At 40.4% G+C, this 72,089-nt stretch overlaps 2 protein-coding genes and 1 long non-coding RNA gene across 3 annotated transcripts; all 3 read left to right on the top strand.

The window, feature by feature from the left end:
• The first annotated feature begins 20,010 nt into the window (after window positions 1-20,010).
• Window positions 20,011-21,652, top strand: PI3 (peptidase inhibitor 3). The gene is made up of 3 exons (XM_055266221.2): window positions 20,011-20,110; window positions 20,969-21,244; window positions 21,478-21,652. Exons 1-2 carry the CDS (start codon window positions 20,032-20,034, stop codon window positions 21,241-21,243), a joined length of 354 nt encoding a protein of 117 aa, XP_055122196.1. The 5' UTR covers window positions 20,011-20,031; the 3' UTR covers window position 21,244; window positions 21,478-21,652.
• A 3,421-nt stretch (window positions 21,653-25,073) lies between these two features.
• LOC134735913 (uncharacterized) lies at window positions 25,074-35,969 on the top strand. The gene is made up of 4 exons (XR_010119508.1): window positions 25,074-25,221; window positions 30,124-30,255; window positions 32,280-32,490; window positions 33,291-35,969. It is a non-coding gene; the product is annotated as an uncharacterized lncRNA (long non-coding RNA).
• A 15,117-nt stretch (window positions 35,970-51,086) lies between these two features.
• On the top strand, window positions 51,087-53,829 carry SEMG1 (semenogelin 1). The gene is made up of 3 exons (XM_055265004.2): window positions 51,087-51,183; window positions 51,427-52,783; window positions 53,662-53,829. The coding sequence occupies exons 1-2, from the start codon at window positions 51,108-51,110 to the stop codon at window positions 52,737-52,739; spliced, it is 1,389 nt and encodes a 462-aa protein (XP_055120979.2). The 5' UTR covers window positions 51,087-51,107; the 3' UTR covers window positions 52,740-52,783; window positions 53,662-53,829.
• The last annotated feature ends 18,260 nt before the right edge of the window (window positions 53,830-72,089 follow it).

Genomic DNA, 72,089 nt, shown 5'->3' with positions numbered 1-72,089 from the left:
CAATTATAAATGTGGAACAGTGAAATATTTGTCCTTCTGTGATTGGCTTATTTTGCTTAGCATAGTGTCTTCAAGGTTCATCCACGTTGTAGCATAATGAAAAGATTTCCCTCTTTTTTGGCTGTTTAAATTCCACGAAATGTAAATACCACATTTTCTTTACCCCATTCATCTGTCAATAAACTTTTAGTTTGTTTCCACCTCCTGGCCACTGTGAATAATACTGCAGTAAACATGGGAGTGATCAAGGATGTTGGTAAACATCCCAGAATGCACCAGACAGCCTCCTACAACAAAAAAAATTGTCCATTCCCAGTGTCAGTAGTGCCAAGGTTGGGACTCTCTGTCCTGATCCAAGCTATTGGAGTATTTCTTATCTGGATCACAGAAATAGCTTGATAACTCATATTCCCACTGACAAACCACACATTCTCCAGAATGATCACATAAAACACATATTAGTTCTTGAGTGTTTGTTCTTTGACTTTATCATATTCTATTCCATCTCAAGGCTTCTGTAAATACAGGTCCCTTTGCTGGAACATGTCTTCTCCACCTCTTGCTCTTTGACCACAACTTGGCTAAGTTTTTCATATTCTTCAAGTCTTAGCTCAATGGTGCTACATCAAAGAAATCTTTTTCACCCTCCCTTTTAATTTTTCTCAGAGCAGATAGTTTTATGCATAGTTTATTTATATTTGTACTCAAATTTACCAAAGTTTGTAATGACGTATGTATCTGTGATTTTCTGTAGTCGAGAGAAAATTGTCAAAATTATTTTCCATCACTCCCGATACCTTAATGTGTATTTCCCTCAAAGATATCCTCTGTCATGACCACAATACAACCATGAACATCAGGAAATTAACACTGATACATTCTTGTCATCTAATAGCCCCAACTCAAGTTTTACCATCATGATGAGAATACTTAAAATCCACTATCTTAGCAGTTTTCAAAAATACACAATATTGTTATTAACCATATTCATCATGCTGTACAATTGATATCTTGAACTTATTCTTCCTATCTAACTGAAATTTTGTATTCTTTGACCAACATCTCCCCACACTCCCCTTCCCCCCAGGCCCTGCTAATCACAATCTATTCTCTTCTTTTATGAGTTCAACTTTTTTTAGATTCCACATGTAAGGGAGATCATGCAGAATGTGTCTTTCTGTGCCTAGCTTATTTCATTTAACATAACACCATCCAGGTTCATCCATTTGTAACAAATGACAAAGTTTTGTTCTTTTTTTAAGGCTAAATAGTATTTCATTGTGTATACATATATTTTCTTGATCTATTCATCCATTTTTGCACACTTAAGTTGATTCCATATTTTATCTATTGTGAAAAATACTGCAATGAACATGGAAGAGCAAATATCTCTTCAAAATGCTGATTTTAATTCCTTTGGATATGTAACTAGTAGTGAGATGGCCTGATTATATTTTAGTTCTATTTTTAATTATTCAAAGAACTTCCATACTATTTTCCATAATGACTATACAAATTTACATTCCCACCAATAGTGTGCAAAGGCTCCCATTTTCTCCACACCCTTGCCAGCATTTATCTTTTGTCTTTTATATAGTAGCCATACTAACAGGTATAAAACAATGCCATTGTGGTTTGTTTGCATTCTCTGATTATCAGTGATGTTGATTGTTTTCAAATATACTTATGGGTTATTTGTATGTATTCTATTGAAAATATCTATTCAGATTCTTTGTTCACTCCTTAATTGGGTTATATTTTTTCTATTGAGTTGTTTGAGTTTCTTATATATTTTAGATATTAATCCCTTATCAGAAGTATGGTTTGCAAATATTTTCTCCCATTTCATAAGTTGTCTCTTCAATCTGTTGTTTCCTTTTTTTGTGCAGAAGCTTGTTAGTTTGACATAATTGCATTTGTCTATTTTTGCTCTTATTGCCTATATTTTTGGGGTCATATCCAAAATATAATTGCCCAGAACAATGCCATGGACCTTTCTCACTATATTTTTTTCTAGTAGCTTTACAGTTTCAAGTCTTTAAGTTTTTAACCCACTTTGTTGATTTTTACATGTGGTGTGAGATAAGGGTCCAATTTTAGTCTTCTGCATATGGATAGCCTGCTTTGCCAACATTATTATTGAAGAGACTGTCTCTTCCCCATTGTGTATTTTTGGCACCTTTGTCAAAACTCAGTTGACTGTAAATGCATGGATTTATTTCTGTGATGTCTATTTTGTTCTATTGGCCTATGTGTCTATTTTTATGCCAGTACCATGCTATTTTTATTACTATGGCTTTGTAGTGTATTTTGAAATCAGGTAGTGTGATGCCTCCTGACAAAAAGATTTGTCACTTTTGTGCAAGATTGCTTTGTTAAAGCAGTCTTTAACGAAAGGTCTTTTGTGGTTCCATGTAAACCACAGGGTCTTTTATGGTTCCCTGTACATTTAAGGGCCGTTTATTTCTATTTCTATGAAAAATATCCTTGGAATTTTGATAGGCATTTCATTGAATCTATATATTGCTTTGACTAGTATGGACATTTTAACAATATAAATTCTTTAATCTATAAACATAAAATAATATTTTTATTTACTGTGTCTTCTTGAAGCTGATAACAACTTAACTTTGATCATGTTAAAACTCTACATTTTGATTCCACCCTGTCCCCCTTTTTTAAAAGATAGGGTCTTGCTACATTCCCCAGGCTGGTCTCAAAGTCCTGAGCTCAAGTGATCTCCCTGCTTCAGTCTACTGAGCAGCTGGCATGAGCTACTGTACCCGGCTCCCACATTAAAAATTTTTAATGTTACAACTTATATCTTTTTATATTGTGTACTCTTTGACAAGTTATTGTAGCTTTTATTATTTTTAATAGTTTTGTGTTTTAGCCTTCATACTAAAAATATTTGATTTACACGCCACCATAACAGTATTAGGGTATTCTGAATTTGACTATGTACTTACTTTTATTAATGACTTTTATACTTTTGTATGTTTTCATCTCACTTATTAAAATCTTTTTCTTTCTGCTTGATGAACTTCCTTTAGCATTTTTTGTAATACTAGTCTCATGACAATAAAGTCCTCCAGCTTTTGTTTGTCTGGACAATTTTAATTTCTCTTCCATTCCTGAAGGACACTTTTTTTCCTTCAGCACTGTGAATATATCATTTCACTTTCCTGGTCTTTAAAGTTTCCACTGCAAAGTTCACTGTTAGCCTTATTGGAATTCCCTTACGTGAATTGCTTTTTTCTTGCTGCTTTCAGGATCTTCTCTCTGCTTTTGATTTTTGACAGACTGATTGTAATATATCTTGGTGTAGTGTTGTTTGGTTTAAATTTTATTGAAAGCCTTTGACCTTCCTATACCTATATATTTATGTCCTTTCCCAGATTTGGAAAGTTTTCTGCTGTTATTTATTTAAATAAGCTTTCTACCCCTTTATGTCTCTTCTCCTTAAAATCCCATAACTCAAATATTTGCTCTTTTGATGTTGTTCACTACTCCTCATTTTTTTTCTTTTCTCTCATCTGAGTGTATATTTTAAAATAACTTTTCTTTGAGTTTACAGGTTCTTTCTTCTGCTTGATCAATTCTGCTGTTGATGCTCTTTATTGAATTTTTAATTTCATTCATTGCATTTTTCAGCTGCAGAATGTCTGATTTTTTAAAAAATGGCTTTACTCTCTCTATTAAATTTCTCATTTTGGTCATTTACTCTTTTTCTGAGTTCATGAATTGTTTCTCTGTGCTAGTATTATTTTTTGAAGTTCATCAAGCTGCCTAAGAATAATTAGTTTGAATCCCTTGTCAGACAGTATTGTATTTCTCCACTTCTTTGAGGTCAGTTATTAGGAGATTATTGTGTTCTTTTGGTGGCATTATGTCTCTTTAATTTTTCATGTTTCTTGTTCCCTTATGTTACTATCTGTGCATTTGAAGAAGTAGAGACTTATTCCAGGCTTTTCAGACTGACTTTGTCTGGGAGAGCCCTTCCCCAGTCAGTCTGTCCAGAGATTCTGGGGAGACCATTGAGTGTGGTCTTTGGGCAGGCTTGAGTGCTGGGGCAGCTTAGCCTGGTGCCTGGGTCAGCAGGTGGGTGGACGTGTTACCTGGGTGGGTTTGGGCCTGGAATCTGTATTCATAGGAGCTAGCCTGAAGCCTGGATCCATGAGAGCTGGCTTGCTCTTGGGGTGGCCCTTGAGCCTGAGTCTGAAGGGGCTGGCCAGGTACTGAGATGAGCCTGAAACGTGGGTCCACTGGAGTAGGCCTGTAGCCTTAGTCCAAGGGGTTGGGCCTGGGTCCTGAGTCCATGGTGTCTGACCTTGATCCTGGGTCTTCAGGGATGGTACTGGATCCTCAGGGCATGGGGAACTGGCCTGGTATTTTGGTCTACTGGGATGGGCCTGGATCCTGGGTCTGCTAGAGCAATCCTGGACCCTTTGTCTTCTGGACTCTGAGAACACAGAGCCTGGTCTGAGTCTTGGTTTGGCCTCATGTTGTGGCAGTTGTAGTGCCTGGGTCTGTGGGGGCTTGTCTGGATCCTGGCATTGCAGATGATGGCCAGTTTCCTGGAGACATGTGTGCTGGCTTAGAGCCCTGGTCTGTGGGGACCTGCCTGGAGCCTGAGTTTACTGGGGCTGACCTTGGGGGCTGGGTGTGTGGGTGCTGGCCTGGAGGCTAGGTTCACAAGGGTTGTCCTGGGTCCTGGCCATAGGGGCTAGCCTGGAGCCTGAGTCTCTGGGGTCCAGTCTAGTGCTGCGGTCTACTGAGATAAGCAGGACCCTGGGTCTACTAGGGTTTGGGGCCATAGGGAACATCATGGTACTGGCTCAGAGACAGCTAGGGACAGTACCTTTGCCTCAGAGACCACTGAAATTATTCAAACTGGCCAATCTAAGACACTTACCCTGCCTCACCTACTCCTTCTTGCAGGACCCACAGAAAAGGTTTGCCCACATTTCTCCCTCACTCCCTCTATCTCTTCACTGAAAAAGGTGCTTCCTATGTGCCCCCCTGCTCTACCCTTCCCATGGCAAGGTGTGGCTCTCCTTTGAGATATGTGAGTATAACAAACTCTCTTTTAAAAGGCAGTCATCTCCTGATATGTTGGCCTTGTCATATCTCAATAATATTAAATACCTAAATAATATTAAAACCCAATTTTTAAAAAAGGAGCTTGGAAGGCAAAGGACTAGAAAATCAGTAGCAAGGATGTCTGTGATAGGGCAAGAGGACCAACATGTGAGCGGACATTTACTGTGAAGACTTGTGTATTACATATTAACACCTGCTGGGAAGCATCTATGATGGATTAGACACTGACAGCCAAGATGAAAAACTCAACAAGTTAACATTAACCAGCTTTCTTTTTTTTCTTTCTCTTCCTCTTCCTTCCTTTCTTTTTTTCTTTCTTTTTTTTTTTTTTTTTTTTTTTTTTGAGACAGGGTCTAGCTTTGTTGCCCAGGCTGGAGTGCAGTGGTGCGGTCTCCCTTTACTGCAACCTCTGCCTTCCAGGCTCAAGCCATCCTCCCACTTCAGCCTCCTAAGTAGCTGGGATAACTAGCCTTCATCACCATACCTGGTACCTGGAGAAGTAACTGTGTAGCACAAGGTAGAGGACAGTGGTTAGCATGGAAGTGCACCGCTTAGATCTCCTGCTGCTTCAGGGTGTGCAACTGATGGGTGCCCCCAGCTACTGTCCTCTGCATCTGCCACTATGTCTGTGCAGAAGTCATGGATGCTTCCCTCAGGTTACTCCCAGCCAATGACTGAGTGAGGCCCGAACACTAAGGCAGGCTCATTCTGAGACCCGGGTCTCTTCTAATAAGTGACTTCAGTTCAAGCCTTGTCTTTCAGCCTGGCTGGCACTTTACCAATGTTGTACTTCATTCTGAGGCTCTTCCTCCTTCCTTCTCTCCTCCCTCAGAGCAGGCAGCCCTGCATCATGGTCTCATGCTCTCCTTGCCACTTTGGCTACCTTCCTTTGCCCCTCACAGGCATTTTCCCTGACACACACTCTTGATTATCTAATCCTGTCTAGGCATCTGCTTTTCAGAGTGAGTCCTAAACAAACCTACTCACCTATAGTTTTGGTTTGAATAGTTCAGGAAATGATGAAAAAAGGGAGAAGAAGAGGAAGAAGATGGGAGAAAAGAACATGCCTTTTTTCCCTTAATAGTTATTACTATCAAGTCAAGATGATTAAATTCCATTAGAAACATTAAAAAGATTAAGGTATGATTTTTAAATGAAATGACAATATTCATTATATTCTTAAAAGTTTATTATTTGTAACTATTATTCAATTATGATAAAAATGTTAGATGTCAACTTAAAGCATTCTAGGGAATAATTGGCTTTTCAAAATTTGTTTATAATAGTTACAAATAAAATTTTGGAAGACTTGTCCAGACTTCTAATACCTCTGTGGTCCTTAACTAAATGTGAAATAGTAATCATATCCTTTTTTCAGATCCTAAGGGAAAAGCCATAAAGGATGGAGAGACAGACAGAGATAGAGAGAGAGAGAAGATCCAGCAGTCTTACAGATTTTTCTGTGGTTTTAAATATACAATGCTTTATCTCTTTGTCTTCTTGTCATATTAACAAGCATTTAACTCTAAAAGGACATCTTGGGCCTGGGAAGATCATGGACAAATTGGAGACCAGTTATCCAAATCTGAGCCTGTAGCACTGGCGTCTCCTCAGGCTTGGCTAAGGAGTTTCCACCTCGAGAGAGAAAATAGAATCAGGGATATAGGAAGGTGCAAAGGTTCAGGGAAGGTTAATCCTGGCTGGTACTTTGTCAATGCCAGGGGACATGGCATTGCAGGAGACATGATTCTGTGTCCCGGGGCACTGTGGCAGAAATCCTTCTAAGTATTCGCCTTCACAGAAAACTGAGATATGCTGCCCTAGAATCAGGGACTGGGGATCAGGGACTCTAGGCAAGCCATCCTAAGGAATGATGAATTTACAATCCCTGACCTTACAATTTAAATATGAAGAGAAAGGTGCTGTGAAAGGTATTGTGAAAAACTGAAATAATAACAATAAAAATTCAATAACCCTTGAGCAACTTAGAGATTATCTGGTCCAAATGTCCTCTTCATACAGAGGAGAAGGGCGGTGCCCCTTATGTGAAATGGACAGTGCGTATTCTGAGCAAGGAAGTCTATTGAGCCGCCCCTTTCACTGTTCAGAGGCAGATCTATGGGCCAACCCAATCTGAAAGCTCTGATCGCAATGATTTCCAGAGGCATGGGCAGTTCTCAACGCCTTCTAAGATGAATGCTTCTGCAGGAAGGTTTCAGGGGCAGCCGAGAAGGGCAGATCTGGAGCTCCTCACCTCAATCCAAAGTCCACCAGGGCTCCGTACACTAATGTTGACAGTTGAAGAAGCAATACTTCTCGACCCCCAGGCAGGCTTTATCGTGCCAGCACACAGGTAAGAGGGTGAAAGGGCAGGATAGAGTAAACTCTGGGCAATATCCAGGTTTCGGTGCAGCTGGAGAAAGATGACACAGGGTGAGTCGAGGGCAACCATAAGTCACTTCCAGGCATCAGGGCCAGCTCGTTCCACGGATTCCTCAGAGGAAATGTTCCCTAACCCCAACCACACCCAGGATTGTCACGCCTTACTCACTCACACTCTTCAGGATTCCAGGCTGAACTATGCGGAGGCAAAGGAAGACGGTCACAGAGAGTAGAGAGAGGCTGCTCAGCTTCATGGTGCAAGAAAAGGGCGTGGGTGCACCTGGAGGCTGGACCTGTCTATGTCAGTTCTGGCGGGGCTCCACCAGCAGGCGGCGCTGTGGCTCTGCGGGCTGGAGGTCAGAGGTGTCTCAACTTGACCCGGAACCATCAGCTGTTTCCTTTCACCTCCAGGAAGAGACAACGTTGAAACAATTTGTGCAGTATAGTTTATGAGAGCCCTCGTGGACTGCCTTTCTTCAGGGTGTTGCAGGGCTGCCCTGGCTCTTCCTCATTCTGACTTTATCCAGCGGATTTTGAGGCAATAGGAGGGCATTGTCTTTCCCCAGGCTTGCATCAGGTCTGACCAACTCCGCTCTTCCCAGTGTGTATCCAGAATAATTGAAACCCACCCCTCCCAGTGGTGTTCACATATGAGTGCATTTGGGGTACCACATCGACGTTGAAACACACACAAAGACAAAGCAAGATATTGTGCTATTAGCAAGATAATTTCTAGATTCACAGAAAATATAAATGTGTTATGAACTACAGAGAAATAAGTTTCGGTTGCATTATTAGTGTTTGCTTCTTTAATTCCTGTCCTTATGTCACCATGACTCTGCAAAAACTTTATTTGTTGATAAAATTAAAAGTCTAACTAGGTCATTTTGGAATGTGACCCCTAGGCTAAATAACCGTTCTGCCTCTCTGCACTCCTGTAAAAGTGTGTGATGTACTTACTCACTTGGTGGCTGAGAACACAGCTATCAGTAATGGTGAGAAATCGGTTATGAGTGCACACAGGAAAATTGGTACCTGGTGTGGAAGGTAGAGAAATACTGAGGAAAAAGCTCTGTGAAGCAGGTGTTCTATCTATCATCTATCTATCTATCTATCTATCTATCTATCTATCTATCTATCTATCATCTATCTATCTATCTATCTATCATCTATCTATCTATCTATTATCATCATCATTCTTTCCTCTATTTCTAGTGCAATCTTGTGGTTACCTCCTAGCTGTGTGTCTTTTTGCTGTTTTATGACACAAAGCCGGAGAGTTGATATATCCTTGAGGTAGGACAGTAAAGGTATGTAGCTGGCCTTGCCAGCTGAAGGCAAATTGCTTCTGGTGGGCCTTATGGACAGGAATGGAGGAAAAGATATTTGCCAAGTCAATGGCTGTACACCAGGTACCAGGAGATGTGTTAATTTGCTCAAGCAATGAAACCACATCTGGTACAGCAGCTGCAATTGGAGTCACCACTTGGTTAAGCTTATGATAATCCACTGTCAGTCTTTAAGATCCATCTGTCTTCTGCACAGGCCAAATGGGAGAGTTGATTGGGGATGTAGAGGGAATCACCACTCCTGCATTTTTCAAGTCCTTGATGGTGGTGCTAATCTCTGTAATCCCTCCAGGGATGTGATATTGTTTTTGATTTACCATTTTTCTAGGTAGAGGTAGCTCTAATGGTTTCCATTGGCCTTTCCCACCATAATAGCCCTCACCCAACCAGTCAGGGAGCCAATGTGGGGGTTCTGCCAGCAGTTAAGTATGGCTATGCCAATTATGCATTCTGGCACTGGGGAAATGACCACAGGATGAGTCCAGGGGCCCACTGGACCCACTATAAGTTGGACCTGAGCTAAAACTCCATTAATTACCTGATCTCAGTAAGCCCTTACTTTTGGTCCTGGAGGACCCCAGTGATGTTTTGGGTCCCCTGGAATCAACGTCTGCTTAGAGCCAGTTTCCAGTAGTCCCTGAAATGTCTGATCATTTCCTTTTCCCCAGTGCACAGTTACCCTGGTAAAAAGCCGGAGGTCTCCTTGGGAAAGGATGGGAGAAAGATTCACTGCATAAATTGGCCGTAGGGTAGTGGGGTCTTTCCTCAAGGGGACCCGGCCTCCCCTTCATTCAAGGGGTTCTGGGTCTGTAAACTGGTTCAAGTCTGGAAATTGATTAAGGGGCCATGATTCTCTGCTTTTATAATTCAAATTAGTCTTTTGTCCATTCGACCTAGAAGTTTTATGTTTGTATAAATTAAATAGGAATGCAGTAGACCTCCTATCAATTTCACTTTTTAGGAACACTACGATTAATTAGCCAGTGCCAGAGCTCTACATGAGTCAGACTGATTGCTGCTTTGCCTCTGCTTTCCATTATGGTAGCTACACCCACCTTGCCTTTGACAGTTGAGTGCTGCCCCTTGGCTCCTGCCACCTCGGGCTTCAGTTACTCCCATTGTATTTAAATTTTGTAGTTAAGTGACTGCGGTTCCCACTGTTAGATCTGACATACAGAAAAGAGCAATTACAGGGCTCTTCAAAGATGTGGGTGCTGACCTCACAAATCGATTTCACAAGGCGTTGGTCAAGGGTATATCTTCTGGACCCTCCCAGCTGGGATGAGTAGGTTTAAAGTGACTAATTCACTCCAGCATCCCAATCTCCCTAAGCCTTTGGATCTCCCATGCTGGATGCTTCCTGCCTTTGAACATTGGACTCCCTTAGGCCAAGGGAGATCAGGCATTTCCAGCTCACTCACAGTGGGCCATCTTTTAATCCATATTTCAGCTAAACAAGCAAATAAACTATTAGAACCTTTTAAAACTCCGTGAACTGTAACATTAAATGCAGAGTCCCTACTTAGTGGGCCTAAATAAAGAAATTCAGCCTGATCCAACTCTATGTTCCTTCCACCATTATCCCACACCCCTAATATCCATGTCCATGCCTGTTCTCCAGATTTCTGCTTATATAAATGAGAAAACTCAAGCAATTCTTTTTGAGTGTAGTGCATCTCCTCATGGGTCACACTTCAACCTCACGTCTAGGGGTCTGCTGGAACTTTAGTCTACTTATAGTTCTAGAAGCAAACAGGGGTGTTGGGGGTGGCTCCTGAGGAGAATCAACATTATCTTGCCTGGCAACTGCCTCAGGGGAGGCCATCACTGTTGCCTCAGGCAGCACAGGGTTTATCTCCCCAGACAAAGGTGGAAAGGCTGATGGCAGCACGGGTCAGGGAGGTGATGTTGCCACTACTGGGGTGAGGAAGCTGTTTCTTCTGGCAAAAAAGTTTCATCAGAGTTTACAAACTCAGTGTCCTCAGCTTCATCAGGGTCCTCCCACATGTCCCCATTCCAAGTTGCAGGGTACCATTCTTTTCCAATCAATGACACCTGGCAAGGCTGTGCATGCACCTTTTGTTGCAGGTCAGCCACTCACATGATAAGAGCTTGGGTCTGTTTTTCCACAATTTCAGCTCTTTCTCTAAAGGAGATAAGACTCTCAGTCAGGGCAATCTTAGCAGATTTGAGACTCAGTATCTGCGTCTGAAGCCGGGAGATAGAATCCCTGAGTTCATCATTTTCTTTCATCACTTTGTCCATTGAACTTAGGAGTAACCAACCAGCTTCATTATGTTCCTTGGTTCTCCACATATGGTCAAAGGTATTATGTATAGAATCACTAAACTCCTTGCCTCTCACAAGTATTGAATCAGGAGTGTCAAATGCGCTTATTTTGCATAACTCTCTGAACAGTTAATGCCACGGACTATCAGTGTTCTCCATACTACTATTAGAACTAGAGTTCTTAGCATTTTTTGGTCTAATCATATTAAGCAGCCAAGTCCAGAAACCTCAAACCAATGAAAGAACTCCATTTTTAATATTCTGTTCCTCTAGAACCACTCTTGGTATCAAAATCTGTATTAGTCAGGGTTCTCTAGAGGGACATAACTAATAGGATATGTATACAAATATGAAGTAACTCACATGATTGCAAGGTCCCACAATAGGCCATCTGCTAGCTAAGGAGCAAGGAGAGCCAGTCCAAGTCCCAAAACTGAAGAACTTGGAGTCCAACGTTCGAAGGCAGGAAGCATCCAGCATGGGAGAAATATGTAGGCTGGGAGGCTAGGCCAGTCTAGTCTTTTCACATTTTTCTGCCTGCTTTATATTATAGCCACACAGGCAGCTGATTAGATGGTGCCTACCTGGATTAAGGGTGGGTCTGCCTTTCCTAGCCCACTGACTCAAATGTTAATCAAATGTTAATCTCCTTTGGCAACATCCTCAAAGACACACCCAGGACCAATACTTTGCATGCTTCAATCCAATCAAGTTGACACTACATATTAACTATCACAGTAGTTTCATAGAAATAGCATTGAATCTGTAAATTGCTTTGAGCATTATGGCCATTTTAACAATATTGATTCTTTCTATCCATGAGTATGAAATGTTTTTCCATGTGTTTGTGTAATCTCTGATTTCGTTCAGCAGTGTTTTGTCATAATTGTAGTAGAGATGTTTTACCTTTCTGGTTAGTTGTATTCCTAGGTATTTTATTTTATTTTTGTGGCAATTGTGAATGGGATTGCATTCTTAGTTTGGCACTCAGTTTGGACATTGTTGGCATACAGAAATGCTATTTACTTTTGTACATTGATTTTGTATATCATGCAGGAGCTAGGGCCTGCCACAGGGACCTCACAATTCTGCCTGGTGCCCTATACTACTGTGGCTGAGCTGGCACCCAAGTTGCAAGACAAAGTCCTCTTAACTCATCCCTCTCCTCTTGTCAAGCAGAAGAAAGGGGTCTCTTTCAGAGCTGTGTGCTGCACTGCCTGGGGTTGAGGGAGGGTGATGCAAGCACTCCTTCAGCTGCCCAGGCTGGTGTCTCACTAGGTCGCATGCACCCCATGTCCACTGGCCTCTGAGCCCAGCACAGCACTAGGATTTGTCCAGGAGTTGTAGTCCTTGTGGCCTAGACAGCCTTTCAAGTTTATTTACTAGCCCATAGCACTTTAGCCTGCAGTGGCGAGACTTGCCAAAACTCAAGTTCCACCTGCTAGAATGGGTGATTGTCCTCTGGCTAAGGGTCATCTAAATGCACCCTCCATGGGCATCAGCTGAGTTATTTCTGGTGTTGACAGCACTGAGTTCCAATGCAGAGTCCCACAATCACTGAGCTCTCCCTCTCCCAGTGCACGTATTTTCTCTCTCTGCCATGCAGCCTCTGCTGGGGGATGGGGAGGGGGGTGGCGTCAGCAATTCAAGACTCTTTCATACCCTCTTCAGTGTCTCTTTCAGCAATATGAAGTTAGATCCAGGTATTGAGATTACTCACCTGATTTTCTGTTTTTTTATGAAGGTATTCTTTTTGTGTAAGTAGTTGTTATATTTGGTGTACCTATAGGGGGGATGATCCATGGAGGCTTCTATTTGGCCACCTTTCTCTGTCTCCAACCTCCTGTTTGTTTTCATTTTTTAAAACATATAAACAGTTTGTGCTCAATTATAAATTTTCCCCAATCCATGGAATGTATTCACTTAATTATTTGTTTGGGTATGTGAAACTTCCAACGTGGTTCTGGAGTCAGGTCTATGCATAAAGGTATATTCAGAGAAGAATCAGGTCTCCATCTCCATTCTCTCTCTCCTCTCTACACCATTCCTGACAACACCCTGTAGGTGATCACTCTCATGGTCTCTTGGTTTTTTCCTTTGTGTGTTTCTTTTTTCCTGCATTGAGTAGGTAAATGAATATTTTCTTCTTTTGCTTTGTTTATTAAAGACACTTTCACTTCATAATGTATCTGGAAATCATACCTCAGTTTATAGCCATCTTCACCATTCCTCTGAACAGCTGCATAATACTTTGTTGTATAGATGTACTATTAACACCATTTACTCAATAGCTCTCCACTGTATAGGCATGTGGGCTGTTTTCAATACTTTGCAGTTACAAACAATGCTGCAATTAATACATTTACTTTAATTTTCCCCATTGGGGCTTGGATTGTCTTATTGGTCTGGCATTCCTACTGTAACTCTTTCAGCCAGGGACAACCTAAGCTGATCGATGAATATCTTTTGTGAAAGACCTCTGTGTCCTCCTGTCTTGGTCGACAACCTGTGGAAAGAAAAATGATTTGAAATCATCACAGATCTTTTCAATTCCAAGCTCTGTTCTGGACTCCAAAATAATTTTCCCATCTGTATGAGGAGGGCAGTTTTCTAGGATACGTCAGCAGAGATTTCATTCTAAATTCAATGGGAGGTTGTGTCTCAGAGCATCTGTTACAAGCTGGAAAGAACCTGGAGCCTATTCTGACCCCTAGGCACTCTGCAATCCTGGGGTCAGACACATATGGCTGGCTAGAACAGAGCCTGCAAGTGGCTCCAGTGTGCCTGAGGTCGTCAGTGATGCTCACTGTTGTGCCCCTGAAATGTACCCAGAGCCTGGAGAGATGCTATCTGGGCTCCTTATCACAGAAAAACTTTGTAGTGCTGAGGTCTCTAGGTCTCCAGTGGAGGAGGGTCGTGTCAGTTGAGTTGTGCCTAAAACCACACTTTCTGACTTCTCTACTTACAAATCACACTGAACGTCACAGCTGCCTTTTCTGGGTAATTTCTACCATTTTTTTCTAAAAAATGGAAACCTTTATCTTTGTTTCCTTTTTTCATTTCTCCCCAACAAAGAAGCCAAGGTTGCCCGAATGGGGCCATCAGTCTCGGTACAATCAAGAAGTAACATAGTCAGGACTGCTCAGAGGGCCCCACGAATCTCAAATCCCTTATTTTTCTGTTTTTTTTTTCCCCAGAAGGTAATTTAAGCATCAGAAATGGACGAGACTGTCCAAAATCCTATATCAGGTTGGTAGCACAGATGGGGCTACAACAAAATCTGTGGAAGGAAAACACGATGTTTTACTTTCCCTGGGACCCAAGATGTAATGAAGGTGGCTATTGTAAACAAGTTTCATTCTTGGCTTCTAAGTGTAATAATTTCATTCCTATTTTGGGGAAATTAACCACCATATAAGCCCTGGAAGCCAGAGGCTGTGCCACTTTTTATAACAAAGCGGGAAAATCTGGATGCTTGTTTTCTCTGCCTCCACTGAGAGACAACCTCATAGGAGCACATGCTGGGTTAATGTCATATGATGCACAAACTCTAAACTGGACTTGGGAGCTAGTGATAATAGGATGTGAACATTCATTCCTGGGACATTTATAGCAATGGCAGCTGTATTTGACTTTTCAGAAGAGAAATGGAAATGATGGTAGAGACATTGGCTGTGAGACATGTAACCTCCGCCTGCTTTCAGGTATCACAAATGAGCTCCATTAAGGCCAGGATCTGGCTGATTTTGACTGTTATTCTGCATTCATAGCCTTGCTTGCTTTTTCCTTTTCTTATAACTTGGGTTTATAGGTTCCCTAATGGTTTTGTGATCCGTTTAATTTTAACTGAGCCAAGACTGACTTCTTTGCAATTAAGAAGTGAATGACTGGGTGACTCTTGTTAGGGAATAGATGTGTGGAGAGCTCCATGAATTACTCTAAACCAACAATCACAGCTGGTGAAAGTTATTAAAAAAATTTTTTTTTTAAATCATGCTGCTATAAAGACACATGCACACGTATGTTTATTGCGGCACTATTCACAATAGCAAAGATTTGGAACCAACCCAAATGTCCAACAACGCTAGACTGGATTAAGAAAATGTGGCACATATACACCATGGAATACTATGCAGCCATAAAAAGTGATGAGTTCATGTCCTTTGTAGGGACATGGATGAAACTGGAAAACATCATTCTCAGTAAACTATCGCAAGGACAAAAAACCAAACACTACATGTTCTCACTCATAGGTGGGAATTGAACAATGAGAACTCATGGACACAGGAAGGGGAACATCACACTCCGGGGACTGTTGTGGGGTTGGGGGAGGGGGGAGGGACAGCATTAGGAGACATACCTAATGCTAAATGACGAGTTAATGGGTGCAGGAAATCAACATGGCACATGGATACATATGTAACAAACCTGCACATTGTGCACATGTACCCTAAAACCTAAAGTATAATAAAAAAAAAATAAAAAATAAAATAAAAAAAAATTTTTTTTTAAGATTTTATTTTTATTGTACACATTTAAGGTATAAAACATGATGTTTTGATATACATATACATAGTTAATTACTATAGTCAAGCCAATTAACATATTCATCATCCCACATAGTTTTCTTGTTTTGGGAAGACCACATGAAATCTACTCTCTTACCGAATTTCCAGTAAACAATACTAATAATCGAGTAACCCAGTGACTTCTGCTCTGCAGTAGCAGTGTGAGGAGCTCTGTGGAGATACTTTTTAACCAAACAACCATCTGGGAATTGTCCTACATGCATACATTTATTTTTAAAACTCTACTAAATCTTGAAAGAACACAGAGTGTCCATGCCATTTGAGCCATAACCCACTCTGTACTTTCTACCTCCCAGCTCAGCATGAGGGAAGCTGCACTTGGGGCATGTATAGCCAAGAACAGGGAAAATCCCTTTTCTGCCACCTCCCTGTCAAGGATTATGATGTCTCTCTAAGAAGAAAAGGCTGCAAGCATCTCTTAACCTCCCTTCCGGGTGATGTTGTAGAGGTTGTATTGCAGGTGTGTGTGATCAAGAGGCACGAGGCTCCGTTCTCCCACCCAACACCACTTGTATTGTAGAGGGTGTACCCCAGGCATTGGAGGTAAAGAATATTGTGACCCCATACCCCCTGGCACAGCTAATTAGTAGGGTAGCGTTTTCAAGTTAGGGAATGCATGCCAACAACATCAGAGGCTACTGCTTATGCCCAGAACCATGTTGGTAAAACAAGGCTGTCACCCTGAGAGAAGTGGGCCACTATTTCCAAAAAACTCCACAGAAAAAGCTCACTGATTTTCCAATGGTGAAACCTAGGCTATAAGAACAGAGGGCTCCAAAGTCCTCCCAAAGAAACTGACTATTATCTTGGAACAGAGTGTGAGGAATGTCTAGACTAACGGTGCTCTTGAAAACAATGGGAATTTTAGTGGTAAACCATGAAGAGGAGGTTGGCAGCTCCATGGCAGAAAATCTAATGATTAAGGAAACTGAACATACCACCTGATAAAGTAGCATGTGAGAATTCCCAGAAACATATTGAGGTAAATTGTCATGAAAAAGGGAGTTACCCATGACACATTTTAATGCTACCAATTTTGTCATAATAACATGTCAACATAATTAGAACATATGGTATTAATGAAGGAAATACACACACATATCAATGGAAAAAAAAAGAAATTTGATGCCTTCGAAAATCTAGCAAACAATAAAGGCAGAATCCTGCATTATCCAAGAAATGTTGGATAAGTCAGTAAATGATATTAAGACAGATTACCAGCAATTCAGGGGAAATACTGGATTTGTATCTTACACATTATCTCAAAGTATGTTTCAGATGGTCAAGAATTTAAATATAAAGATTGAACTATAAAAGTATTCAAAGAACACATGAGTGGAGTTTTGTAGAATGTTGATATGGGAAAGACTTTCTGGAGCAAATTGATATTGTTAACCATATGCAAATAAAAAAATTTTGTTGGGAAAAATCTAATATATTGTAATATAAACAATTAGAAATTCAAAAATATGAGTACAATCATGTGATAGGAATAAATGTATTCTATATTATATTTAAAGAACTTTTATAACATAAAAGAAAACAGATAATCCAATAGAAAAATGAGCATGAACCACGTATACATGATTTATGGAAAAAGTATGTAGATAATAGATGTATGAAAATAAATACAACTTCAACCAAAATTAAATAAATGTTATTTAAAACAAACATACCAGTCATTTTTTGTTCCTATGGGATGGTCTTTTTACTAATGATTATCGGCAAATTTCATTTGCCAGTAGTCTGTGTCTCAGTTATTGTGAAATGAATAACTTGATCTCTTAAGATCTTTCTTACTATGAGAAAGATTTCAGGGATCTTAGCTAAGATCTCTGCCAGGTGAAGAGTGAATTTGCAATAGAGGAGCAGAAAATTTGTGCAGTGGAATCACTTTAAGTGAGGATGCCAAGGTGATGCAGAAGACGTTGATGCTGGCAGATTTGACATTTTGTGGCATGTCACTTTATTTTTTATTTTTATTTTTACTTTTTTTGAGGCAGAGTCTCACTCTGTTGCTCAGGCTGGAGTGCAGTGGCATGATCTCAGCTCACTGCAACCTCCACCTCCCGGGTTCAAGCAATTCTCCTGTCTCAGCATCCCAAGTAGCTTGGACTACAGGCGCATGCCACCATGTCCGGCTAATTTTTGTATTTTTAGTAGAGACGGGGTTTCACCATATTGGTTAGGCTGGTCTCAAACTCCTGACCTCAGGTGATCCACCTGCCTCGGTCCCCCAAAGTGCTGGGATTACAGGCATGAGCCACCACGCCTGGCCAGCGTGTCACTTTATAATCATGTTCCTTTCATCTTCATGGTGTACCCAGATCTATGTTTTTCTTTGATTGCACACCTTGTCTCGGTCATCCTGTTATAACTTTGCTTTCTGATTCCTGCTATCACTTTGCTTTCTGTCTTGGCAAAATGAGTTCACCACAAGTCTTTCTTGAAAGGCTACCGAATCTTCCTTCATTGGTCAACAACAACAGTGTGGTGATTCCTCAAGGATCTAGAACTAGAAATACTATTTGACCCAGCCATCCCACTACTGGGTATATACCCAAAGGATTATAAATCATGCGACTATAAAGACACATGAACACGTATATTTATTGCAGCACTATTCACAATAGCAAAGACTTGGAACCAACCCAAATGTCCATCAGTGTTAGACTGGATTAAGAAAATGTGGCACATATACATCATGGAATACTGTGCAGCCATAAAAAAGATGAGTTCGTGTCCTTTGTAGGGACATGGATGAAGCTGGAAACCATCATTCTCAGCAAACTATCACAAGGACAAAAAAACAAACACTGCATGTTCTCACTCATAGGTGGGAATTGAACAATGAGAACACTTGGACACAGGAAGGGGAACATCACACACCAGGGCCTGTTGTGGGGAGGGGGGAGGGACAGCATTAGGAGATATACCTAATGTAAATGACGAGTTAATGGGTGCAGCACACCAACTTGGCACATGTATACATATGTAACAAACCTGCACATTGTGCACATGTACCCTAGAACTTAAAGTATAATAAAAATATATATATATATATAAAATTAAAAGGCTATTAACTTCCAAAAAAAAAAAGCCTACCAACAAGAAAAAGCTCAGGACCAAGCAATTCACAGGCAAATTGTGTACCATGTATAAAGAAAAGCTCATATCGCTCTCCTAAGATCTTTCTTACTATGAGAAAGATTTCAGGGGTCTAAGCTAAGGTCTCTGCCAGGTGAAGAGTGAATTTCTCAGACAATTGATCTCCACCCCCAGACTTAGATAACCACTTCTGGAATTCCCTGGTTCATATATATCACCTTTTCCAGGAGAAGGAACCCCCTTTTTCCCCTTTCATTACCCATTCAAATAAAATATTTTAATAGACCAGACCAAGTTTCACACACACAGCACACACACACACACACACACACACACACACACACACACACACACACACCCTACCTGTGGTCAGGGGTCAGGCTTTCATGATTAGCAGTCCCCATTAGACTCACAAGTTGACGGTTCAAAGAAACAATTCTTCACAAGAAACAGGGTGCTGTTCAAAGAAGTGGGGAGGCATGCTGGACACACACACTGTAGATGTCCAATGTATACATGATATGTGTTTTCTACTCTTTTCTGATTATTTTCTCCCTACCACTGTGATTTCAAGGGCATCATCCCTCTTCAGACCTAGAATTCCACCTTCCAATTACTTTCTTGATGCATCTGAAAGGCCGTCTCTGAAACAGCAAAGTGCGATAATTAGTCATTATGTATTCAAGGCAAATTTGTCTTACAGAGTTTTTTGCAGGACCAGGGAAGAAGGAAGGAAACGCCCAGTTTGATGCTGGGAGTGGTAAAATGATAAAGTAGATCTGGGTGGGGTTTGTAGCACCAGAGCATAATGGTGAAACACCTTGGTTTTGTAATCAAGACCGGATCTACCAGTGACTTGCTGAATAACCTTCGGTGATTCCTTTCTCTTCTTGGGCCTCACTGTATTTCAAAACATGAAAAATTTCATTGTAATGTTACCTAATAAGTGAGCCAGCACTTCTACTCTGTGAGAAAGTAGGAAAACTCTTGGGACAATCAGAGATGATGTGATGTAATGTCCATTAGTTCTCCCTGTGAATAATCCTTGGGGAAAGCCCCCAGGTCCCTCCCAGAATGGGGTGGCTATTTCCCAATACAGCTAAGGACATGTCCCTTGATAATACCACAGACCCGCCCCTGTAGCCAGGCCAAGCTGGACTGTATAAAGATTGGTATGGCCTTAGCTCTTAGCCAAACACCTTCCTGACACCATGAGGGCCAGCAGCTTCTTCATCGTGGTGGTGTTCCTCATCGCTGGGATGCTGGTTGTAGAGGCAGCTGTCACGAGAGGTGAGTGAACAGGTGACCTGCTGGGCTGGGTTGGACTAAGGGGAAACCCTCTGGGACACCCTGGGCCAGGACAGGGAGCACTTCTGAAGCAGTAGGCAGCACTGGAGCACAGATTTCAGCTTTCTGTTCTTTGCCATCATATTCAGAAAAAACAGGACTTTGGCTGGTGGACTCCACATGCTTTCCACCTCAGTGACTGAGATATCAGGACTGTTTGTGGAAGTAATGTTGGTGTGTAGCCTTGGCCTCAGATGTCAATACCTGTGCGGAATGTGCAAGAAAATAATGAACTCCAGGATTTGAAGCCTTGGGTGTGGACACAGTCCCCTGTTTCTCTGCCCCATAAAAGCACCAGAGTAATCAGTACTCTAAAAGGAGGTTAAGAAACAACAAGGCTTCAGGAATCATGTTGTTTGAGGACCCCCATTTTATAAGGAGGGAACCAAAACGTAGAAATGAGTGAGCAATTGCCAAGGTAATTCCCAGAGCCAGGATGGGGCTCAAGTCTCCTAGTATGTGGCTCAGGGTTCTTTCCTACTCCAATGCTCTTCCTAAGAAATGACAACGTGTCCTCTTCACTGCTGGGTGTCACCCCAGTCTGACCACTGCTCCTGAGAGACTTGGAGTGGAGGAAGGGGGAAGAAACAAATACTCAAGGGAACTCTGGTCCTGTAGACTCCCCCAAAAAAGGAAGAGGCTTCCAAGAGTGTAGCTCCCCCAGGTGTACTTTCCCTACTCAGGTCATGGTTTGAAGATGCTGCAGTAAGCAGTGGATGGACCCAGACCCAGAGGAAAGACATGGCAGCTGAAGCAGGGGCTTACTGGGTATAAATGTGGGCTCGTTTCTTCTTTTAACAGTTCCTGTTAAAGGTCAAGACACTGCCAAAGGCCGTGTTCCATTCAATGGACAAGATCCTGTTAAAGGACAAGTTTCTGTTAAAGGTCAAGATAGAGTCAAAGGGCAAGGGCCAGTCAAAGGTCCAGTCTCCACTAAGCCTGGCTCTTGCCCCAATATCTTTATCCGGTGCGCCATGTTGAATCCCCCTAACCGCTGCTTGAAAGATACTGACTGCCCAGGAATCAAGAAGTGCTGTGAAGGCTCTTGCGGGATGGCCTGTTTTGTTCCCCAGTGAGGTGAGCACTAGGTGGAGGAAGAGGAGACCCCTGAAGACACAAAAGAAGGCTGAGCAGTGGGGAACCATCCCAGGTTGGTGGGAGGGAGGTTGTGGGAGGTGACAGAAAGACTGGGAGACTGAGGGGTCTGAGAGGCTATAACCAGAGTGCCTAGAAGGATGATCTGTCTTCCTCACTGCCTCTGAGTGCTTTGATGTGCTGACTGTCACCTCTGATTCTCTTCTCTTCCACAGATGGAGCCTGTCCTTGCTGCACCTGTGCTGTCCCCAGAGCTACAGGCCCCATCTGGTCCTAGGTCCCTGCTGCCCTTCCCCTTCCTACACTGTCCATTCTTCCTCCTATTCAGGATGCCCAAGCCTGGAGCTGCCTCTCTCACCCACTTTCCAATAAAGAGTTCCTTCTGCTCCACTTGTTTCTGGTTCCTATGACTTCTGGGCTCCTGGATGCTTTGGGGAAATGGATGTAGAATTTGGACTTCTTCTCTCCAGTGAAGAGGGGCAAGGGTCCCATGGTGAAAGAGAGCAGAGCGGGGGGAGGAAACAGGAGGCCCATTGCTAGGGCTTCATATTACAAATCCAATAATCAGCCCCAGTGCTGCCATCTCCTTTTCACCAGGAAATGGAAATCTGGAAATCTTGCCTTTGGCCAAGGACCAGGAAAAACACAAAACACAAAAAATAAATAAACGTTACATAAACCATAAGCAGGTCTTTTTTTTCCAATCCACCATCAGTCCTGACCTGGCTACTGTTGGCCTTGCCAGTGTGACCAGCCAACCCTTATGGCTGAAACTACAGCTCCCCGCTTCCTTCTCATTAATGTTTCCCAGGGATCTATATCTTTTCAACATGACATAGAAAGGATAATGTTACAGATGCTGCGAAATTCCTGCTCTTTAGAATTTCACTGGTTTATGCCTGAGATTCCTCCATGATGTAGCATTCCTTTAGGTTAAGCAATATTCTCTTCCAGATTTCTGTTTTAAGATGTGGATGAGGAGGCAAGATACATTAAGTCTTTCATACTATGATGTCAGAGGTTTGGGTGAATAGCATTCTCTGGAGACATACATGTTGGCGGCAGGGCAGACTTGAGTAGTGGAGAAAGGGGCAGGAATATGAGCAACCTCATGGCTCTCCTGTTGACCCACTCGTCCCACTGCCATTGCACAAGGATACTGTCAGAGAAGGCCATAGCCCCCAGGCGGGGAGCAGCCTGGGTGAAGGGGAATGAGCACAGGCTTGAGAGTCAGGTGATCTGAGCACTGGCTTTGCCTCCCCACGTATTGGGTGACCTCTGGCAAATGTATGTCTCCCTTTCAGGCCTCAGAGGTCTATTTCAGTTGAGGGGGTAAGGTATAATTATTCTGCAAAGGAAGGTCTAATCCTGCCATTCTGGGATCTGAAACAGCTTGGGTTCCTGCTCTGAGAAGACATGGGGAGCAGAGGATTGGGGTGAGACACTGTGGATCACTGAACGACTTTGCCCCATCCACGAGCATCTGAGCCATGATTTTTCCCTATTGTTCAGGGGCTAGTCGGAACAACAGTAGTGTTTTGACACTAGGGTGTCTTGGAGTACAGGTGAGAGCAGTACCCAAACTTCTGGCTTGACAAATACAAAATACATCATTGGAGGAAATAATGGTTTCTGTTTTTTAATGTTTACTCTATTTCCTATACCTAGTAGATTACATGTATTGTCACTTATTTTTCATAAGTCCCTTTCAGATGGCCATTATACATATTTTATTTTATAATTTTGTAAAAAGATTGAAGCTAAGAGAGATTAAGTAACCATTAAAAGCCACAAGGTTAGTAAGTGATAGTAAATGATATTTTTATTATATGCTAGCAACAATCAGTTAGACATGCTGCATTTTCTATTATTGATATCAACAAAATCACACCATTGCTATAAATAAACTTAACAGGAGAGAGGCAGAGCTTTAAAAAAGAAATCTATAACTTTTCAGGCTATAAAAAATGCTTGAATATACACATACCCACAATACATGAATATGCACATATCACAATACATGAAGACTATGTGGTGAAGATGTCACTATTTACTCAATATTTAATATTTATGTAATTTATCCCTAAGGTGTATTACACCCAAAATCCATTTTTAATATGGTGTGGTTATGGAGGTTAAGGGAACTTGAAACCATTCTTAAGTTTATGGGGAAGAATAAATTCTTGTGAATAGGCATAGATGTTTACAAATGAAGATTAACCCTAGGGCACTGGAACCTCCTAGATTTAAGAAAAAGTTTTGCAAAGTAACAATAATCAATATGTTGTTTTTGTTAGAAGAATAGTCAGGTTAAGAAATCAAAAGAAAACCAAGAATCAGACCTCATTATATCTAATTCAGGTAAAGATCAATGTCAAGTTCCAAAACAATGAAGAAAACTTGAATTTTTTAAGAAACAAGATTCAGACGGTATGTTCACTATTTACAAAAACAAAAGAACTAACTCTTGTCTGAATTCAGGCAAAGATAAGCCACTGAGAGAGAAACATTGAAAGATTCCAAAAAGACACTTTCTTTTCCCTCAGGAAGCAGGCCAGGAGGCCAGTCTATGCCCAGCAAGGAAGCTGAGCAGCTCAAGGTCTCACAGACACCAGTGGTTTCTTCCATCCAGGATTTGCTGTGGAACAGAGACTGTAATTCCTTTCATGTTCAGTCAGGCAGGGACACATCTCCCAGGAAGACCCTGCCAATTGCAATAGTCCTCTGACTGCAGTAGGAGAGGGTGGAGCTGATACTGGGCCCCTCAGGATCTGCTGTGGGGCAGTGGCTGGAGAGCCCGGTCTCATTGGCTTAGAAAGACTGCACATCTTCCAGCAAGCTCCTGCAGACACGTGATAGTTTCCTGATTCCTGCAGAAGGAGCTGAAGCTGGGAATGGCCCCTCGCTTGGGATCTGCTGTGGGATGGAGGCTGGGGATTCCATCTTGTTGACCAAGACAAGTACATATCTCCCTGCAAGTCTCAGCACCGAAAGGATAGTTCAATTACAGCAGGAAGTGTCAGAGCTGAGACTGGATCCCACCTCGACCTGCTGCGCAACAGAGGTTGGCAAGCCTGTCAGGGAGGCCTAGGATCTTAAGCTATGAGATATGTGTGAGTCTCCCTCTGGGTTGTTGTGTGAGCAGCTCTGAGCTGGGACCTCAACTGATGGGGTCTGGAACTGAATCACAAGGCAACTTTCAGGTTCACTGCCTAGTCAGTGAGCAGAAAGGCCTTTCTGCCAAAGCCCTAGTGTGTGTGATTCATTCTGGGCCCCACAGCAGATGGGTTTGATTTCAGGCTCAAGGCCAAATGTAACCAAACCCCTGAATGGGCCGTTTCCGGGATTGAACTCTGGAGCCAGCTCAGCAGATCAGCCACGTGGGTGTTGGTCTGCACTCTCAATATGACCCTCCAAGGTCTTGGGCTCCACCAGAGTTTCACAAACTTCCCCCGAATCCAGATCCAGAGGCTCCCACAGAGAGACTTTCGACTGTGGATGAGTGTAGGATTCTTGTCATTCTGGTGGAACATGAGCAGGTGCCTTCTATTTCACCATCGTGGTTATGTCATTCCTTCCTCAGCAGTTTTTTTTTGGTTGATTTTGCAAAGCTTTAAGTTTTACAGTGGGGCTGGAAACAGCAGGAGAGTGTGAGTCCCAGCCCTGGGATTTGTTGTTTGCTCCCTTTTCACTGACAGGTATTTTGTATTTTTGGCATTCTTTGTTTTCAAGTTATGTTGAGGGTGTGATTTTGGTTAGAAATTTCTTAGTGGTGGTGTTATTTTATACCTCTTGTGGAGGAGATTGTGGAAGTTACTCATTCTTCCTCTTCTGCCTTCTATTGTCTTCAAGTACCCCCCAAAAATCTCCTGGAAACTACTCTCTGAAAGAAGTTAGAGAAAAATTATTAATGCACTTGAAGGAGATCAAGAAAAAAGAAAGCGTGAGTAATGTTTTGGGTGAGCTGAAAAGAAGCTATTTTTCTTGCTTCCGTTTCATTTCTTCCCTCTGCAATAATTCTGGATGTGATCCATGCATTGGATGTGTCCTCTAGACACAAACCAGATTTCAAAAGCAGATATGGGGTACCAGTTCTCCCAACTTCCCAAGCAATGAGAGGTGCTGTTACTAGGGAAGACAGCCTTGTCCAAGGAGTGCTGGAACCAGACAAGGGCTTGGAGACTCAAGACCTCAAAGAGAGGTATGAAGCCCCAACATGTTTCACTTTGCTGCGCCTGCATGGCCTCCCTAGAAATACTGACACTTGATTAACAAATCTTGAATGGCATAAGGGACAACAAAATGACTGTGAGGAGATGTCATTTCCCCCCTTACTTTATCCAGATTGCACAGACCCCTGAAGGGAGAAATGCATTTCCTAATTTCACTCAGTAAGTCAAGCCCAGAAAAGAACTGGTTCTCTGATTCCCAGACATGGGTTTGTTGTACAATTGTCTGAAAATAGCTGACTTGATCAAATTGTTTCAAATGTAATTTCTATAATTCCAACTGATGCCTCAGTATTTATCTCCTAATACTTGGAGTCTTTCATTGTTTTCCAATTGTTTAGAATTTCGAAGGAAATTATTAATTAATAGAAATAAGGAATTCACAGCATGATGATGGCCCATTTTGGGAGATGCGACTTTGGAACAAGTATCTTTTTTTGTTTGTTTGTTTTGTTTTGTTTTTTGCCACATCTAAGCTTGGTCCTGCCCACCTGGGAGGCTGTGTAACTGGGCAGAAAAGGGAGTCTTTCTACCCACGTTAACTTATCCAGCTTCAAGTCCCTTCCAGGCACCCTCTGTCCTCTGATTCTCTTCTGGAATTCAGGAACAGGTAGTACTGTGCCACCTCCCAGACCTAAGTCTTACTCCTAACAGACCTGGATGAGTTCCCTGTTCTCACTAACCTCAGTAACACCATCTGGAAAAGAGAAGGCCTGAGCATGTGGAGTTTTTCAGCCCCTCTAACAGAGCCTCCAAACTATCTAGAGCAAGCTTGTCCAACCTGTGGCCTGCGGGCTGCATGTAGCCCAGGATGGCTTTGAATACGGCCCAACACAAACTCGTAAATGAGTTTCTTTGTGATTTTTTTTAGCTCATCAGCTATCGTTAGTGTTAGTGTATTTTATGTGTGACCAAATTTAATTCTTCCAATGTGGGCCACGGAGGCCAAAAGATTGGACACCCCTGGCCAGGCGTGGTGGCTCACACCTGTAATCCCAGCACTTTGGGAGGCCGAGGAGGGCGGATCACGAGGTCAGGAGATCGAGACCATCCTGGCTAACACGGTGACACTCCATCTCTACTAAAAATACAAAAAATTAGCCGGGCATGGTGGCAGGCGCCTGTAGTCCCAGCTACTTGGGAGGCTGAGGCAGGAGAATGGCGTGAACCTGGGAGGTGGAGTTTGCAGTGAGCCAAGATTGCACCACTGCACTCCAGCCTGGGTGACAGAGCAAGACTCCGGCTCAAAAAAAAAAAAAAAAAAAAAAAAGATTGGACACCCCTGACTGAGAGTTTTCTAAGGAGAAATTTGACTATGTGGGTAACTTTTGGGAGGAAGTCAGAAGAAGGGGAAAAATGACCGGATTTGGGGTGCACTTGGCACATTTGTCCTCTAAAATGCCATTTGAGTGACTCACAGTGGCTTCATGAGCATAGCAGACATCAAGTTTTCAATTACAAGAGAAGACATATATTCTCTGCTCTCCTCCATTTGTTTCCACCATCTGGATCCAATAATTCAAAACCCAGCAGGGTTCTGGCTTCTTGTCTGAGGCCAGCAGCCCTCTGTTCGTCCCTGAGGCTTTACGGTCATTCCCAAGATGGAACGATAGAGCAGCCACTGGTCAGCTTCAGGAAAACTCAAGCCACTTCTCATGCCCTGTCTAGAACTGAGACAGAGAGACTCTTCTCCAACCAGTCATGTGGGTCAGCCATCTCAAGGGTAAGCAGGTGTCAGCCCTGGGAGGTAAAAACAGGCACCCAGTGTTTATCAGCTCTTAGCATGTCCCCTGATTACACAGCCTTCCATCCAATTTAGAACAGGAAGTACCCCTTGACATTATCACGAACCACCTTCTCACATTAAGGAGGAGAAAACAGTCCCAGAGAGGAGAATGAAGGTCTTTCAGTCACAGAGTGCTCTGTAGCCTTGCTGGGCCTAGAACTAAGATATAGCGCTAACTTCCTAAGAAGGTCACTTTGATGGATCCACCTGATCTGGGCCATGAAAGGTGGTCCATTGGATTGAGCCTGACAGCCTAGAGTGATGGAACAGCATAAGGTAATGTGTGAAAGCAAAAACAAAGAGAAGACACTGCAGATGGAAGCAATCTGGCTGAGATGGTTTTCTACAACTCTGTGACAAGTCAGCTATTCTGAGTGGAATTTTCAGCACCCCCTTATTCTCTCATTTTAATTATCTTAACTTTCTGTATTTTTTATTCTTATCTCACATGTTTCAATAAAATAGCTTTACAGTATCTTTTAGCCTCTTTCATGGTGGAAAGGACTGTAGGAGTTTTAGAGACAATCCTTTTACCTCGTTCATTTTTACGTTTGTTAGAACTGAATTCCAGAGATAGGAAAGAATTTGCCTAGTTTTTAGCAAATCCACTGTGATACCGAAAAAAACAAAGAAGGCATGGAAGGCCAGGCGTGGTGGCTCATGCCTGTAATCCCAGCACTTTGGGAGGCCAAGGTGGGCGGATTACTTGAGGTCGGGAGTTTGAGACCATCCTGGCCAACATGGTGAAACCCTGTCTCTACTAAAAATACAAAAATTAGCCAGGCATGGTGGCAGGCACCTGTAATACCAACTACTCAGGAGGTTGAGGCAGGAGAATTGCTTGAACCAGGGAGGCAGAGGTTGCAGTGAGCTGAGATGGCGCCACTGCATTCCAGCTTGGGCGACAGAGTGACTCCATCTCAAAAAGAAAAAAAAAAAATTCAAAAGAAACATGATGAATTCTGAACTTGTGTTTAGTGTTCAGTGAGATGGTATAGCTTTCGTATTGATTCAGATGTTAACCTTTCCCCAGTGACTGCTTTTTGATACCCTTTGCTTCCTTTCCTATTGGACTGTCCAGATTATTTCAATCTATTTGTAGGAGTGCTTATTATTTAAATAAGATTCACTATTTGCTTTTATATATTAACAAATATTTTTTCTGGTGAGTTGTTAACTACAGTCATGGGTCACTTAGTGACAAGTGACATGGTCTCAGAAATGGGTTGTTTGGTGATTTTGTGGCTTAGTTATGCAATGCATGATTGCATTCTTTTCCTTTGCTTATATCATATTTTCCCTTCCAAATATTATCGATTTTCATAAAGTCAAATTTTTATCATTCTTAGGAATTCCTCAAATCAGTATTTTACAAAAAAAAAAAAAAAAAAGAAAAAACCAAAAACCTCACCAGACTTTCAGGATAACTGGAGTCTTGGTGGTCCACTCTATGATGTTCTTGTATCTTGCACCTTGCAAGAGCATCATAGAGTGGACTTACAGGAACCTAGATGCTATAGCTTACTACACAGCTAGGCAATATGGTATAGCCTATTTTTCCTAGGCTACAAACCTGTACAGTATGTTATTGCACTGAACAGTGTAGTCAATTGCAACTCAATGGTAAGTACTTGTGTATCTAAACATATCTAAATGTAGAAAAGGTACAGAAAAAATATGATAGAAAATACTTAAAAATAGCATACCTGTATAGAAGACTTACCATGAATGGAGCTTGAAAGTCTGCAAGTTGATTGGTCTTGTGAATCATTAAGTGAATGGTAAGTGAATGTCAAGAACTAGGACATTGCTGTCCACTACTGTAGACATAAACATTATACGCTTAGACTACACTAAATTTACTTAAAAGTTTTCTTTCTGCAATAATAAATTAATCTTAACTTACTGTAAAATCTTTATACGCTTTTTTTGTTTTTAATTTTTTCACTCTTTGGTGGTGAAACTCAGCTTAAAACACAAACACATTGTACAGCTACCCAAAACTATTTTAAAAAATATCCTTATTCTATAGGCTTTTTTCCATTTAAATTATTTTTTTTCCTTTTAGAACTTTTTGTCGGCTGGGCGCGGTGGCTCACGCCTGTAATCTCCACACTTTGGGGGGCCAAGGCAGGTGGATCACGAGGTCAGGAGATCAAGATCATCCTGGCTAACATGGTGAAACCCTATCTCTACTAAAAATACAAAAAGTTAGCTGGACATAGTGGCAGCTGCCTGTAGTCCCAGCTACTCGGGAGGCTGAGGCAGGGGAATGGCGTGAGCCTGGGAGGTGAGTGGAGCTTGCAGTGAGCCGAGATCGTGCCACTGCACTCCAGCCTGGGCGACAGAGGGAGACTCGGTCTCAAAACAACAACAACAACAACAACAACAACAACAACAAAAACTAATATACAAACACATAATAGCCTAGGCCTGCACAGGGTCAGGGGTCAGGATCATCAATATCACTGTCTTCCACCTCTACATCTTGCCATGATGGAAGGTCTTCGGGAGCAAAAACACACAGAGTTGTCACTTCTGGTTATAACAATGCCTTCTTCTGGATTACAGACTGAAGAAACTGCCTGGGACTGTTTTGACTTATTTTTTAATTAAGTAGAGGATGGACACTCTAAAATAATGATAAAAAGTATAGTATACTAATTATAGTAACATAGTCATTTACTATCATTATTATGTACTGTGCATGATTGCATGCTATACGTTTATATGACTGGCAGTGGAGTACGCTTGTTTACTCCAGCATCACCTCAAACATGTGAGTAGTGCATTGTACTGTGACATTACCACAGCTATGACATTACTAAGTGATAGGAATTTTTCAGCTCCATCATAATTTTATGAGAGCACCATCACATATGTGGTTTGTTGCTGCCCAGAACATTGCCTTATGCTGGAGAAGAGTATCCGAGCACAGTTGCTGCTTTGAGTCACTCCAGGGAGATCTAAAATTCCAGGTGGGAGCACTGTGTCTGCTGAGCATGTCCAGAGATGGGAAATAATTTGCTTAAATTTGTGATACAGGAAATGAAATGATAATATGATAATTTTTAATTTGTGTTTAATGATAAACAAGGTGGTACACTTTTTGTATTGATTCATGTGTTAACATTATTTTTTCCTGTTTACTGTCTTTTCATACCCTTTGCTCTTTTTTCTACTAGGCGTCCATAATATTTCAATTGATTTATAAGAGTCATTCTTCTACAAAGAAAACCCACCCCTTGCTCTCATACATTTAAAAATTTTTCTGGTTGGTTGTTAACCATTGTTTTAGCTAGAACATATATTTTAACCTTACAAATTTTTTCAATTTCTATGAAGTCAAAATTTTAAAATATTCTTACAAAAATATTCTCCAGTTGAGTATTTTACCAGAAAAATAAAAATTCTCCAGACTTTGAGGGTAGCTAGAGTTATGATGTGCTTGTGAATGTAAATCTCCCAAGGTATTCTTACAAAGCCATATCATTACACAGAAGAATGAGAAAACCTCAGAAACATCATTTCTTCAGCAAAATCTGAACTCAGAGAACAGTAAAAACTTCAAATTATACAGAAAGAACAACTGATTTTCAATGCAGAGCTCTCTTGAACTTTTGCCTCTGCCCTTTTCAAAGGAAACATCGGGGTCCAGAAATACGTGTGTAAAGAATAGGAGAGCCTCTGATTGAAATAAACTCATTCCCAGAAGGAGGACGTCCACATATGAAAATACAGAGAAAGAGTCCTGGAGGCTCAGAGCATTTGCTAGACTTTCTGTGTGCTGGTGTGCAGTCCTTGCTGCTGTTAACACTTTACTAGGGTGCATTTGTCACAAGGAATGAACCAGTATTGATACATTATTATTAACTAAAGTTCAGACTTTGTTCGTATTGCCTTTGCTGTTACCAGGGTTCTTTTTGTTTCAGAAGCCCATCCAGGACAATGTGGATTATAATTAGTGGTCATGTCTTCTTAGGCTCCTCTTGGTTGTGACAATTGCACACATTTTCCTTGTTTTTGAAGACCTTGACAGTTTTGAGGAGTACTGCTGAAGTATTTTATAGAATGTCCCTCAACTGAGATTTGTCTGATGTTTTTCTCATTATACTGGGGTTGTGGTTTTTTGGAGGAAAACATCAGAGGTAAAGCGCCCTTCTTATCATGTAATATCCAGGGTACTGACTTCAACATGATTTACTATTGATGATGTTGACCTAGATGGCCAGACTGAGGCAGTGTTCATCAAGTTTCTACACTGAAAGTCAACCTTTCCTCCTATCCTTCCATACTATACTCTTTGAAAGGAAGTCACTGCACAACCATACATAAGATATTCCTTAAAGGGGAAGTATCTAAATAAATTGTTTGGAATTATTCTGTAAGAATGATAGATAATTATAATTATTATTCAATAATAATTATAGATAGAATATAATCTATAAATATCTGATGTCAGATAATTGTTTATTATCCCTCATTTATTTACCTACTCAATTATTTATATCAGTGTGGATTCATAGATATTTATTACATACATTGGTTATAACTTGTTTTGTTGCTGAAACAGTAAGAAGGACACTTTTGAACACTAAAAGCCACAATTCTCAGTAAAGATATTAGTTATGAGTATGTAAGCACTATATAGCACAGAAAACACTTTATAAAGAAGAAAATATGGGATACACCAAGGAGATATAGATAAAAACACACTAAAAGTAGGAGAATTGAACACATTATATTGGTTACAAGATAAACCAAGTGGACAAAAAAGTAAACAAGGATACAGAGGACACACCCAGGCCTTACATACTTGTATCAACAAAAATGAAATAAGAAGTGTAAATGAATCAAATTTTCAACAAAAACGAAAAAGAGAGAATAAGGCCAAAAAAAAAGCAATAATAAAGATAAAAGCAAATTTTTGAGGTCAAGAAGAGACAAACAGTAGCTCTAATTAATAGATTTAAATATTGTTTTTGAAAAAATTACAAAATAGGCGAATCATTTGCTACTATAGTCAAGATGAAAAGGAGTGAAGAACAGCTAAATAAAATCAAGTATAATGGAGGGAATCACCACCAAAACAGGGAAAAAAGAAAGCCCTGAGACTCCTCACCTCCTGGCTGCTGTCCTGACCCTCAAGGTCCTGAGGATGAGGAAGCTGGGCAAGGGACAAGGCCACTGGTTGTCACCTGTCTGGGCATTGGGTAAGGGCTCCTATTCTGTATATTCCCTAACATACAGCAGGGGCTGTGAATTTCAAGGATCATGATGAATAATGTTTTAGCTTTACTAAGCAGGGCTCCAAACAAACAAGTAGCATGCCTTCTTAGTCAAAAGAAGAGATTTATTCTAAATTTTTAGCAGGATACCCTGTCCTGAGTAGGGCATAGTTACGCCCAAGAATGAGAATGTGAGTCCTACCACCAGGTAAGCCACTGACATCAGCAGTGATCGTAGCTGAAGGTGGGAGACTTTAAAATGAGAATACAAGAGGGTGATGATGAGAACCAATTGCCACCCACACAACAACTGCAGAGGCCACAGCTGTTGTGTGCCCGCTTCCCTTCCACCTTCTTATGGTTTATCTCAGAGGGAGAGCCGACCAGAGCCTGGGAGAAGAATCCCAATGTGTGTGGAGCCCGGATCCCAGCAGTGCCAGGGGTGCACTGTGGCTGACAGAGGTACTGCTTGAATCCCCCTTCAAGGAGCACCTTGTTGCCCAGCTACATGGAGTGTGGTTAGCTAATTGCTGCCAGCCACTGCTCGACCTCAGGCACAACCTCAGTGTTTGAGCTGAGATCACACAGAACCAGGGCCCTCCAGCCAAAGGCAAAGTAAGGCTGTAGTACGAGATTCTACCCTTCATGCGCAATGTTGAACTTCTCTTATAAAAAATTCTTGCTCTTTCTCCAGAGCTTCCTGTTGGGCTGACAGAGATGTTGTCAGGAGAGATTGCCAATGGTGTCCTTTGCCTAATCCTGCTTCCTCGCCTTTACTTTCACAGGTGTGACCTCACAAGGCAACTTGCATCGTTAACTCTGTCTCAGCCCCTGAGAACCCTGAGCTTGCTGGATAACCCAACCTGCAAAACACAGCTTACAGAATTCTGAGAAGCCTGAAGATTCAGGATCAGGACCATTGTAAGATATGAGTGTCTAGGTAGCATGACAACAGCCAGAACCACTTCTCAACAATTGTGTGATGTGTACACAGCTGCTGCAGTCCTGGACACTCATCACTGCCACCCATGACTCTGGAATTGGGTATTGCTGTGGACAACAAAACTACTTTGTTCTGGGAATGAATGCCCCTTCATCCTTGCTTCTTTGAGTCACTCAATGGAGATCCAAGGTGACATATGGGAGCATTACATTTGCTGAGCATGCTAGTGCAGCCCCAGGCCTCAGGGGTGAAGGAAAGTGCCCCCTGTTTTTCTCTGTTTTTGCAGTAGGAACCCAGCTCTGTCTCTTAGCAAGTCTCAAAGATGGACTTAAATAGGGAGATCCACAACATAACGAGGGAGTTCCCCGTAGTGGACAGTCAAAAGCATGGACGCATCTCCCACACTGGGGATCTTCCTAGGGTTCCAAACTCCCCTTGAAACTTACACGTTGGCAGGTATAAAGTCAACAGCACAAATGTTCACCTCTGGAAATAGAAGGGACCCTCCCTAATCACCATGGAAATATTCCTAAGAGTGTGCCTTTTCTTATTGGGCAGAAGGCCAGGTATCTTTTTTTTATCAATTTCTTCAATGGCAGTAATTTATTTCACAAGGTCACCTTTAACGGGCCTGACCCATTTTTCTGCCTATATTTTAATCACAGGCTGCATCTTCAGCTTCTCCACACTAGATGATACTTTATCCTCCCAGCCTACCGTTTAGTGTTTTTATGGGCATGCTCATTCCTCAACAATACTGGTCCCACAGTCTTTTTCTCTCCAATCACAACAGAGCACACCACAGCTGCCTCCAGGCATGGCAACCCCATGTCTGGCCACCAATATTGCCAAATTGGACACCACTTCCACTCCCCCCCGGAAATAGATGCTGTAGCCATCTATGTCACTGCTGCCGGAGTAAACTCTCACTTCCTACCACCTCCATGTCTGCTTTTTTCTATCACCAATTCTCAGTCCATTGCAGTGTGTACCTCTGACTGTGTGAACCAGTGCATAAGCACATGTGGAGGCTGCCAAGAAGTCAGAGAAACAGGCATGCGGACTTTGCAGCTTCTGCTTGGAATGGTGTTTGTAGGCTTAGAGGCTAAGACAGGAAAGTTTCCCACACGACCATTCTCATCCCATTGTGAGCACTGGAGCACCTACTATGCCCCTCCTTTCCTTCACTCTGTGTTCTAGCCCCAGCTTATGACCTACAGTTTTAATCAACTGTAAAAAGGAAATGGAGATTGGTGATAGTAGGGACTCCACCACCTCTTGCCTGGATTCTCTAATCCACTTACTTTCTTGAAAAGGCATTTAAAATTCTGTAATATGAGGGAAGATCAAGAATTATGAGAACGATGAGAAGTTCAGGGGCTGCATGATATTACTGAAATTAAACAGAGACTCTAAAATGGTAAATCACTGCTCAGAATTTGCATTGCAGTCAGAAAAGATATGGTTATTCTGGGACAGCTCCACTGCTACCATGTTCCTCCTAGATGCATAATGTTCTCTAACAAAGCAGTTTTTGCTGAGACTGGAAAAGCTGATAACAGATTTGCAGGCTCTGTGTGCTCCAGGGGGGTTGAAAGCGGAGATCACTAATGATAATTTTTTAACAATCTTCTTAGGCCTTCCTTGTCCAGTACCTCCTGGGATGGGGACACTGTTCTAGCCAGCCATGTGTGTCTGTCTTTTGGAGCCCAGAGTGATAAGCATCATGCACATGTACCAGGTGCTTCTCAGCTTGTAACACATTCCAACTTTTCTTGAATTTGAAGTTGGAAAGTCCCTTTGAAATATCCAGACAAAACCCCTCATCTTGTGGATGGGAAAACTGGAATCTAGGGATCCATCAAAGTTTAATCTAGAAATCAGGGGCAGAGCTGGGGCTGGGAACTATCTGTTCTAATATGATGTCATTCCCTTTGGTAGAATGTTGAAAAAGCAGGAGGATTCATTAGCCTTTCAAAAAAGACTAGTTGAGGGGTTAATTTGCCAAAAAGCACAGTGACAATAGGAATTCCAGGAAAATAGAATGATCCAAGCCAAAGTGTGGAATCAAAGAAAAACATAGATTTGAGGAGACCCCAAAGAAGTCAGCAACTCAACTATAAAGTAACCCTCCACAATATGCTAATTCTGCCACCATCCAGGTCTTCTGCATCAACTTGGTGTTCTCACTTGTGGTGTGCCCACTGCACGAGCTTTCTGCTCTTCTACTGCACATTCACAGCTCACTTGGAAGAAACTTTAGTAAGATTCTTGGAATCTTTCTCACAGCAGGAAGAGTCCTAAGAGACCAAGCTACTCCTTTTACAATAATTGAGACACAGACCGCTGGCAGATTAAATTTGCCACAAATTTGGAAGACCATCTCATAGGAATGACAACAAAAGACTCATGTGTTTGTTTTAACTTGGTGTGGTTTTATTTAATTATGGGGGTAGTTTTATTTATTTTCAAATATGTAGTAGCTACTCGCATTACTTTTTAATAAACCATATGTTCATGGTCTATGTTTATTTTTCTATTAAAAGATCTATTTTCCTTATGTTTTAAAAATTCTTTCAATTATTTTATTCTTTCAATTTTAATTATTGAAAATTCTTTCAATATATTCCCACCATATGTGTTTATACATTTTAAAAATTTCTTTTTTTTTACTGTATGCATGATTTTCCCTGTAAAACTTTTTATTCGCTTGTAGTTAATGATATTAATTTACTTCAGAAAATCATTCACATATAAATATTCTACAAAACTTGTCTCATGTTTACTTTGAATACTTTTATAGTTCGATCTTTACGTTTAAATCCTTGACCTCCTAAAATGTACTTTGAAATAATGGGTGGAGTGGAAATCCAGTATTTACTCCTTGAATTGCTGGTAATCAGTCTAAACATCATTTGCTGAATTACTAACGTTTCTTAAGTGATGTGGAATTCTGCCCTTATCATTTGTGAAATTCTCAAAGGCATTGAGTTTATATTTTATTCCATTGAGGTGTGTGCATTTTCTCACCATTATTGTATGTCCTAATTATGTTGACATATTTTTGTGATAATTTTGGTGGAATTAAAATGTATCATGGGTAACTCTCCCATGACAATTTATCATCAATATTTTCCTGGAAAACCTCAAATGCTTACTTTATCAGTTGGTATGTTCAATTTCATTAATCATTAGATTTTTATCTCATGGGCTTCCAACTTACTCTTCATTGTTTACCACTAAAACCCACTAAAATCTCCATTTTTTTTTTTTTTTTTTTTTTTTTTTTTTTTGAGACAAGGTCTCACTCTGTCTCCAGGCTGGAGTGCAGTGGTGCAATCTTGGCTCACTGCAACCTCTGCCTCCTGGGTTCAAGTGATTCTTCTGTTCAGCCTCCTGAGTAGCTGGGACTACAGGTGCATGCCACCACGCCCAGATAATTTTTGTATTTTTAGTAGAGATGGGGTTTCACCATGTTGGCCAGGATAGTCTCGATCCCTTGACCTCGTGATCTGCCCACCTTGGACTCCTAAAGTGCTGGGATTACAGGCATGAGCCACCACGCCCGGCCTCCATTGTTTTTAAGAGCGCTGTTAGGCTGGATATTTCTTATACTCTGTTCCTAATACTGTCAGTTCCTTAGGGAGGACTTTGGAGCTCTCTATTCTTATGGCCTGCCTCTCACTTCTGGAAAATCACTGAGTTCCTTCTAAGGAGCTGTTTTGGAAAGAGTGGTTCACTTTTTTCAGAGTGACAGCCCTGCTTTACCAACTGGGTTCTGACCATGAGCCAGAACATCCTCTGATGTTGTTGGCAGGCATTCACTGGCATGAAAGCTGTGCCTGGCAAATGAGCTGTGCTGAGGGCTATGGGGGTCTCAGTGTTCTTGACTTACAATGCCTGGGGTAGAATCTCTCCATTACAAGTAGTGTTGGGTGGAAGAATGGAGCTCTGTACCTCTTCATCACACTCACCTGGAATCTCTGCAATATAACCTTGGAATGGGTTTGAGAGATGCTGGCAACCTTCTGCTTCTGGTGAGATATCATAATCCTTTAAAGGGAAGTGAGAGGAAAGAGATTCTCCCATTTCTTGGCTAGATGTGCCCTGAGTGAAGCTTCCCTCATATTGAGCTAGGATATAGAGAATATAGAGTGTGTTATGACTCAAATGCTGTAGATACTCTGTGTTCTTTCAAGGTTTAGTAGAGTTTTAAAAATAAATGTATGCACTTAAGACAATTCCCAGAGACTTCAAGTGGCTGTTTTAAAAAATAACTTTTATCAAGTATGATTGTTTGGTTTGAGGGTATTTCCATGGATCTCCTTACACTGCTATTCCAGAGAAGAAGTCACCAGGTCACTCAACTCTTAGTATCATCTACTGGAAACTGGCTAAGACAGTATTTATGTGCTTCTCTCACAACAACAGAAAGGTAACTACATGACACAATGGATATGGCAGTTGGCTTGACCGCAGTAAACATTTAACTATGTATATGTATATCAAAACATCATGTTGTATACCTTAAATGAGTACAATAAAAATAAAATCTAAAAGAAATAAAATAAAAATAACTTTCACCAGCTGTGGTTGTTGGTTTGGAGTAATCCAAGGAACTCTTCACACCATTCCCTAGCAAGACTCCCCCAATTATTTTCTTCTGAATTTCAAAGAAGTCTATTTGGCTCTGTAAAAATACAAGTAACTGACTGGTTCACAAAACCACTAGGAAACCTAGAAATTCAAGTTAAAAGAAAAGGCAAAAACAAAGAAGTCATTGAATGCAGAATCACAGTCAAAATTAGTCAGATATTGGCCTTTGTGGAGCTCATTGGTGCTACCTCAGAGTAGATGGCCAATATGCCAAAGCCAGATGCTCTTCAATGCATGGGCCATCATTTCCATTTCTCTTCTGAGAAGTCAAATACAGCAGCCATTGCTGTAACTGCCCCAGAAATGAATCTTCGCCTCCTACTATCACTAGCTCCCAAGTGCAGTCCAGAGTTTGTGCGTCTGGTGATCTGAACACGGCATGTACTCACATAAGGTTGTCTCTCAGTGGAGGCAGGGAAAACAAGTGTCCAGACTTTCCTATTCTGTTATAAAAAGTGGCAGAGCCTCTGGATTTCAGGGCTCATGTGGTTAATTCCCCCAAAATAGGAATGACATTCTTATGCTTAGAAGCCAAGAAATGTCTACAACACCCACACTCATTATATCTTGAGGCCTGGAGCAAGGAACACTTTGTATTTTCTTCTCGCAGATTATATTCTATGTAGCCCCATCTGTGCTACCAACTTTCTGTAGGATCTTGGACAATCACTGTCTGCTTCTGATGCTCAGAATACCTGCTAGAAAAAATAATAATAAAAAAAATAAGAAGGGCTTTGAGGTTAGTGGGCCCTCTGTGCATTCATGACTATGATATTCCTTGATTATACAGACACTTGTGCCTCATTCAGGCAACTGTGGATTCTTTGTTGAGGACAGATGAAGAAGGGAAAGAAAGATGAAGGATTCTGGGACCACAAAAAGTGTTTTAAATTACCCAGAGAAAGCAGCTGCAGTATTCTGTGAGAGTTGTGAGTAGAGAAGCCAGAAAGTATTATTTTAGGCACAACTCAACTGATATCACCCTCCAACAAATACCTGGAGTCCTCTGTCAACACAGAACTTTACTGAACCAAGGAGCCCAGATAGCATCTCTCCAGGCTCTGGATGCACCCCAGGGTAGAGTGGTGAACGTCACAGATGACCTCAGGTACATTGGAGCCACTCTCCAGGGCCTTGCAGACTCAGTTCTAGCTAGCCATGTGTGTCTGTCTGTCCCTAGGATCACAGAGTGTCCAGGAGTCAGGCCAAGCCAGGCCCTGAATTCTTTCCAGCTTGTAATAAATGTCCTGAGTCATAATCTTCCATTGAATTTGGAGTCAAAATACCTGCTGACGTATAGAAAACTGCCCTCATCTGACAAAGGAGAGTATTGCTTAGGATTGAGGAGTAAAGCTGAAAATGAAAAAAATCAGTCTGATTTCAAGTCATTTTTCTTTCCATAGGATATAGACTAAGACATGAAGATGCAAGGGTCTTGCTCATAAAACCATTGTTCCATCAGTTTGGCCTGACGCTGGGTGAGAGGGGTAGGGTTATAATAGAAATTCCGGACCAACAGAACCATATAAGTCAAAGTGTGGAATTACAGTAAACCTATTAATTTCAGCATTATTTATGACTGCAAAATGTTGGAAACAACCAAAATACCCATACAGAAAAGAGTGGTTATATAAATGATAGTACAACTATAAAATGAAGTACTGTGTAGCTATTCAAAGGAACATGGAAGATGTCCATGAACTGATGTATGTTAATTATAAATACATTGTGGAATGATAAATTTAGTGTCTTGTAACAATGAATGCAAAATAAGAAAATATCCATTTACCTACTCATTGCAGGTAAAAAGAAAAAAGAAAGGAAAAACCCAGAGACCAATGAGAGTGGTCACCTGTGTGGTCAGGAATTGGTAGAAAGGAAAGAGAGAATGGAGATGGATATCTGATTCTTCTCTGAATATACCTTTATGCACAGATCTGGCTGGGGAGCCGTGTGAAAATTTCACATACTCAGATGAATAAATAAATGAATAAACCCCATGGGACTGGGAGATAATTTGTAATCAAATACAAACTATTTGTTTGACAAACCAACCAACAAAAAAATAAACCGTAGATATGAGAGGACCATGAAGATTAAAGAAACTTCCATTTGTGAAACCACTATAAAACGTAATGAAGATGAATAAACACTCATTACAGAATATCAAATCAACCATTATTATCATGAGGTTTTCTGTACCCCTTTGGTGTCCCCATGCACAGTGATCCCAACCTCATGTGCTTTGTGTTGTGCTCTTGCAAATTCTCTCTTCACCAGGCAGAGGGCCTTGCTTAATCTGCTAGTCCTCGCCACAGCAAGGACTTCAAGAGACTACATAGTCCCATTTTCTCATCTTACAATATCTAGAACTGAGGCTGGAGACAGAAGGAGCTTGCCCAGAATCACTACTAGGTAATCAGCCTCATAAGTGAAAAGACAAATTATACTTTATTTAACTTGCAGTCCTTGAAGTATGAATGAAGCTATAATTGTTTTCATACATGCATTAACTGTTTGTATTATAATTTCTCTAAATACCTGGTGGAGCTCATATCTTACACTCTTTATTAGATGATGTGCCCTTCTTTATTACAGTGAAGAATTTTTTTCAATATACTATGAAATTCACCCTTTATCTGATATGTTTATTAATGTTTTCCATTTTCTGTTCATCACTTTATCTATGGCTGGTTTTGCCTCACAATTTAAACATTTTTATACAGTTTTAAATTTTTTTCGAATTTTATTTTAGATACAAGGGGTACATGTTCAGGTTTGTTACATGGGCATATTGTGCGATGCTAAGGTTTGGGGTATAGATCCCATCACCCAGGTAGTGAACATAGTATCCAATAGATAGTTTTTCAACCCATGCCCACTTCCCCCTCTCCTCCTTCTAGTAGTCTGCAGTGTCTGTTGTTTCCGTGTTTATGTCAGTGTGTGTTCAATGTTTAGCTCCCACTTATAAGTGAGAACATGTGGCATTTGGTTTTCTGTTCCTGCATTAATTTGCTCAGGATAATGACCTCCAGCTGCATCCATGTTGCTGCAAAGGATAGGATTTCATTCTTTTTATGGCTGTGTAGTATTCCATGGTATATACATGTCATATTTTCTTTATCTAATCCACCATTTATGGGCACCTAAGTTGATTCCATATCTTTGCTATTGTGCATAGCAAAGCAATGAACATGAGTGCAGGTGTCCTTTTTGTAGAGTGATTTGTTTTCCTTTTGGTATATACCCAGTAGTGGAATTGCTGGGTCAAATGGTGGCTCTGTTTTAAGTTCTTTGAGAAATCTCCAAACTGCTCTCCACAGGTGGGGCTGAATTAATTTACACACCAACCAACCACAGGGGAAACAAGATATAAGCATTCTCTTTTCTCCACAGCCTACAGCATCTGTTGTTTTTTGACTTTGAAATTTTACAGCCATTCTGCAACAGTCCCCTCTGGAACACCAACCCAGTGGCCTGAGAACTGTTCCTGTCCCCCAGCACCCACAGGGGCTGCTGCTTTCCCTGAATGTGAAGACTCAGAGTGCAAACCTGCCTGACCCAGCCCTCACCTGGCTTTGTTCTACCACCTGCCCTGGTAGCTTAACACAAAAAACAGAAACTCTTGGAAGCTCTATGGCCCCACCTATTGCCTGAGAAACCAGAGGGCAACCTAAAGCAGGCAAAAATCCCACTGCTACTACCATAGCTGGTGCTCTTTTGCAAGCACCACCTCCGGGCTGGAGGCCAACCAACACAGTCCATTACAGCATCTCCCGGTAGAATAACACTGCACCTAGGAAGGAGAAAATGGCTGAGCAATCTCAGCTATCACCACTGCCGGTACCCCTCTGACTAACCAGGAGGTCCTGATTCTGTCCGAGTGACCAGTACAGTACTACTATAACCAGTGTTCGAGAAAACCAACACACTAAGGCTATCAATAACCAAGGAATCTCACAGAGTCTGCATCACTCCCCTGCTACCCCCATGACTGGTGTGGCTACCCACTGCTGGGAGACTTGAGCACAGGCCACATCACCAGATCTCTTGCAGACATTCCCCAGTACTGGCCTGGAGTGTGGCAACTTCACTGGGCAGCTAGATCCAGAGGAACATTCGAGAATTCTCAGTGCCCTACTCTAAAAATGCTGCTATAGTGGCATGACTATTTTAGGGGTGAGCTTGCAGGGTTATTTCTCAGGTCAGGGTTGTGTGCATGCAGTTGGTGGATCAGCCAGTTGTGGTCTGGCTCACTGGCATTGGAACCAGGGTGCCATGATACTGACAGGAAACATGGGTATATGTTTGCTGGGCCAGCCTGAGGCATGCCTGCCAGGAGTGGCATGTGTAGCTGTTTCTCAGTCTCAGGGCATGGATGCACAGCTGCTCAGATAGCCTGAGGTCATGTCTGTCAGGAGCAGCCCACTGGGCTGTTTCTCAGGCCCAAGACATGGGTACAAGGCTGCTTGGGTAGCCTAGTGGCATGTCTGCTAGGGGAGGGAACAGGGCTGCCTCTTTGGCCTTTGACACAGCTGCATGGCTGCTTGGCTAGTCTTTGGGTATTTCTGTGAGGGGTGGCAAGAAGTGGTTTTGTTGGAACAGGGTCGAAGCATGGGGCTTCTCGTTAGGCCTTGGGGCATGCCCACCAAGGCAGACTGTGGAGTTCTTTCTCAGTGGTGAGACAAAGGCCCACAGCTGCTTGGCTAGCCTGGGCATGTCCACCGGGGTGGGCAGTCTGGGGTCATGCCCACTTACGGGTAGCTTGTGGGACTGTTTCGGCCCTTATTTAAAAGATCGGGTCACTGGGCAAGCCATGGATGTATCTGTGGAGGGCAAGGGTGCTGCAGGGCTATTTCTCAGGTATTGAGGGAAGACCATATCAGCTGCTTGGAGCTCAGGGGCCCCTCCTGCTTAGTAGAGGGTATGTGGCAGTTTGGCTAGTTCAAGGACAGGTTTTCTTGGTGCGACTGGACGATTATTCCCCAGCTGAAATGCAGTGGCATGAGTTGGTTTCCCTGCTGTGCCAGAATAGAGTCACAGCCAATCCTGGGCTTGAACTCTGCACAGCTGGGGTTGTGGAGTTCAGCCACTATGTGACCTTGGCGTAATGAAGATGGAGTCCAAATGCTGGAGAAGTGTGGTTGTCAGAAGTTCCAGAGGAGGCTACACTCCAGAGGGGGCTCTGTTGTCAAGACGGGACTGTGCTGCGGCAGCTTGGCCCAAGTGGGTGAGTGGGATGTGGGTAGTGCACACCTTGTGCCTCTAATGCAGGGCAATACAGCTGTGTGAATTCCCAGCAGCTCTCCAAACTGGGCTCAGGACTTTAAAGGACTGTGGGATTCTCCTCTCGTAAGGACAGTACATGTTTGCAGTCACAAGGTGACTGGTGGGGACTTTCTCCTTACATTTTCCCTGCAACAGGAAGACTCTCTTGGCTCCAGACGGATCTGATCAGAGTGGAGGGAGACAGGACTGCAAAAACCAGATGCCTCTGCACTGCCCTCCTGAACTTCTAATCACCACGGTTCATCTCCACTCTCCCATGCACTCCAGCACTCTCCCTTTGACACTCCAACCAAATCTTGGCTGTTTGTTACCTTGACCCTTTCTTCTGGTGGGGATTGGGGATGGGCACCATGGGTCTCTAGTTAGCCATCTTGCTGACTGCCAAATTTTCTATTTCTTCGTAGTTAAATCTTGATAGCTTACACGGGTCTAGGAATTTATCAGTTTCTTCTAGGTTATCTAATTGTTAGTATATAGCTGTCATGAGTCTCTAACAATCTTTGCATTTCTGTGTTATCAGTTGTAATGTCTCCTTTTTCATCTCTGATTTTATTTAATTGAGTCTTCTTTTTTTTGTTTTACTTAGTCTAGCTAAAAGTTTGGTGATTTTGTTTGTCATTTCCAAAAACCAACTCTTTGTTTTATTGATCTTTTGTATTGTGTTTCTAGTCTCCATTTTTATTATTTCTACTATATCCGTATGATTTCTTTCCTTCTAGTGTTATTACGATTCGTTTTCTCTTTTGTTTTTCTTATTACTAGTGGTGCCACATTAGGTTGTTTATTTGAGATTGTTTTCTTTTTTGTGTAGGCATTTATTGCTGTAACTTTCTGTCTTAGAACTATTTTTACTATATCTCATAGCCTTTAATACATTATGTTTCTACTTTAGCTTGTCTCGAAGAAATTTTTATTTCCTTTTTAATTTATTCTTTGACCATTTGGTTGTTCAGGAGCATGTAGTTTGATTTCCATGTATTTGTGTATTTTCCGAAGTTCCTTCTTTTATTAATTTCTAGTTTGATAGTAATGTGATCAGAAAAGATACTTGATATGGTTTCAGTCTTCATAAATATGTTAAGACTTGTTTTGTGGCCTAACATATAATAATCTATTTTGGAGAATATTTCATGTGCAGTTAAGAAGAACATGTGTTCTGGAGTTGTTTAATAAACTTTTCTGTATATGCCCTTAAAGTCTATTTAGAGTGCAGCTTATATCTCATATTTCTTTGTAGATTTTCTGTCTGGGTGATCTGTCCGTTGCTATTACAGGGTTTTGAAATCCTCTAATGATATAGTTTGGATATCTGTCCCCTCCAAATCTCATGTTAAAATGTGACCATCAGTGTTGGAAGTGCAGCCTAGTGTGAGGCATTTGGGTTATAGGGCTAGATCCCTCATGAATGGCCTGGTGCTATCCCTGCAGTAATGAGTGAGTTCTCACTCTCTTAGTTCACATGAGGACTGCTTGTTTAAAAGACCCTGGCATCTTTCTTGCTCCCTCTCTCGCCGTGTGATACACTGGCTCCCATTCCCTTCCATCACGATTAAATACTTTCTGTGGCATCACCAGAAACTGAGCAGATGCTGGCACCAGGCATCTTAGCCTGCAGAACTTTGAGCCAAGCAAACCTCTTTTCTGTATACATTATCTAGTCTCAGGTATTGTTTTACAGTAATGCTAAATGGCCTAAAACACCTACTATTATTGTATGCAGTTGATCTCAGAATATTTGCTTTATATCTTTAGGTGCTTGGATTTGGGGTGCATATGTACTTACAATTTCTGTATTATCTTGCTGAATTGACCTCTTTAGCATTATATAATGATCTTCTTTATGTCTTTTTACATTTTTGACTTAAAGTCTATTTGATCTGATATAAGTATTGTTACTACTGCTCTCTTTTGGTTTCCACTTGTGTGGAATGTTTTTTCCATCCATTATCGTTCAGTATATGTGTGTAATTACCAGTATGGTTGCCTCTTTTAGGAAGCCTATTGATGGATCTTATTTTTTTCCCATTCATCCACTCTAGGCATTTGATTAGTGAATTTGTTTACCTTCAAGATAATTATTCATAGGTAAGGACTTACTACTGCCACTTTTTCATTGTTTTCTAGTTGCTTTGGTGATTCTTTCTTTCTTTCTTTCTTTCTTTCTTTCTTTCTTTCTTTTCTTTCCTTTCTTTCTTTCTTCTTCTTTCCTTTCTTTCTTTCTTTCCTTTCTCTCTTATTGCCTTCCACTATGATTAAGTTAGTTTCTCTAGTAGTATATTTTGATTCTTATTTTTTATTTTTAGGGCATCTATTAAAAATGTTGTCTTTGTGGCTAACATGAGGCCTTTAAAAAACATCCTATAGCTATCACAAGTGATTTTAACCTGATAATAATTTGTTTGATTACAAAACATAAAACTACACCTTACCACCACTTCCCTCCCCACATTTTGATATTTTCATGTCACAGTTAACAGCTTTTATATCCCATATACATTGACAATTTATTGTAGTTATTATTAATTTCAACAGTTTTATCTTTTAACCTTCATACTAAAGATAGAAGTGATTTATACATCACCATTATCATATCGCAGTATTCTGAATTTGACTGTGTAATTACTTTTATTAGTGAGTTCTACACTTTTAGATTATTTTGTATTGCTCATTAGCACCCTTTTCTTTCACCTTGAAGAACTCCTTTAGCACTTCTTGTAAAATAGGTCTGATGGTAACGTACTTCCTCACCTTTGCATGTCTGGGAAAGTTTTCATTTCTCTGTCATTTCTGAAGAACAGCTTTGCTGAGTATAGTATGCTTGGATGGTTTTCTTTTTTTTCATTACTTTGATAATATTATTCCACTCTCCTCTGATCTTTAATGTTCCCTTTGAGAAATACGATTTGATTGCAGCACTATTCATACTAGCAAAAACATGGAATCGACTTAGGTGCCCATCAATGGTGGATTAGACAAAGAAAATGTGGTGTATATACACCACGGAATACTACACAGTCATAAAAAATAAATAAAATAATGTATTTGCAGCAACATGGATGCAGTGGGAGGCCATTATCTTATGTAGATTAATGCATGAAGAGAAAACTATATACCACATGTTCTCAGTTATAGAGGGGAGCTAAATGTCAGATACTCATGAACATAAAGATGGAAATAATACACACTGAAGACTACTAGAGGAGAGAAGGAGGGAGGGAAGGGGACAAGGGTTGAAAAACTAAATGTTGGATATTATACTCAGTATCAGAATGACAGGAAAATTCATACCCCAAGCTTCAGCATCATGCAATATACCCAGGTAACAAACTTGCACATGTGGCCCCTGAATGTAAAATAACAGTTGAAAAAGAAAAAAAAGGTCTGATGTGAAGTGTATTGGAACTGTTTTGCATTTTATTTGCTTCTTTTCTTTTGCTGCTTCAGGATCATTTATTTGTCTTTGATCTCTCACAGTTTGATTATTATACGTCTAGTCTTTTTTGAATTGAATGTGATTGGTGACTGTTGACCATCCTGCACTTTGACTACATATATATATATATATACACACATACATATATATAAAATATATATACACATACATATATATAAAATATATATACACATACATATATATAAAATATATATACACACATACATATATATAAAATATATATACACACATACATATATATAAAATATATATACACATACATATATATAAAATATATATACACATACATATATATAAAATATATATACACATACATATATATAAAATATATATACACATACATATATATAAAATATATATACACATACATATATATAAAATATATATACACACATACATATATATAAAATATATATACACATACATATATATAAAATATATATACACATACATATATATAAAATATATATACACATACATATATATAAAATATATATACACATACATATATATAAAATATATATACACATACATATATATAAAATATATATACACATACATATATATAAAATATATATACACATACATATATATAAAATATATATACACATACATATATATAAAATATATATACACATACATATATATAAAATATATATACACATACATATATAATATATATACACATATATAATATATATACACATACATCTATAATATATATGTATATATATGGGTGTATATATGTATGTGTGTGTGTTTGTGTATATATATATATATATATATATGAACTCCTCAGATTTGGAAAGTTTTCTGTTATTACTTATTTAATAAACTTTCTTTACTTTTCCATTTATCTTTCTCTAACTTCTCTTGAATGCCAGTAAATTGTCCCTTTGCTCACTTAATGCTATTCCATACATCTCATAAGTTTCCTTCATTCTATTCTTTTTTCTTTTTTCCTTTTCTGAGTATATATTGTCAAATTACCTGTATTTAAGCTCACAGATTATTCCTTCTGCATGATCATTTCTGGTGTTAATGCACTGTATTGCACTTTTCACACTTTTCATTTTATTCATTGCATTCTTCAGCTCCTATATTGGCATTAGATATTTTGTTATCATTTTTACCCTTTGTTACATCTCTCTTTCTGGTCACTTATTGTTTTCATCATTTCATTTAATTATTTATCTGTATTTTATAAAAGTTCTCTGAGCTTCCTTAGAACGGCCATTTTAAATTATTTTTCAGGCAGGTCATACATCTCCATGTCTTTGGGGCCAATCAATGGTATCTTATTTTGTTCATTTGGTACCTTATTTTGTTAATTTGGTGTCATCAGTCTTCCCCAATTGTTCTTGATCCTTGTGATTGTGCATTGATGTCTGCACATTGAAGAAGTAGGTACTTATTGAATTGCAGGTAGGTACTTGAATGCAGATATTGAATTTAAGGTAGGTACTTACTCCAGTTTGGCTTTGTCTGAGAATGTCCCTCAACTCTGTCCAGAAATTCTAGGCAGATCATCTGTTCTGGGTTTGTAAGCCTGTGACTGTTTCAGTCATTGCAGCACAAGGAGATGTCATAAACCCAGGACCACCATGGCCAGTTCTGCACCAGGCTGTAACCCATGGCTGCAGAGGCTGGCACAATGATGGACTGCATTCCCAACTCCTCCTCACTGATACCTGCCTACCTATATTGGTTATTCATAATCCAAGGCTGCAGTAGTTGGCTGCCAGTGGTACAGGTAAGAACGCAAGTCTATCTCACAGGAACTATGTGTTCCTCTCTGCTGCTGGGGCAGGTCTTGCTGCTTAGGCCACAAGTATTCACCCAGAGTCACCATGGGTGTCCTCCCAGTGCTGAATTTTGCTATTATAGACTAGTATTGGGTTCTATGAAAAAGTCCAAGCCTTACTTCATTCCCTTCCCCCCAAAAGAAAGCAGCTCTCTCTGCACTGTGCTGCCTGTGATTGGATTAGTGGTGATGCAGGAAACAAAATTGTCTTTCATACCCTCTTCAATGTGTATTTTTAATTATTATGCTATAATCAGGTTCTGTAATCTCTCATCTGGCCTGCTTAGCTTTTGAGAAAGTATTATCATATGTGGATAATTATTAAATTTGATGTTTTGGAGGGTGTAATCTCTGGGGAGTCCTACTCAACCAGGTTTTTCTGCCCATTCCCCAAAAATAACTATATTTGAATCTTTTCTAAGTTGTAAAGTGATTTCCCATAGAATTGAGCAAAATACATTTAAGTCCTCCTGTTTTCTTCTTTTCCTATGAGTATAAAACTTTCAGATTTTTGTGCCAATTTAGTGCACTTTAATATTTTTGCATTTTTTTCATTTGTCCAACAGGACAAATCATTTGATCACTTCATCTTTTCCCCATCATAATTCCATATCTAAGATGTATGCATCACCATACCATTTTTATGCTTTCCAAATCACTGATTTCTGATTTCAACTTTATCAATACATTCCTTTATCATTTGGAAATGGTTTTTTCCACATTTCATTGAATTCAATTCTAATATGAATATAGTAATCACATGTTGTGCTTGGATTGCATTTTTCTGGTTTGTTTTTGCAAATATTGTGCCCCTTTGTTTTATCTGCATCTTTCGGACACTAGATGAGATGAAAGTTTTGTTCATGATCCATAAGTAAGATTAATATCTCAGACTCTATTTTGTATCAGTAAGCTTGGAACAGAACAGTTTCTGGTATTTTCTTAAGGGAAGTGTGAGGAAGATTACAGTGGTTAGCAGACACAGTAATCAATTTTAGTTCAGAACAATATCACCCTACTCTGTTGGGGTTTCTGCAATAAGGAACTACTTGCTGCCTTTGAGGCAAACAGATAAATTTGGTAAGATCTCAGAGTGGCTCATAGAGAAACCATGCAGCTCACATGATTTATGTTTGATAGCATAGCACTTTCATCTGTGGTTGGCCTTTCTCTTTTCCCCTTCCATAGAGCATTGCCTACAGGAAGGTTAAGATTCTAAGACAGAATAATTGAAAATAAGTTTTCAAGCTATCCTTTCCCCAGAACTACCCTCCAAGGTGTTCTGAATGTACACAGGGACACTGTTGGGATGCTTTCTTCTTCTCCTGTGGTCTGCTCATAACAAAGTCTTTATGACTCAAAGTAAAGAAAGCTTCTTTACACTTTTCAGGATGTCACCACAATTGGAAAAATCTATGCTTCTACCAAAGGTGGGAATTTTAGCTTCATGTCCACTCACAATACATTATTCAATTCATTGATTGTGGCAAATATTTCTCACAGCCTGTTTGGGGATTCAGCTATTCACTACTGAAGTAGAAACTTCTTTTAATTAAAAAAAAAATTCTACTGTTTAGGTAGATTTCACGGAAAGAACCCAATTTAGAAACCAGCATTTTTACTTTTTTTCCAACAGTTGTTCCTATCACCATGAAAGCATATTAAAATTCTCTCATCCTTTGAAAACACATCTGGAGCTTACCTCACCCTCCGGATACAGCCTCGGCTCTCATTCCACCATGAATTCAGACTTCCTGAGAAGGTTGCAGCCGGTCTCCATCCTTCAACTGACAACCCAACACAATTGTATTCATCTCTCATTAAAGTTACTAGCAACAACTAAGAAAAACTTTGGATACATGTCAGTCTTTATTCTGTTGAACTTGACAGACGTATTTGACATTGTGTGTCCCATTTACTTGTTTAAACTTTCTTTCTTTGGATTCCATAATGTTTCATTATCTTCTTTGTCATTGGACTTCTACGATTGCTCATTCTTAGGTAAAATAGAACATGTCTCAAGATCATTTTTAAAACAAAAGGAAGTATGGAGTTCTATCTAAAACAGAGTATTTAAATTATTGCATCATGAAGGGAAACTCACTTTTAGAATATAAAGGCATTCTCAGAAACCAATTGCTTTTGTAGCCTGAAGCTAGTCTCTTTCCTACTTTTGTCTGTAATTCCATAAAATGAAAGTGATCTGGCATGATGATCTACAAGGACTGATAAAAATTTGCTGGGGCTTCCAGAAGAAAGAAAATGCCTTTGACATTATGTTGCTGGGGACATTGACTTTGTCCCACACTCAGCAGGGGTGAGGAAGTTGGCATTTACTGATAAGCTAAGAAAAGGCAGTGCCTTTTGTAATTTAAGCTCCATCCATGGCACACTCACTCAAGGAAGATATAAATGACAAGGTCTGCTTAGCTCTCAGACAAGGTTTGCCAAGCAAGATGAAGCCCAACATCATCTTCGTACTTTCCCTGCTCCTCATCTTGGAGAAGCAAGCAGCTGTGATGGGACAAAAAGGTGAGTGGAGAGGGTAAGCCTTGGGGAGAGCTGCTCAGACAGCTAAAAATCTAAGATTATTTGGGGTGCAAACAGTAACCTGTTTAGGCACAGATTCTTCTCGTTGAAGAGAATTGATTTTCTCCACCCAAACTTCAGCTTTTCTAGAAATATCAATAATTTGTTGGGGGAAAAGTGGGGGGTAAGAGTTGTAAGGGAGCTTTGGAGATAATGTATGCATACATTTTTATTATCAATTACCAGGTGGATCAAAAGACCAATTACCAAGTGGATCTTCCCAATTCCCACATGGACAAAAGGGCCAGCACTATTCTGGACAAAAAGGCAAGCAACAAACTGAATCCAAAGGCAGTTTTTCTATTCAACACACATATCATGTAGATGCCAATGATCATGACCAGACGCGAAAAAGTCAGCAATATGATTTGAATGCCCAACATAAAATGACAAAATCAGAACGACATCTAGGTGGAAGTCAACAACTGCTCCATAATAAACAAGAAGGCAGAGACCATGCTAAATCAAAAGATCATTTTCACATGGTAGTTATACACCATAAAGGAGGCAAAGCTCATCGTGGGACACAAAATCCTTCTCAAGATCGGGGGAATAGCCCAACTGGAAAGGGAATATCCAGTCAATATTCAAACACAGAAGAAAGGCTATGGGTTCATGGACTAAGTAAAGAACAAACTTCCGTCTCTGGTGCACAAAAAGGTAGAACACAAGGTGGATCCCAAAGCAGTTATGTTCTCCAAACTGAAGAGCTAGTAGCTAACAAACGACAAGGTGAGACTCAAAATTATCATCAAAATAAAGGGCATTACCAAAATGTGGTTGAAGTGAGAGAGGAACATTCAAGTAAAGTACAAACCTCACTCTGTCCTGCGCCCCAAGACAAACTCCAACATGGATCCAAAGACATTTTTTCTACCCAAGATGAGCTCCCAGTATATAACAAGAATCAACACCAGACAAAAAATCTCAATCAAGATCAAGAGCATGGCCGAAAGGCAAATAAAATATCATACCAGTCTTCACGTACAGAAGAAAGACAACTCCACTATGGAGAGAATGGTGTGCAGAAAGATGTATCCCAAAGCAGTATTTATAGCCAAACTGAAGAGAAAGCACATGGCAAGTCTCAAAAACAGATAATAATTCCCAGTCAAGAGCAAGAGCATAGCCAAAGGGCAAATAAAATATCATACCAATCTTCAAGTACAGAAGAAAGACGACTCCACTCTGGAGAAAATGGCGTGCAGAAAGGTGTATCCCAAAGCAGTATTTATAGCCAAACTGAAAAGCTAGTAGCAGGCAAGTCTCAAATCCAGGCACCAAATCCTAAGCAAGAGCCATGGCATGGTGAAAATGCAAAAGGAGGGTCTGGCCAATCTACAAATAGAGAACAAGACCTACTCAGTCATGAACAAAAAAGCAGACACCAACATGGATCTCATGGGGTATTGGATATTGTAATTATAGAGCAGGAAGATGATGGTGATCGTCATTTGGTACAACGTCTTAACAATGACCGAAACCCATTATCTACATAAACCTACCTTTCAGTAACCATGTGAAAGGATGGGCCAATATCAAGGTAATTTTTTTTTTTTTTTAACAAATAGAGGAGATACCTCTCCCAATGTTTAGAATTGTTGGGGACTCTCCAGGACTTCTGTGGGATTGATAACCATTGTTCGCAGCAATAGAAGTGCTGTATAACAAGTGGTAGGAAGATGAGCCTCACCATTCCCTGGTGAGGAGAGGGTCTGGTAGTGGCACAGAAGGATGTTTGGCCTATCATGAGGTCCTAGAATTCCTATCCTTAATTGAATATTCTTCAATAATATTTTTTTGTATATGCCTACCTGCTAAAGGTTTTTTTTTGAACATGTACTGACTACATATGCATATTTATAAGTTTATGGTATACTCTTGTCAGTTCTTATACTTTAAGTTAGTAAACCTCAATTTCTTTCCTATATAGTATAAAGGATTACAGCAGTTAATGTTTTCTTTCTGCACACCAGTGAATGTTCTTGCATCCCTGTTAGGGTTCATCTATGCTCCTTCAGAGACCACAAGCCCAAAGACTATCAGTCCTCCCTCTCAGAATACAGGAAAGAGATATGTAGAAAGATCCCTGTTCATGTTGTGAAAGAGGAGATGGAAAGGGAGACACAAGAGATGGTGAGGGATCTCATGGGCCAATTGGATGTTTACAACATCAGGAGAAGAAAACTGAAGCCCTGAGAGGGGTAATGGTGCTTCCTTGCCTCTTTGCAATAAGTAACACTGCACTTGAAGAGAGGGCAAGCAGTAGAAACAGTGGCCCCAGCTGGCAACTAGTGGCCTGGTATCCTAGTAATAGAGGGCTGGTACAGTTGGAGCTGAAGGGGAAAGGGGGCCCAGCTACCATCCCAACCCTTCAGTTTTTACTATACTCACATCACTGATTCTCTTCTTTCTCTCTAGGTGTCACTTGACCTCAGTGAATTCTGTGATGTTTCTGAGATGCAGACTGCCATGTAGTTTCAGACCCTTGATCCATGGATGACACCACCTGCCCATGCTTCCTTGAATTAGGCTTTCTTAACCTGAAGCCCCTTCAAACTTCCAATAAAGAGATCATTTTCTGCTTCATCTGCTTTTGACTCCTGTTTTCTCTGGATTCCTAGTGGCTCAAGGGGTTGAGGGCATTTCTAATATAAATGATTTTGAAAGAAAATAAAGGGACATTTTTGAAGCACTAGGGAGAACAGTAATCAAAGCCACATTTCAAGATGTATTGATAGAAACCAACACTAAAAATAGGGTGCTGTTAGTCTACCAGTCACATGTCTACCACCTGAGGCCAACACTAAAGGCTTTCATGACCCTGGTACTAATAAGACCCCAGGAACTAAAAATATCCCAGAAAGACAAGAGAAAATGTATTGCAACAGGCCCTGGGGATCAATTCCACAGTAGCACATCCCTTCAATTAGCTTGAGAATGTCTTACTCCTACAGTATCCATTGAGATGCAATTACACCAAATGTTTAATCTGCACAACTTCAGTAACAGCAAGTGGGTTAAAATGTCACCAGTGGATGGAAAGACCAGAGGACCAGTCAAAGGAATCTTGAGGCAGGTGGTGTCTTCATAATGGAAATTCTGCTGCCTATACTGCCTTTTCCCCCTCCATTTTAAAAAAGTTTCCAGAGAAAGCTAAACCTTCAGGAGAAGAGGCCAACATAGGGGAGTGAGAAACTCACAAGCCTAAGAATAAGAGATTTGGATTCTAGTTCCAATTCCACCACAATAACCTGTATATCTTTATCTAAATCTGTTCTTCCCTGCAAGCTTAAGTCCCACATCTGCAACATGGAAAAGTTTGACACAGCAATCTTCATAGTACATACTGACTCAATATTGTAGATATTCAAAAGAAAGAAAGAAGAAAGAAAGAAAGAGAGAGAGAGAAGAAAGAAAGAAAGAAAGAAAGAAAGAAGAAAGAAAGAAAGAAAGAAAGAAAGAAAGAAAGAAAGAAAGAGAAAGAAGAAAGGAAGGAAGAGAGAGAGAGACGGAAAGGAGAGGAAAGGAAAGGAAAGAGGGAGTGAAGGAGGGAAGGAAGGAAGGAAGGAGGGAAGGAAGGAAGAGAGAAAGGGAGAAAGAGAGAGAGAGGGAGAGAGGGAGAGAGAGAGGGCGGGAGGGAAGGGAGGAAGGGAGGGAGGGAAGGGGAGAGAGAGAGAGAAAGAAAGAAAGAAAGAAAGAAAGAAAGAAAGAAAGAAAGAAGAAAGAAAGAAGCAAGCAAGGAAAGAAGCAAGCAAAGAAAGAAAGAGAAAGAAAGAAAGAAAAAGAAAGGGAAGGAAGGAAGAAAGAGAGGAAGGGAGGGAGGGAAGGAAGGAAGGAAGGAACAAAGGAAGGAAGGAAGGAGAGAGAAGAAAGAAAGAAAGAAGCAAGCAAAGAAAGAGAAAGAAAGGAAGGAAGAAAGAAAGAGAGGAAGGGAGGGAGGGAGGGAAGGAAAGAACAAAGGAAGGAAGGAAGGAGAGAGAAGAAAGAAAGAAAGCAAGCAAAGAAAGAAAAAGAAAAAAGAAAGAAAGAAAAGAAAGAAAGAGAAAAAGAAAGAAGAAAGAAAGAAAGAAAAAAAAGAAAGAAAGAAAGAAAGAAAGAGAAAGAAAGAAAGAAAGAAAGAAAGAAAGAAAGAAAGAAAGAAAGAAAGAAAGAAAGAAAGAAAGAAAAAGAAATCTCCATCAGGTCTTAATGTCTTCATGTTGCCTGTAGGTGTGTGATTAGAGACTTTGTCATAGTGGCATGAGAACTCCATCTCTCTTCACTGCTACCTTCCCAAGAGAATAGAGACTTTGTGCTCAGCCACCTGCTTTATTTTCCCAGCCCAGCAGTTAGAAAGGACAGGTTATGATGGGCTTAGGGGCCTTAGCATCAGAGAAGCTAGAATTACCTGCTACAGTCTGCTGAACAGATTCTCTCCTCTATGTATGGACAGAAATACATTAAACAGTTTCCCTGACATGTTGCTGATTGCATGGGAGAGGGAAACATAAATTGACATGCAAACAAGCAAAAGAGCCAGAGTCATAACTGCTGTGTGCTGTGGTACAATTAGCATGAACTTTTGTTCCCACCACTTGCATAGTCTTGGGCCACAGGATCTCTGATACCGACTTCCTGCCTCTTAATGAGGGGATATAATAACCATCTGATAAAAATGCTTAGATGTATTGAGTGAGATGATCACAGCCCAAGTGCTCAGGGAAAAGTGCCGGAATGACAACAAATTTGGAAATAATAATAATAAAACAATCTTTTATTATATGTTCTTTGAAATGGAGGTAAAATTCATACGAAGAAATGCACAGATCTTATATATCTGTTTGAATGAGATTGACAAACACATACATGTGGTTGCACAACACCTAGATGAGCATATAGAACATTAATCTTGCCTTATGCCCCTTTCAAATTCACTCCAAGCCATTCAGGGGCAAATGTTATACTGACATAGAAACTAACAACTTGCTTGTTTTTAATCCTTACATAATGAAATCTATAATAACATTACCTTTTGTGTCTGACTGTTATTCAATGTTTGAGATTCATTGTTTTTCTATGTATCAGCAGTTCATTCTTTTTATTGTTGAATAATATTACATTGTTTGAGTCTCTATATTTGTTCTTCCATTTATCTGCTGATAGATGAACATTTGGTGTTCCCAAATGAGCGATTGTGAATTAAGATATCACATAAATCCCTGTACAAGGCACAATAACATATATTTTTAATTGTCCGTGGTAAATACCCAGGAGTGAAATTTTCTCCCAATGTGTGGCTTGGGTTTTTTTTTTTTTTTCATTTTCTTAATGATGGTGTATTCAGAAGAGTAGAAGTTTTAAAGTGTGACAGAATCAAATATATCTATTTTCCCTTTTAAATTGAATATTATTGTGTCTAAGAAATTTTGCCTTCTCCAAGACTGCAAAAATGTTCTGTTTGTGATATCTTTCCCTAGAAGCAGCAAAGGTTTAGCATCTATATTAAGGTTTATGGTTCAAATTGATTAATACGTGCATTCCATGCAAGGTACAGATCAAGGTTCCTTTCTTCCAAGATGCTCTTGTTTTTACTAATTATTAATAATGCTGCTATGGACATTCATGTGCAAATTTTTGTGTAAATACATTTTCAGTTCTCTTTGGTATAACCATGGAAGTGGAATTTTTGGGTCACGTGGCAACACTAACTCTTGAAGAAACTGACACACTGTTTTTACAATGACTCTACCATTTTATAGTCCCACCAGCAATGTATGAATGTTGCTGTTTCTCCACATCTTCATCAACACTTGCTATTGTGTGTTTTTTAAGATTATAGTTATTGTAAAAGGTGTGAAGTGGTATCATGTTGTGGTTTTGATTTGTATTTTTCCTGAGGACTAAAGATATCACATATCATTTCGTTTCTTTCTTTCTTTCTTTCTTTTTTTTTGAGACGGAGTCTTGCTCTGTCATTCCGGCTGGAGTGCAATGGCACGATCTTGGCTCACTGCAACCTCCACCTCCTGGGTTCAAGTGATTCTCCTGCCTCACCCTCCAGAGTAGCTGAGATTCCTGGTACCCACCATAATGCCCGGCTAATTTTTTTTGTATTTTTGTAGAGACGGAATTTCACCATGTTGGCCAGGCTGGTCTTGAATGCCTGACCTCAGGTGATCCACCCACCTTGGCCTCCCAAAGTGCTGGGATTACAGGCATGAGCTGCCACATCCAGCCATCATTTCATTTCTTATTGGCCATTTGTTTTCTTTTGGAAAAATGTCTCTTAATATCCATCACCCGATTTTTATTCATAAATTTTATCTTTTTATTGTTGCCATTAGGAATTCTTTTTATGTTTTGAATACTAGGCCCTTATCAGATACAGAATTTGCAAATGTGTTCTCCCATTCTGTGGACTGTCCTTTCATTTTCATGTTAGTGTCTCCTGACTCACAAGTTTTTAACTTTCATCTATCATTGTATCTACTTTTTTCCTTACTTGTGTGTTTAGTGGCATATCTAAGAAACTGTTGTTGATTACCAGATCACAAAGATATATGCCTATGATTTGTTTCAAAGTGTTTTATAATTTTAGCTGGTATATGTAGGTCTTCTTAAATTTTGAGTCCATTTTTGTATGTGGTGTTATATAAGGTTCCAACTGTGTTCTTTTGCACGTGGATATCCAGTTTTCCTAGGATGAGATGCTGAAAAGGTGAGACTTTCCCCACTGAATGGTTTTACTGCCCTTGTTGAAGATAAGTGAGCTTACAATATAATGGTTTATTTTTGGACTCTCAATTCTATTCCTTAGATGTATGTGTCTATCTTTATGCTACTACCACACTGCCCTGATACTGCAGCTTTGTAGTAGGTATTGAAATAGGGAGGTGTGAGTCCTCCAAATTTTCACCCTTTTTCAAGATTGTGGTGGCTATTCTGGGTGTCTTGTATTTACACATGAATTTTAGGATTAACATGTCAATTTCCGCAAAAAGTCATCTGGAATTTTATAAGAATTCTATTGAATTTATAGATCAAATATGGAAAACAGGCAGCCTAGTAATATCAAGTCTTCAATTCACAAACATGAAATGGCTCTCTCCGTCTTTTTTTTAATGTCTTTGAACAATGATTTGTTGTTTTTCAGTGTACAGGTGTTGCCATTTTTTTTTTTGCTTAAGTGAACTACTATGTATTTCATTCTTCTGAGGCTATTGTAAATGGGTTTTTTCATAATGCAGATGCAATTTCACATGCATAATACATTGATATTATGTCTTCCACCTTCCTGAATTCATTTATTAGCTCTAATAATATTTTGGGGTGGTATGTATTCTTAAGAGTTTTCTATATATACCATCATGTCTATAAGTATTTCATGTATGGCAAGTCTAATGGTGACGAACTTGAAGTATTTACTTATCTGGGAGTATTTTAATTTTTCCCTGACTTTAAAGATAGATTTGCCACGATATAGAATTCTTGCTGGACAAATATTTCTTTCACCACTTTTAATATGTTCTCTCACTATCTTCTGGCTTGCATGGTTTTCATAAGAAATAATCTGCTAAGCTTATTGATTAGTCATCTTTGTCATTGATATCTTGATTATAAATTGTCTAGGTGTGGATCTCTTAGATTTTTTTTTTTTTTTTTTTTTAACTTTATACTATGTGAATTTTACTTTAATTTCTTTAAAGTCATCATCAAGAAAATGAAAGACAAGCCAGACTAAGAGAAAATATCTGTATAATACATATATGATAAAGGACTTGTAGTCACAATATACAAAGAGCTCTTACAACTCCATAATAAGACAAACCACTCATTTTAAAAATGGATAAAAGATCTGAATAGACATTTCACCAAAAAAGATCCAGAAATAGCTAATAAGCACATGAAAATATGCCCGACATCATTAGTCATTAGTGAAATTAGGGTCCCTTTCTCTAAATCATCTTTAGACAAAAGCACAGAGCTGCCTCCCTGGCATGTTCTTAACCTTGGCAAAATAAACTTCTAAATTGATTAAGACCTGTCTCAGAAACTTTTTGGTCTACACCAGACACAAAATATCACATAGTCCATGTATATGGAATGTCCACAATGGGATGCTATTTTATTATTTTATTTTATTTTATTTTATTTTTTGAGACAGTCTTGCTCTGTTGCCCAAGCCAGAGTGCAGTGGCAAGATCTTAGCTCACTGCAAACTCTGCCTCCTGGGTTCAAGTGATTCTCCTACCTCAGCCTCTCAAGTAGCTGGGATTACAGGCACGTGCCAGCACACCCAGCTAATTTTTTTTTTTTTTTTTTTTTTGAGATGGAGTTTCACTCTTGTTGCCCAGGCTGGAGTGCAATGGCACGATCTCGGCTCACAGCAACCTCTGCCTCCTAGGTTCAAGTGATTCTCCTGTCTCAGCCTCCTGAGTAGCTGGGATTACAGGCACCCAACACCATGCCCAGCTAATTTTTGTATTTTTAGTAGAGACAGGGTTTCACCATGTTGGCCAGGCTGGTCTCGAACTCCTGACCTCAGGTGATCCACCTGCCTAGGCCTCCCAAAGTGCTGGGATTACAGGCATGAGGCACTGTGCCCAGCCATAATTTTTTTTTTAAATTAAATAGAGACAAAATCTCACTATGTCACCCAGGCTGGCTTCAAATTCCTAAGCTCAAGTGATCCTCTTGTCTCAGCCTCCCAAAGTGCAAGGGTTACACGGATGAGCCACTTCGCCCAGCTTCCCAGACAGGGCGGCCAGGCAGAGACGCTCCTCACTTCTTCCCAGACGATAGGTGGCCGGGCAGAGGCGCTCCTCACTTCCCAGACGATGGGTGGTCGGGCAGAGGCGTTCCCCACCTCCCAGACGATGGGTGGCCGGGCAGAGGCGCTCCTCACTTCCCAGACGATGGGCGGCCGGGCAGAGGCGCTCCTCACCTCCCAGACGATGGGTGGCCGGGCAGAGGCACTCCTCACTTCCCAGATGGGGCAGCCGGGCAGAGGCGCTCCTCACTTTCCAGACGATGGGTGGCCGGGCAGAGGCGCTCCTCACCTCCCAGACGATGGGTGGCGCTCCTCACCTCCCAGACGATGGGTGGCCGGGCAGAGGCGCTCCTCACCTTCCAGACGATGGGTGGCCGGGCAGAGGCGCTCCTCACCTCCCAGATGATGGGTGGCCGGGCAGAGGCGCTCCTCACCTCCCAGACGATGGGTGGCTGGGCAGAGGCGCTCCTCACCTCCCAGACGGGGCGGCCGGGCAGAGGCGCTCCTCACTTCTTCCCGGACGGGGCGGCCGGGCAGAGGCGCTCCTCACTTCTCCCCGACGGGGCGGCCGGGCAGAGGCGCTCCTCACTTCTTCCCGACGGGGCGGCCGGGCAGAGGCGCTCCTCACTTCTTCCCGGACGGGGCGGCCGGGCAGAGGCGCTCCTCACTTCCCAGACGGTGGGTGGCCGGGCAGAGGCGCTCCTCACTTCCCAGACGATGGGCGGCCGGGCAGAGGCGCTCCTCACTTCCCAGACGGGGCGGCCAGGCAGAGACGCTCCTCACTTCTTCCCAGACGATAGGTGGCCGGGCAGAGGCGCTTAGATTTTTTTTCTTACTTGGTATTCATTGAGCTTCTTAGATGTGGAGATTAATATTGTTAAGCAAAATCAAAATGTTTTTAGCCATTATATCTTCAAATATCCTCTGCCTCATTCTCTCTTCTGAAATTCCCATTATGCATATGTTTTTACATAGATTATGCTCCGTAGGTCTTTGAAGCTCTATTCATTTTTTTAATTCTTTTTTTTTTTTTTTTACTGTTTCTCACAGTGTACAATCTCGATTGGCCTATAATTATGTTGGGTTTTTCTTCTGTCCATTCCTACCTGCTGGTGAGCCCCTCTGGTGAATTTCTATTTCAGCGATTGTACTTTACAACTTCATCACTTGTCTTGAATTATTTCAATATTGTGAGACATGATTTTCATACTTTTCTTTAGTCGTTTTCTCCATGATTTCCTTTAGTTCTTGGAGTATACTAACTGATGTCTTTCTCCACTAGGCTATTGTCTGGGACTCCTAAAGGAATATTTCTTTTTTTTTTTTTTTGAGATGGAGTCTCGCACTGTTGCCCAGGCTGGAGTGCAGCAGTGCAATCTCGGCTCACTGCAAGCTCTGCCTACCGGGTTCATGCCATTCTCCTGCCTCAGCCTCCCAGCTAGCTGGGACTACAGGCACCAGCCACTACGCCAGCTAATTGTTTGTATTTTCAGTAGAGACAGGGTTCACCATGTTAGCCAGGATGGTCTCGATCTCCTGACCTCGGGATCCGCCCGTCTTGGCCTCCCAAAGTGCTGGGATTACAAGTGTGAGCCACCGCTCCCGGCCTTAAAGGAACATTTCTATTTATTGTTTCCCCTCTTTTCTGTGTATGGGCAATATTTCCTGTTTCTTTGCATGTCTCATAATTTTTTAAATAAAACTGGACTCTTTACATAATATAATTTGCAGCTTTGGAAACAGATTATCTCTTCACTATTTGTTTATGTGGTTTTCATTGCTGATTACTCGCTTGGTAACCTCTTGGACTAATTTTGTGAAGTCTACGTTACGTGTCATGTGCACTAAAGTCTCTGTTTTGTTAGCTTACTAGTCAGGTAATGAGTGGACAGCAATTATCTTAAATTATGTAACTCACCTGGACTTTTCCAAAGGGCTGTATGTGTATATGTTGAGGTATATATTCATTGTTGCAGCAAGCAGTTTGGAACTCAACGTTGGACTTCACTTCCTACTCACACACAGCCTGGAATTCAGCCAGAGGTAACTATTAGGTCATTCTTAGGCCTTTCCTGAGCATGTTCACAGCACTGGGGCAAATATACAATGCTACACATGGGTATAGACTTTTAAATTCTCAAAAGTAACACAAAGAGTTTCAAGATACACTGGACACCTCATTTCCTACATTTTCATTTTTTGTTTTTTTGGTCGTGCTCTTTTTAGCTCTAATTGGTCTTGCTGTCTGAAGTAGTTATGAGGTCAAAAAATTTCCCCAGAATGAAATCATGTCCTTTACAGCAACATGGATAGAACTGGAGACCATTATTTTCAGTGAAAGAACTCAGAAACAGAAAGTCAAAAACTGCGTGTTCTCACTTATAAGTGGTAACTAAATAATATCTATACATGGACATAGAGTGTGCTGTAATAGATACTGATGACTTGGAAGGGTGACTTGGAAGGATTGCTTTGACAGTTTAGACTCTTTTTTGGTTCCATATACATTTTAGGATTACTTTTTTCTGACTCTGTGAGGAATGACATCTGATAGATGTTGCAATGGATCTGGAGATTGCTTTGGGCAGTATTGGCATTTTAACAATATTAATTCTTCCAATCCTTGAGCATAGGATGCTTTTCCATTTCATTGGGTCATCTACAGTTTCATTCATGAGTGTTTTGTAGTTTTCCTTACAGAAATCTTTCACTGCCAGGTAGAATATTTTTCTATGTATTTTTTTTTTTGTAGCTACAGTAAACAGGATTGACTTGATTGAGAAAGGCTGATTTTGGCAATACTTGTGAGTACAGGTTGAAAATCCCTAATCCAAAAAATTTAGAATCCAAAATACTCCAAAATCCTAAAATTTTTGAGGGTCAACGTGGAGTCACAAGTAGGAAATACCATTCTGACTGCATGTGATGGGTCACACTTAGAATGCAGGCTCAAAAACAATAAAAATGACATTGTTGACCCTGCAGAAAAAGTGCCTATAGATGACATAGTGAAAATATATGATGGGTTTATTGTCAGCATGTATTTATAAGAAAACAAGAAATCATGTCAGTTTAAATATTCAAGCAGAGACTTTTAAGACAAAAACCACTGTTAATGAGACAGATGACACTGCAAAAAAACACTTAGAAAAAGTATCCAGTGCAATGCCTCCTTATTCCTAGAGGACTCAACAGTCCCTCAATTGCTTCTGATGTCTCTTTTAACCTAAAAAAAAGAGTACAATAACCTTTTAAAATATGACACAGGGTATTTACCTAAAAAGTAAAACCCACAACCAATATTATACTCAATGCTGAAAAGCTGAAAGCTTTTCCTTAAGATCAGAAACAAGACAGGGATGCAGCTATTGCCATTTCTATTCACATTGTACTTGGAGTTCTAGCCACAGAAAGCAAGCAAGAAAAAGAAATGAAAGCCACCTAAATTAAAAAAAAAACAGGGATGGGTCAAAAACAAAATTAAGATAGAAATTAAAAAATTATTCCAACTGAATGACAATAACGATGGAACCTATTAAAACCTCTGGGATACAGCAAAGGCAGTGCTAGGAGGAAAGTTCATAGCCCTAAATGCCTACATCAAAAAGTCTGAAAGAGCACAGACAATCTAAGGTCATGCCTCAAGAAACTAGAGAGACAAGAACAAGTCAAACCTAAACCCAGCAGAAGAAAGGAAATAACCAAGATCAGAGCAGAACTAAACAAAATTGAAACAAACAAACAAAAAAAGTAACAAAGATAAATGAAACAAAAAGCTGGTTCTTTGAAAAGATAAATAAGACTGATAGATCATTAGCAAGATTAACCAAGAAAAGAAGAGAAAATCCAAATAACGTCACTGAGAAATGAAACAGGAGATATTACAACTGACATCACTGAACTACAGAAGATCATTCAAGGCTATTATGAACACCTTTATGCACATAAACTAGAAAACCTAGAAGAGATGGATAAATTCCTGGAAAAAATACAACCCTCCTAGCTTAAATTAGAAAGAGTTAGATACCCTGAACAGACCAGTAATAAGCAGCCAGATTAAAATGGTAATTTAAAAATTACCAACAAAAAAAGTCCAGGACCAGACAGATTCACAGCAGAATTCTACCAGACATTCAAACAAGTATTGGTACCAATCCTTTTGACACTATTCCACAAGATAGAGAAAGAAGGAACCCACCCTAATTTATTCTATGAAGCCAGCATCAGCCTAATACCAAAACCAGGAAAGGACACAACCAAAAAAGAAAACTACAGACGATATCCTTGATGAACACAGATGCTAAAACCCTTAACAAAATACTAGCTAACCGAATCCAACAACATATCAAAAAGATAATTCACCATGATCAAGTGAGTTTCATACCAGGGATGCAGGGATGGTTTAACATAAGCAAGTCAATGTGATTCACCACATAAACGGAATTAAAAACAAAAATCACAAAGGCCGGGCGCGGTGGCTCACGCTTGTAATCCCAGCACTTTGGGAGGCCGAGGCGGGCGGATCACGAGGTCAGGAGATCGAGACCACGGTGAAACCCCGTCTCTACTAAAAATACAAAAAATTAGCCGGGCGTGGTGGCGGGCGCCTGTAGTCCCAGCTACTCGGAGAGGCTGAGGCAGGAGAATGGCGTGAACCCGGGAGGCAGCGCTTGCAGTGAGCCGAGATCGCGCCACTGCACTCCAGCCTGGGTGAAAAAGCGAGACTCCGTCTCAAAAAAAAAAAAAATAAAAAATAAAAAAAAAATAAAAAAATAAAAAAATAAATAAATAAATAAATAAATAAAAACAAAAATCACACGATCATCTCAACAGATGCAGAAAAAGCATTCGACAAAATCCAGCATTGCTTAATGATCAAAACCCTCAGCAAAATCGGCATACAAGGGACATACATTAATGTAATAAAAGCCATCTATGACAAACCCACAGCCAACATAATACTGAATGGGGAAAAGTTGAAGGCATTCTCCCTGAGAATGGGAACAAGACAAAGATGCCCGCTCTTACCTCTCCTCTTTAACATGGTACTGGAACTCTTAGCCAGAGCAATCCGACGAGAGAAAGAGATAAATGGCATCCAAACTGGTAAGGAGGAAGTTAAATCGTTCCTGTTTGCTGACGATATGACTTTTTACCTTGAAAACCCTAAGGACTCCTCCAGAAAGCTCCTAGAACTGATACATGAATTCAGCGAAGTTTCCAGATACAAGATTAATGTACTCAAATTAGTAGCTCTTCTATACACCAACAGTGACCAAGCAGAGAATCAAATCAAGAACTCGACCCCTTTTACAATAGCTGCAAAAATAAAATAAAATAAAATAAAATACTTAGGAATACACCTAACAAAGGAGTTGAAAGACCTCTACAAGGAAAACTACAAAGCACTGCTTAAAAAAAATCATAGACGACACAAACAAATGCAAAACACATCCCATGCTCATGGATGAGTAGAATCAATATTGTGAAAATGACCATACCATACTGCCAAAAGCAATCTACAAATTCAAGGCAATCCCCATCAAAATACCATCATAATTCTTCACAGATTTAGGAAAAACAATTCTAAAATTCATATGGAACCAAAAAAGAGCCCACATAGCCAAAGCAAGACTAAGCAAAAAGAACAAATCTGGAGGCATCACACTACCTGATTTCAAACTATACTATAAGGATATAGTCACAAAAATAGCTTGGCACTGGTATAAAAATAGGCACATAGACCAATGGAACAGAATAGACAACCCGGAAATAAACCCAAATACTTATAGCCAACTGATCTTTGGCAAAGCAAACAAAAACATAAAGTGGGGAAAAGGATTCCCTTTTCAACAAATGGTGCTGGGATAATTGGCTAGCCACATGTAGGAGAAAGAAATTGGATCCTCATCTCACACTTTATACGAAAATCAATTCAAGATAGATTAAAGACTTAAACCTAATACCTGAAACTATAAAAATTCTAGAAGATAACATTGGAAAAATCATTCTAGACATTGGCTTAGGCAAGGATTTCATGACCAAAGGCAAGAAGCAATTGCAATAAAAACAAAGATAAATAGCTGGGACCTAATTAAACTAAAGGGCTTTTGCACGGCAAAAGGAACAGTCAGTAGAGTAAATGGACAACCCACAGAGTGGGAGAAAATCTTCACATTCTATACATCTGACAAAGGACTAATATCCAGAATTTACAACAAACTCAAACAAATCAGTAAGAAAAAACAATCAATCCCATCAAAAAGTGGGCTAAGGACATGAACAGGCAATCCTTAAAAGAAGATATACAGACTGGGCGCAGTGGCTCACGCCTGTAATCTCAGCACTTTGGGAGGCCGAGGCGGGCGGATCACGAGGTCAGGAGATCGAGACCATCCTGGCTAACACGGTGAAACCCCGTCTCTACTAAAAATACAAAAAATTAGCCAGGCGCGGTGGCAGGCGCCTGTAGTCCCAGCTGCTCCGGGGACTGAGGCAGGAGAATGGCGTGAACCCGGGAGGCGGAGCTTGCAGTGAGCTGAGATCGTGCCACTGCACTCCAGCCTGGGTGAAAGAGCAAAACTCCATCTCAAAAAAAATAAAAAGAAGATATACAAATGGCCAACAAACATACGAAAAAATGCTCAGCATCACTAATGATCAGGGAAATGCAAATCAAAACCACAATGCAATACCACCTTACTCCTACAAGAATGGCCATAATCAAAGGATTGAAAAACCGTAGATGTCGGTGTGGATGCGGCGATCAGGGAACACTTCTACACTGCTGGTGGGAATGTAAACTAGTACAGCTGCTATGGAAAACAGTGTGGAGATTCCTCAAAGAACTAAAAGTAGAACTACCATTTGATCCAGCAATCCCACTACTGGGTGACTACCTGGAGGAAAAGAAGTCATTATTCAAAAAAGATACTTGCACATGCATGTTTATAGCAGCACAATTCACAATAGCAAAATCCTGGAACCAATCCAGATGCCTATCAACCAATGAGTAGATAAAGAAACTCTGATATATATATATAGAGATATATATATATAGAGAGAGATATATATATATATATAGAGAGAGAGAGATATATATAGAGAGAGATATATATATCAGAGTTATATATATCAGAGTTTTATATATATATCAGTGTTATATATATATATATATATACAATCTTTCTTTGTCTTTGACTTTCAGCAATGCAATTAAAATGTGCCTTGGAGACAACCTGTTTTATATATATATGTATATACATCTCTCTCTCACCGTATTGCCCATATATGTATATATGGTGGAATACTACTCAGTCATAAAAAGGAATGAATTAACAGCATTTGCAATGACCTGGATGAGATTAGAGATGATTATTCCAAGTGAAGTAACACAGGAATGGAAAATTAAACATCATATGTTCTCATTGATATGTGGTAGCTAACTATGAGGACGCAAAGAAGTAAGAATGATACAGTGGACTCTGGGGACTTGGGGGGAAGAGTGGGAGGGAGGCAAGGGATAAAAACAACAAATACGGTGCAGTGTATACTGCTCGGGTGATGGATGCACCAGGTTCTCACAAATCTCCACTAAAGAACTTACTCATGTAACCAAATACCACCTGTACCCCAATAACTTATAGAAAAATAAAATTAAAAAAATAAAGGAATAGGGAAAACTACCTTAATTAGCAGACAATACATACGCAAAAAAATCCAAAGCATCAACTAAGAAATCACTGGACCTAATAAACGAAATAACCAATGTTGCTGAATACATGATTAAAAGATAACAATCGGTTGTATTTCTATACATTGATGATGAAAAATTCAAAATTAAAATTCAGTAAACAATTCTATTTAGAATGTCATAAAAAACAAAATGCTTAGAAATATAAATTATCCATGACATGTAAGTCTTACACACTGAAGGCTACAAAACATTTCCCCAAGAAAGTAAAGACCTAAATAAATGGATGTAGATCCTGTATTTGTGAAATGGAGGACTTAATATTGTTAAGATGGCATGCTACCCAAATTGATAATCAAATCACTGCAATTCTCTCTCTCTTTTTTTTTTTTTTTTTAAGATGGAGTCTGGCTCTGTCGCCCAGGCTGGCGTGCAGTGGCACGATCTCAGCTCACTGCAACCTCCCCCTCCCAAGTTCAGGAGATTCTCCTGTCTCAGCCTCCCGAATAGCTGGGATTACAGGCGCACGCTGCCATACCCAGCTAAGTTTTTGTATTTTACTAGAGACAGGGTTTCACCGTGTTGCCCAAGCTGGTCTCGAACTTCTGAGCTCAGGCAATCCACCCGTCTCAGCCTCCCAAAGTGCTAGGATTACAGCCACCGTGCCCGGCCCAAATCAATGCAATTCTTATCAAAAATTTTATGGCTTTCTTGTAGAAATGGAAAAGCGGGTTCTAATGTTCATTTGGAATTTCAAGGGATCCCAAATAGCCGTACAATCTTGACTAAGAAGAACACAGTTGGAAGACTCACACTTCACAAATGCTATCTTATAACCCATTATTTAAACTGATAACAACTTAACACTGCTTCCATAAACAAACAAACAAGAAAAAGAAAACTAATAAAGACTCTATCCTTTAACTTCATTCCCGCCACTTTTTAACTCATAATTGCTGTGCTTTCTCTCACTCCGTGCACAGAAATGCTCTGTTCCCCACACCTGCAACCGGGAGATGAAGGGGGTGTGGCATCAGTGATACAAGTGTTTTTTCCTACCCCTTCAGTGCCTCTTTCAGTGATATAAAGTTAAAATCAGTTACTGTGAGTGCTCACCTGATTTTTTGGTTCTTATAAACATGATCTTTCTCTGCAGATGCTTGTTAAATTGGTGACCTTGCTGGGGACAGGGGGGATCATTGGAGCCTTCTATTCCACCATCTTGTTCTGCCACCCTCCTCCCTTAATTTTTGTTCTCTCTGAAAGATTTTATTTCTCCTTCATTTCTGAAGGATAGCTTTGCTGAGTGTAATGTTCTTGGCTGACAGTTTTCTCTTTTAGTAATTTGAATATATTATGCCATTCTCTCCTGGACTGTAAGGTTTCTGCTGAGAAATTCTCTGTTAGTCAAATGGGGGTTACCTTATATGTGACGACATTTTTCTCTTGCTGCTTTTAAAAATCTTTCTTTGTCTTTGACTTTTAGCAATGCAATTAAAATGTGCCTTGGAGAAAACCTGTTTAGGTCGAATTTATTTAGGGTTCTTATAGCTTCCTGGACCTGGATTTCTATCTCTCTCCCAAGATGCAAGAAATTTTCTGCTATTATTTTATGCATCTGATGGAAAAGTTGCCTCTTCCAATTTTATGCAGTAGATTTCATAACCGAAAACTTATTTTTATGAATGGGTCTTTAGGTATTAGTTCATTTGGGTTTGTTACTTTTTGTTGTAGGTGTAGGTAGCAGTATTGTTTCCATAGCGTTTCTTCACCTATAATCCACACTTGTGGCACTTGAGAGTTTCTCAGCGCCCTAGTTGAAAGAGTGTGCTGCTACAGTGGCATGGCTTTGCCAGTGCTGTTGTGCCAGCGCTAATTCTCAGGTCAGGGGTGTGTGCATCCATGTGGTAGGTAATTCAATTAAGGTATGACTCAATGGCATTGGGGCCAGGGTGCTGTTATCCTGGCTGGAAGCGTGGGCACATGTTTGTTCAGTCAGTGTGTGTGACTACAGGCTAGGGGTGGCCTGTGAAGCTGTTTCTTGGTCTCAGGACATGGACGTACAGCTGCTCAACTGGTCTGAAGACATGTCTGCCAGGGTCAGTCTACTGGGCTTTTTCTTACGCCCAAGAGGTGGGTGTAAGGCTGCTTGGATGACCTACAAGAGAAAGGGGATAAGAGAGGAAAGAGGGCTGTTTCTCAGGCACTTGACACAGCTGCATGGCTGCGTGGCTAGGCTTTGAGCATTTCTGTAAGGGGTGGCCCAAGAAGATGTTCTGTAGGCCTAGGGTGCAGGCATGGAGCTTCTTGGTTGTCCTTCAGGTGTGACTACCAGAGGCAGTCTATGGGGCTGTTTCTCAGAACTGGGACATGACCACATAGCTGCTTGACTGGCTTAGGTATGCCCACCAGGGGTGGCCCATGGGCTGTTTCTCAGGTTTGGGAAATGGGCTCTTGGCAGCTGGGCCAGCGTGGTGTCAAGCCCAGCAGGGGAGCTTGTGAGTCTGTTTCTCAAGCTCTTATTGGGAGCACAGGGCCACTAAGCAGGCCATGGAAGTGTCTGTGGAGGGAAAGGGTGTTACAGGGCTATTTCTCAGGTACTCAGTGTGGACACACAGCCACTGTGCTGCCACAGGGGCATATAAGCTGTGTCAAGCTCAGTGGCCTGTCTCCTACTTGGTGAACTTTAAAATATTCTACTATTTTTTCCTTGTTTATTTTTTATCATTTGATATTTTCCCAATCATGATACCTCATCTAAGATGTATGCGGCACTATACCATGTTTATGCTTTCCAAATTACCGATTTCTGCTTTCATCTTTATCAGTAGATTTATTTTTAATTTTGAAATGCTTTTTTTTCAAATTTCATTAAATCCAATCATGATATGAGTGTCATAATCACATGTTGTGCCTAGTTTGCATTTTCCTGCTTTGTTTTTGCAAATCTAGTGCACCTTTGTTTTATCTCTATCTTTTGGACACTAGATTAGTTGAAAGTTTTGTTCTTGATCCATAAGTAAGACTAATATTTCAGACTCTTTTTTGTTCCGGTAATCTTGGAACAGAACAGTTCCTGGCATTTCCTTAAGGGAAGTGTAAGGAAGATTATAGTGATTAGCAGGTACAGTAATAAATTTGTGTTCGGGAAAGCTTTACTCTTTTCTTTTGGGGTCCCTGCCATAAGGAAATACTTACTGCCCTTAGGGCAAGCAGATAAAACTGGTAAGATCTCAGAATGGCTCATAGAGAAACCATGTAGCTCACATGCTTCAAGTTTGATGGCATAAATAGCATTTTTTCCTATGGTTGGCCTTTCCCATCTCCCCTTCCATATAGTATTGCTTACAGGAAGATTAGGATATCAAGAGAGAATAACTGAAAATAAGTTTTCAAGCCATCCTTTCTCCAGAACTACCCTCCACAGTGTTCTGAATGCATACAGGGTCACTGTTCAAATGTTGCTGCTTCTCTTGTGGTTTGTTCATAACAAGGACTTTTTCAGTCAAAGTAAAGAAACCTTCCTTGGATTTTTCAGGAAGTTTTCACAATCGCAAAAAACAAAACAAAACAAAACAAAAGCAAAAAAACCCTGTGCTTCCACCCAAGGTAAAAATTTTAGCTTTAGGTCCACTCTCAATACATTATTTAATGAATTGAAGGTGGCAAATACTTCTCACAGCCTGTTGGAGGGCTCAGCAGTTTATTACAGAAGTATGAAATGCTTTTATTTAAAAAATGTATTTTGCCATTTAGGTAAATATCATCAAATAATCCAATTTAGAAACCAACATTCTTCTTTTCCCAACAGTTGTTCCTATCATCATAAAAACATGTTAAATTTTTCTCATCCTTTCAAAAAACCTCTGGAGCTTACCTCACCCTCCAGATACAGCCTCACCTCTCATTCCACCATGAAATCAGACTTCTTGAGATGGTTTCAGCTGGACTCCATCCTTCAACTGACAACCCAACACAACTGTATTCATCTCTCATTAACATTACTAGCAGTGGGTAACATTAGAAAGTTTCTGACACGTTAGTCTTTATTGTGACGAACTTCACAGATACATTTGACATTGGTATGCCTAATTTATTTGTTGAAACTTTTTTTCTTTGGCTTCCATAAAGTTTCTTTCTCTTCTATATCATTCTACTTCTATGACTGCTCCTTCTCGAGTAAAACAGAATGTGTCTCAGGATTATTTTAAAACAAGACAAAGTATAGTTATATCTAAAATTGAGTATTTAAGTTATTGCATCAGAAAGGAAACTCACATTTAAAATATGAAGGCATTGTCAGCCACCAATTACTTTTGTAACCTGAAGCTAGTCTCCTTCCTACTCCGGACTGAATTTCTTCTGTATAATGCAAGTGATCTGGCATGAAGATATACAAAGACT

This window comes from Symphalangus syndactylus, chromosome 24 (assembly GCF_028878055.3).
Source record: "Symphalangus syndactylus isolate Jambi chromosome 24, NHGRI_mSymSyn1-v2.1_pri, whole genome shotgun sequence".
NCBI classification, from domain to species: domain Eukaryota; kingdom Metazoa; phylum Chordata; class Mammalia; order Primates; family Hylobatidae; genus Symphalangus; species Symphalangus syndactylus.
The sequence above is the reverse complement of the archived record's forward strand: the minus strand, read 5'-3'. Positions and strand labels throughout refer to the sequence as shown.

Excerpts from the sequence above, each read along its gene's own strand:
- PI3 (XM_055266221.2), top strand. The coding sequence starts at position 20,032 with ATGAGGGCCAGCAGCTTCTTCATCGTGGTGGTGTTCCTCATCGCTGGG. Across the intron at positions 20,111-20,968 it reads AGAGGCAGCTGTCACGAGAG|TTCCTGTTAAAGGTCAAGAC; the intron begins GTGAGTGAACAG and ends TTCTTTTAACAG.
- SEMG1 (XM_055265004.2), top strand. The coding sequence starts at position 51,108 with ATGAAGCCCAACATCATCTTCGTACTTTCCCTGCTCCTCATCTTGGAG. Across the intron at positions 51,184-51,426 it reads AGCTGTGATGGGACAAAAAG|GTGGATCAAAAGACCAATTA; the intron begins GTGAGTGGAGAG and ends ATCAATTACCAG.